The sequence below is a fragment of the Stegostoma tigrinum genome, chromosome 25 (genome assembly GCF_030684315.1).
Source record: "Stegostoma tigrinum isolate sSteTig4 chromosome 25, sSteTig4.hap1, whole genome shotgun sequence".
Lineage (NCBI taxonomy): Eukaryota > Metazoa > Chordata > Chondrichthyes > Orectolobiformes > Stegostomatidae > Stegostoma > Stegostoma tigrinum.
Genome location: NC_081378.1, coordinates 3,338,782 through 3,399,729, shown reverse-complemented (window position 1 = coordinate 3,399,729; position 60,948 = coordinate 3,338,782). Strand labels below are relative to the sequence as shown.

Below are 60,948 nucleotides of genomic sequence, written 5' to 3'. Positions count from 1 at the left end.
ACCGAGGTAATTTTTCAATAACAATTCCTGCAACAAGCTGGCTCAGTAGTTTGTGATAATGGGAACTGCAGATGCTGGAGAATCCGAGATAATAAAGTGTGGAGCTGGATGAACACAGCAGGCCAAGCAGCATCTCAGGAGCACAAAAGCTGACGTTTCAGGCCTAGGCCCTTCATCAGCGAGCCTGCTGTGTTCATCCAGCCTCACATTTTATTATCTTGGCTCAGTAGTTTTCATTATTCCAGTCAACAACTTGGAGACAGAGATGAAATATCTGAGACAGGCTGCCAACACACCCTGCAATCCTGCTGTGGGACAAACAGAAACTAACATGAACTCTCAGAGATAATGGGAACTGCAGATGCTGGAGAATCCAAGATAATAAAGTGTGGGGCTGGATGAACACAGCAGGCCAAGCAGCATCTTAGGAGCACAAAAGCTGACGTTTCAGGCCTAGACCCTTCATCAGAGAGATGAAGGTTCTAGGCCCGAAACATCAGCTTTTGTGCTCCTGAGATGCTGCTTGGCCTGCTGTGTTCATCCAGCTTCACACTTGGTTATCATGAACTCTCAGAATTGTATATTTAAATAACTCAACCAGCTTTGAGCTCGGAGATGTAACAATTTAAAGAATAAAAGTCTTGTCTTTGATTTGGATTATTTTTGAGTATTAAAAGGAACATGACTTCTCAGATTAATGCTTAAAACCTTTGGACTCTTTGAAATAGGGAAATATCCGGCATAAGAAATGTTGCCATCTGAATATGAGTAAATTATAAGTTAGTAATGTTCTTCTCTTTGTGCATTGGGTTTTGCCTAATAATAATGCCACATCAGCTGGAAATTCTGGTGTCGCTCAGTTGAAAACACCTTTGCTCAAGAGTATGAAGGTCACATGTGCAAATCTGCATTCCAGTAACTTGACCAGAGCGAAACAAATCTAGACTAATTTTCCAAGGTAATACTGAAGTGAGGGCTGCATTTATGGGCAATGTCAGTCAAAGCGGAGCAACGCATCCGTAGAAACATGCCACATTCTGTGACGACTAATTGTATTTGGTCTTTTTTCGAACTAAAATCCTCAGAACAGCACACATTATCCCCAGCCTATACGCCACACCGAACACCGGTTGTAGGGAAAAATTGTAAGACTGATTCATGCAGGCTTACGCACACTCCCTTGAAGAACAGGTTTCTACTGAGTGAAGAGGTTAAAATTGTATCAGTGATAATGGGAACTGCAGGTGCTGGAGAATCCGAGATAATAAAGTGTGAGGCTGGATGAACACAGCAGGCCAAGCAGCATCTCAGGAGCACAAAAGCTGTCGGGCCTAGACCCTTCATCAGAGTTTCTACTGAGTGAAACTTTATTTCTCATCGTTCTGTGATGATGTCGGATGTGATTAATAATAAAAGAATATTTTACTCTTGCTTGTGAGATTTTGACACAACTAGTAACAACTGCCAACTTTTTTTGAGCCGGCTCAAATTAATACATTTTTGTGGCTTCCTATTGCACTCTGTAAGATTTAGAATGAAATGTTCTTTGTAATAAGACTGCGATCAAACTGGAGGTTCATGTACATTCAAAATGATCAGAAAGGCTAACAAACAGTGGCCTCTGTTTCTCAAGTAGTAAAATACAACAGGTTCAAAGACACAATTCATCGAGACAAGGTTTTGGTTAGAGCACACCTGGGGGACAGAACCTAACTGTATTTCTAAAAATTCATTAACAGGATACTTGTCTTGGAATATGTGCAGTGTAGATTTACCAAAACAGTCAACAGGAAATTACACAGATTCAGATTGTATTTCCTAAAATTAAAAGGTTGGGGTGATTTGATGAAGTTACTAAGAGAAATTGAAAGTCCAAAGACAAAGAATTTCAATGGTAGTCTAGGGCTTTGGGACATGGAGTGAAATTAAGAATTCTACATCTACAGGTGCTAGATGTTCGAAAGCATCTTGTTTAAATGGTAATTTGGCTGCAATTAGATAAATTTTAAAGCCGAAATGAAGGGATGTTTGTGATCCAAAATTCTTCATAGATATGAGACAAAGAGAGAGTTAGGTCATAGATGAGCCATAGTCTCAGTAAATTGCAGCACGGGTTCAAAGGTGAAATGGTCTCCTCCTGTTCCTACATTCCAAAGTCTGTTCTTCATTTGAGCACGATCACCTCTTTCACTCCTACCAGTCTGAATGGTGCAGCTGCAGAGGTACTCTACAGTTGCTTAACTTTTACCTTTCTCGAAAACAAAAGGGAACCTGAGGGTTACAGTAAAATATATTGGTTTCAAAAAAAAATAAAAGTACCATTATTTCAATTTCCCAAAAGAACAAAGCAAGACAACATAAACTAAAGGGCACAATTCTAAACGAGGCGCAGGAGCAGAGCTATGTGCTCACCAACTATTAAAGGGAGTAAGCAGGTTGACAAAATGATTTTAAAAGGCTAACAGAATCTTTGGCCTCAAAACAGAAGCATAATATTCAAAATCAAAGTTGTATTGAACCTTTATAAACACTGGTCCAATCTCAACAGGAATCGGGTGTCTAATTTTGGACCCCACACTTTTGAAAGGACAGCACACTGATTCACAGCACCAGGGACCAAAATTTGATTCCACCCTTGGGGTGACCATCTCTGCACAGCTTGCATGTTATCCTTGCATCTGTGTGGGTTTCCTCCCACAAACCAAAGATGTGTACGTAAGGTAGATTGGCCACACTAAATTGCCCCATTGAGTCCAGGGATGTGTAGATCAGGTGTGTTAGTTATGGGAAATGCAGGGTTACATGGGTTGAGTCTGGTTGGGATGCTCTTCAAAGGGTCGATGTGGACTTGTTGAGCTGACTGGCCTGTTTCCACGCTGTACGGAGTTGATGATGAAAGGCCATGATGAGGATGCATAAGAATTGTTTCAGAAATGAAGGATTTCAGTAACTTATCATGTTGGGCCACCTTCAACCTAACTATCTTTACTATAGAGAAGGGTGCAATAGGATTTGACAGAGCTGCTCACACTCATATAGGGTCTTAACAGAATACAGAAAAGTTGGTACCATCAGCAGAAAGCTCAAGCACTAGCGAACACCAATTAAAAATAAAACTGATACAAAAACCTTTTTGTTTTTAATGAAAATAGTGGGTGGTCAGCATCCTGAATTCACAAAGGGAATGCTGGAGGCAAATGTCGTTCTGAGTTTCAAGAAAACTAGATTAGTACCTGCAGCGTTATGAGGAAGGGGAAAAAAAATCACTAGATTATTCATGAGTGATCTGGAAACAACAGTGAAAATGGCCTGTTTCTGTTTTGTAAACATTCTACTCCAGTAAATTGCACAGGAGCTCCCTCTTGTGGCCAGTTAATTGCCCAAATGTCAAAAACACCAGAATAGAGACGAAGATAATAAAGTGTGGGGCTGGATGAACACAGCAGGCCAAGCAGCATCTCAGGGGCACAAAAGCTGACGTTTCGGGCCTAGACCCTTCATCAGAGAGGGGGATGGGGAGAGGGTTCTGGAATAAATAGGGAGAGGGGGGGAGGCGGACCGAAGATGGAGAGAAAAGGAGAGGTGGAGAGGAGAGTATAGGTGGGGAGGTAGGGAGGGGATAGGTCAGTCCAGGGAAGACGGACAGGTCAAGGAGGTGGGATGAGGTTAGTAGGTAGGAGATAGAGGTGCGACTTGGGGTGGGAGGAAGGGATGGGTGAGAGGAAGAACAGGTTAGGGAGGCAGAGACAGGTTGGACTGGTTTTGGGATGCAGTGGGTGGAGGGGAAGAGCTGGGCTGGTTTTGGGATGCAGTTGGGGAAGGGGAGATTTTGAAACTGGTGAAGTCCACATTGATACCATTGGGCTGCAGGGTTCCCAAGCAGAATATGAGTTGCTGTTCCTGCAACCTTCGGGTGGCATCATTGTGGCACTGCAGGAGGCCCACGATGGACATGTCATCTAGAGAATGGGAGGGGGAGTGGAAATGGTTTGCGACTGGGAGGTGCAGTTGTTTGTTGCAAACCGAGCGGATGTGTTCTGCAAAGCGGTCCCCAAGCCTCTGCTTGGTTTCCCCAATGTAGAGGTAGCCACACCGGGTACACAGTTGATAAAGATGAAGCTAGAACGCTTATTTGAAGTGGCAAATTTCACTTTATGGTATCCTATACACATGGCATCTACCACAAATATAATCAATAATTTATGGTTGCAAACCAGTTCTTTTTTCTAGAAAGGGTTGGTGATTCTTATAGATCAAAGTTTACATCCAGTTCAGCAGATCCATATTTGTGGGCTAATTCCAAGATTAAATCAATGAGATCAATTTTTTCTGCACACGCGATGCATTTCTCTCCCCAGTCTTCAAGGATCTTCTTTAGCTGGGCCACTCGCAGTCTGTGTAATTCAGCTTTCTTCAAATACAATTTCTTTTCTATGAGACACAGAACACAGAAAAACAATTCTGAAGACTCTATTATGAAACAAACCTGAGGCAGTTTAATACATGTTATTAATCTAAAAAGTGTATTGTATTCTCTGTTCATGTTTAATAGAGTCTATCTACATTGAATTGTCTGATGAGACATCAACAAGTAACACGTGAAAACACTCTTCTGTTCATGAGAAAACAGAATGTTGGTCAAAATTTTCTGTGTGAAATAAAAATGTAAATTTTGCATCAAAAAAATTATGAAGCAGCCTATTCTCCTATGACATTAATTCTGACTCGAGTTAGCAGGCATCAGCTGGTAACACTCTTGCCTGAGTGGGTTCAGATCCCACTCAAGGACTGGGACATGAAAATCAACAGTGCCAATCAAATGCAGTGCAACATTGGCAGAGGTGCAATCTTTTGGGTGAATCATCGATTTGATTCTTTATCTGCTCTCTCGGGTGAACATAAGAAATCCTGCGACCTAAATGTGAAGAGCAGCAAGGAACTTCCTGCCCTCTCCAGTGTCCCAGACAATACTAGTCCTCAGTTGACAAAAATCTTTTCTTATCATGCTATTATTACTTTGCAGTTTGCGGGAGCTTGCTGTGTACTACACTTAAGAATATTCTTAAGCGGTTGAGGTTCTTTCGGACTCACTCAGGTCACTATATAAACATGACCCAGCTCACTTGTGTAGTCCAAAGTTTTAATCTTTAGAGGTGTTATAATGTCTAAAGCAGATTGTTTAAAGGTATCTATAAAAATGAGCCACTCTCTGGAGGAGTAAGAAAAATCAATGAAAAGTTAGCAGTTGATAACATTTTGAATTTTGTTTTTATTATTTCAGCATTTAGCATCTATAATTCACTAACCACGTGTTTCGCGATGCCACTCAGTTCAACTAAAAGATTTATTGTTGCAGCAGGATGTGGGAGGACAATAATTTCACATTCCAAGCTATGTGTGACATGTTGTAGTGAGCACAGGTGGATACCCAAGTCTCCTCCATCAGAGTCCTATGTGGTCTAGCATACAACAATATCTTCAGCAAAGCCAATGTGTAAGAAGCATGTGACAATACCAACATTCAAAACAGTATGATAAATTAGCCACACATCCCTTGACCTTATTAAGCATCACAAGGTGTCACCATCATACATGTCCCGACACACACTCCTACTGAATGGTGCAAATTCTCACAATCTGTGTTTCTGAACCTCTCAACTAACTTTAGAATCATTCGTGGATGTTTTCTTCTTCTATGGCTTCAGAGTTGTGCCTTTGCACATAAAAGTCAACCAGACATCAGGGTTTTGCTTCAAAGCTAATTCTATACAACTACAATAAAAGCAAAGTAGTGTTGCCACTGGAAATCTGAAATAAGAGAAAAGGAAAGGTGAAAATCCTTAGCAGGTCAAAGGGCATCTGGACAGGTAGAGAGAGTGTTAATGTTTCAGGTCAATGGCCTTTCATCAGAGCTCAAATCACACACCGTCCTCTGATGACAGGGCAACTGTTACTCCTGTCGTGATTTAACAGCTTAGATTTTACAAAACGTGATTCACTACTGTTGTTTGAGGATTCAGGATCGAAGAAAAATGAATCAAATACATTTATTAACCCATCAGTTTCAGGGAATAATCTAAAATCCCCTGCAATCCAATATGATTTTTTCAGGCCTTTTTATTCCCATGTGTAGTTGAGTTTTATTATTTTCTTTTCCCACCTGTTCTTGTTTTTTTTAAAAATTGATGAAACATTAGATTTTGGCCAGGGAACAGACACTGGGAAAGTCATCTGTCTCCTTGGAAGAGTCACAATCTTTTACGTTGTTTTGTGTAGCAGGTAGGAGTCTCAGTTTAACATGTCATCTGAAAGATGGTTGCTCCTGATAAGTGTCTGCCTATATCATGTGCTCAAGTCCTGCAGCAAGGACTAATTGTATTACTCTGAAACTTGAGGAAATAATTCTATTTCTGAACTAAGTTCCAAAAGCCAGTAGATATCCTCTTATATAATCTGTTTATGATGTCATAAACATCAGGTATTACTTTTAGCTTCAATCCAGTAACAGTTCAAGATGCTAACGAAAAATATTTGAGATTTCAAAATGACTTGATTTTGTTGACTTCATAGTTCTTAAAATTTGAAATGTACCACCCAGCTACTTTTGATTAGTACAATCCTCTGCTGTTCCATTGTGATTTGTTGGTTTTATAAATGTGAAGTTTGAACCAATTCAAACAAGAGGAATTCATTTTGCCACAAGTATAATTTCTGAGATATATCAAGTATGCATATATCCATCACAAGTGTTGAAGAAGTACAGCTCAAAATAAAATTGTATCCAGAACAATTCACAGAGAAGGTAAAATTCATACCATATTTTAGCTCACATATCTGCATGTCTTTTGCTTTCAGCTTTTCACAGATTTTCTGTACTGGTACATGTGCACTCATTGGTCGTGCTACTTCATTCACAATTTTAGTTGCAGCATCGCTTGTTGCTCCGATATAGTAACACTGTAAACAAAAAAAGTAGACTACATACTCATATTCTGTAAATACACCAGAAAATCTTTTAGCAAACAATTACAACTACTGCTGACCAACTCTCTCCTAAGAAAATTACCGATTCACAGAAGGCAAAAAGTAATTAAAGAAATTGTATTATTTTATGGGCAAGTTGCTAACTGTCTGTCTTCAAATGAAACAGAGAAGACATTTCACAGTATACGTCCCAATTCTTAGCTTTTAACAATGTAACCAAACAAATGAGACAAAACTTCAACTTGCTACTTCATGACATAATCCACTGATGGTTCAATTTTGAATACATACTATACAAAATATGATGTAATCATACAAATTTCACAAAAGGATAATACCAATTATCTACATTAGAACTAAACCACTAACCCCACACTCCTGCTCTCCTCTCCAACCTTACTGTTTCTTATTTAGTTATCCAACTCCCCCTATGATAAGAATTACTGTTTCAATTGCAATGTCATTCATATTCTAAGTTTTTTAACCTTATCTTTTATTTAATTTTAAAATTGCACACATTTGTGCCCCTTGTTACCAATTGAATGGGAACACTTTCTCCCTTTTTGAAAATTCTGAAGTTACTAATTAGGCTTTCCACAAATTTCTCTTCTCAACTAAACAGTTTTAGGTTTGGAGGGTTTTGTATTACAACAATTTGCATTCCAATAAGCCTACATGATAATGATAAAGGAAAGGGTGCAGTCAAATTAACAACCACAGTTAAATGCATCTTACATCAAAAGATACTTACTAAGCGATGTTCCTTTCCTTTAGTGTGTTCGCACATTAGCATCAGTTCATTCACAACCATTGCAGGTGTAAAGTCCACATCCTGTGCTTTCAAATAGCTGTAAAACCTCTCCAGAAATCCAATGCATACTGAGAATTTTAGAAAGTGAAGAAAAATTTTTCAAAAATAAATATCAAATTGAAAAACAATAAAAAGAAAGAAAGATTTTGAAACCTACTTTAGATATTTAAATAATGATAATTGTTAAAAAACGTTCGACAACATAGACCTTTACTTCAAGGCGATAACTGACGTAAAGCTGTTGCAGTGTGCTCAATGAACCACACCTTTCTTCATTATCCAATAAATGCTTTTCATCTGTAATGTTAAATATCGGGCCTAGACCCTTCATCAGAGAGCTGATGAAGGATGATAGTTTCCTTGCCTAAAGGACATTAGTCTGCCCTCAAGAATGAGATGGTGAAGATAGTGATGGGAAATCACATTTAAAACATGAATCCAATCATTTAATCCTTTCATAATTACCTTTTGGCTTACTTAAGAAAGAAACATTATTAAGGGGAATACCATGCTAAGCACCCAACATCGAACAGCAATGTGATCAACACTCTCATGCAAATTAAATTCTACAGCCTATTGAAGTACTTGTTAAAACATGACATAAAAGGCTAGAAACAAGGTCTTTTTAGAAGAAGTGCTGGGAAAAGTCCCCAGTTAAATAAAGAATTCAAAATTCTGTGCATTTCAATTTATATTGGTAGAATAAGTCTCACGTCTGTCGTCTGCAAGGTGTTAGAAAGGATTCTGAGGGATAGGATTTATGACCACCTGGAAGAGCACGGCTTGATCAAATACAGTCAACACGGCTTTGTGAGGGGCAGGTCATGCCTCACAAACCTTATCGAGTTCTTTGAGGATGTGACTAGAAAAGTTGATGAGGGTCGAGCTGTGGATGTGGTGTATATGGACTTCAGTAAGGCATTTGATAAGGTTCCCCATGGTAGGCTCATTCAGAAGGTCAGGAGGAATGGGATACAGGGGAACGTAGCTGTCTGGATACAGAATTGGCTGGCCAACAGAAGACAGCGAGTGGTAGCAGAAGGAAAATATTCTGCCTGGAAGTCAGTGGTGAGTGGTGTTCCACAGGGCTCTGTCCTTGGGCTTCTACTGTTTGTAATTTTTATTAATGACTTGGATGAGGGGATTGAAGGATGGGTCAGCAAGTTTGCAGACGACACAAAGGTCAGAGGTGTCGTTGACAGTATAGAGGGCTGTTGTAGGCTGCAGCGGGACATTGACAGGATGCAGAGATGGGCTGAGAGGTGGCAGATGGAGTTCAACCTGGATAAATGCGAGGTGATGCATTTTGGAAGGTTGAATTTGAAAGCTGAGTACAGGATTAAGGATAGGATTCTTGGCAGTGTGGAGGAACAGAGGGATCTTGGTTTGCAGATACATAGATCCCTTAAAATGGCCACCCAAGTGGACAGGGTTGTTAAGAAAGCATATGGTGTTTTGGCTTTCATTAACAGGGGGATTGAGTTTAAGAGTCGTGAGATCTTTTTGCAGCTCTACAAAACTTTGGTTAGACCGGACTTGGAATACTGCGTCCAGTTCTGGTCGCCCTATTATAGGAAAGATGTGGATGCTTTGGAGAGGGTTCAGAGGAGGTTTACCAGGATGCTGCCTGGACTGGAGGGCTTATCTTATGAAGAGAGGTTGACTGAGCTCGGTCTCTTTTCATTGGAGAAAAGGAGGAGGAGAAGGGACCTAATTGAGGTATACAAGATAATGAGAGGCATAGATAGAGTTGATAGCCAGAGACTATTTCCCAGGGCAGAAATGGCTAGCACGAGGGGTCATAGTTTTAAGCTGGTTGGAGGAAAGTATAGAGGGGATGTCAGAGGCGGGTTCTTTACACAGAGTTGTGAGAGCATGGAATGCGTTGCCAGCAGCAGTTGTGGAAGCAAGGTCATTGGGGTCATTTAAGAGACTGCTGGACATGCATATGGTCACAGAAATTTGAGGGTGCATACATGAGGATCAATGGTCGGCACAACATTGTGGGCTGAAGGGCCTGTTCTGTGCTGTACTGTTCTATGTTCTATGTTCTATATTACAAACTTCCAGTTGGTCTTCAAGTAACATTACTCAATTACAATTGTACGTCCTGTTACAAATCTTACAACATAAAACATATAGGTTAAAAGTCAGCTATTTATATTATTGGTTTTCCTGTCAACAAGCAAATGTGTGTTACCGAAGCTCAAGTTTCATTTTGTACAATTTTTAATTAACAGGTTGGAATCAACTTGGTTTGGAACGGCCTGTGCAACGCTTTCTTAAAGTAAGAGAATCCCTACGGTGAGGAACAGGCCATTCAAGAAGGATGTGGGAATCCTTAGATATAAACCACAAAAAGCTGCGATCCAAGTGCACCAGGTAATGGGGAAGGCAGACAGAATTGTTGACCTTTATTTCAAAGTGAATGGAATATTAGAAGAGTCTTGTCAGAACTACATAAGGCACTAGCCAGGCCACACTCAGAATACTGAACAGTTTTAGTCTCTTTGTCTAAGGAACAATGTACTGGCAATCCAGAAGATTCACTACATTTATCCTGGGCATGGAAGTATTTTCTTGAGGACAGGTTAAGTAGGTTGGGCCTATACACATTGAATTTAGAAGAATGAGAGGTGACCTTATTGAAGCATTAGATTCTTAAGGGCCTCACTGGGTAGATATAGATAGGTCCCCGTTACAGAGATCAAGTGAGAGAGCATAATCTGAGTAAGGGGTCACCATTTAAGACAGAGATGAAGAGCAGTTTCCTCTCTTAGAAGGGAGTAAATTTGTGGAATTCTTTACCTCAGAAGGCTGAGGCAGACAGATTTTTAACCAGTAAGGAAATCAAGGGTTAGGAAGGGTCAGATGAAGGGTCTAGGCCAGAAACGTCAGCTTTTGTGCTCCTGAGATGCTGCTGGGCCTGCTGTGTTCATCCAGCCTCTCATTTTATTATCCTACATCTTGTAGTTCAGCAACCTAATCTTCACATTCTCTTGTGTGGTGAAGTCAAGGGTACAACATTTGCAGCATTTTCAATAATCCTTTTGAGATATCACCTCTTCAGAAATGTTAAAAAGATTGTTCAGGAAGAAGTTTTTCTTTCTGAGCCTTTGCTATTTCTCATCATACATCCTCAAGATTACTCATTATCCAGTTTTGAAATAACGCTTCTTAATAAAGTCACCACCATGGTTCTGTTTCATTGCTGATTTTGAATAGGGCACTGTTTAAATGTTTTCAATTCCCTGAGCGCTCAGCATCCATTAACTTACTGAAGATAAGTCAGTGCCTCAAAAACCTGTTTGATGCATTTTTGAAAGAGGAGAAAATATCTTTGTTCCCTGAAAAGTTTAAGCCCTCAAAGCCTGTCTGACAATCTATTCACATTTACATCAGTGCTATTCCACCAACGAACAAAGGAAGTTCAAGGTTTATACGATTGGGGAATGAGCTAAGAAGCATATTTTCATGAAATGAGATTATGCTGAGATTAAAAACAACAGTGCTTATACACTGAATGGAAGTTTCTTTGATGCTGTGAAATTGCAGTGTGATGTATAAGTATACATTTGCAAGTGATTAGATTGCTTTAAGTACTTAAATTGGAGAGTGATACGCTCAAAGTATTTAAACACATGAAAAGTGAGACTGGTAGAAATAAGCTGGCCCGCAGGGGATGTTCTAGAACGAGGAGCCTTCAATACAAGATCAAATACAAGAGATATGGAAACCAGAACTAAGAGAATGTCTTTAGAATTAAGAGGCTGTGGAATCAGTTCCAGGGTTATAGTTCAGGTAAAATTAGGTCAACATTTAAAATTAATTTGGATAACAGAATAGGGATAAAAAAGTAATAAAATGATCTGCTTAAGTGAAGACTAAATAGTGACGGTGGCTGTGACAGTATTGTGAATTCCTAATTTTTTTTTTGTTAAATTAATTTAACAGCGATACTAGTTAAACAGAATACATTTCCCTTCACGTTGATGTCTGAGCTAATAACGTAACAGTCACACAACGGGTGGCAGAACTTTGGAACTCTTGCACAAATGGCAGTTGATGCTCAGTTGTTAGTTTTAGATCTGAGATAGATAATCTTTTATCAAGTACAAGGGATATGGAGTTAGGCCACAGATCAGCCACGATCTTATTTGTTGAACACGCTCAAGGGACTGAATGTCAAAATCCTGTTCTTATCCTAGACACATGTAATCATTCTTGCAAAAACAAACAAACAGTCATAAAAAAAAATGGTATTTCAGGGACAACTTTATAAACATGAAGACTAAACTGGAGTACTGCCATTTTAGTTCACAACCTGGATTTCAATTTTTATCGTCTGAAAACTGCTCTCTACTGACAACAATAGGTAACACAGTTTCAAGTTGTTTTCTGATGGGAAATGGGTATGAGCACACACCCATCTGTTATAGCAAAACTAAATCAGGCAACATCACTAAAGACTTGGTTCAGAAATGGAAAAAGGTATCAAAGGGCAATCGTCTGCGCATGACCAACCAATACATTGTGAGGAAGGGTTACAGGAACTTTACAACACCTAAATCCATCACTATCCAACCAGGATGGAGGCTCAAATGGTATCATTTCAATCACCAATACACATCAGCCTTATTTTGCCAACTACAAAATTTTAAAAACTATTACAACACAAAGCAAAATATGTACTTTAAATACAACTGTGAACAAAGCAATTAGGATGGAATTATGCCTTTTTGAACATAAGACATTCAATATTTGACCTCAAATTTCTCCTACTATTGAGCAAGGGTACACGCTAAGGTTGGTGAGGTTGACTACTTCCACTGGTAAAATGCTGACTATTGACAATGAGCATAACAGGACTAATGAATACAATGACCAGAAAGAGAAACCAAAGCAAGCAGGAATTGTAGTATGAAGCCACAAAAGCACAGATCTGGATTGCACAAAAAGCTGTTGTATAAAGAGGCAACTGAATTCACGGATTAGTAATTAGGACTGCAAAAAGTTCCAAACAGAATAGAGTTTAGAGTAAGGATTTACTTGCTGGTTTTTAAAAAGAAACAAGATTTCAGATGTACACACTCACCAGTTACAAAAAAAAAGTTACAATGCACCACTTGCTGCATGCCAGTCTTTCTTCATGAATTTCATTGCCTGTGTGCTAAACATGCTTACATAAAGTCAAACAAGTTTAGAACAGTTACTTGCATGGTACAGCAACAAATTAGTTCATACCACATAGGGTTAATACTGATTGGAATAATTTATTACTACTTTTTTTGTTGCTTCAAATCATTTCAACCACCAGCAAGATGGATTGCTTTTTTTTTGATAAACATATAAAGTTGCATCTTTCATTACATTCCCTCATTTGGGAGGACAACAATCTATTAGTGCTGTTAAATGACTTCTGGTAGACATACAATGAACATTTCACTACCGTTAAGATATCTGAAAAGTTGTATAAGCAACATTACATTTTATAATTAGTGAAAACTTGCATCCCAAAATCATTAACGTGACTAAAGCTTGATTTTCCAGAAACCAACTGATTTTCCCTTATACTGTTATGTAATGGCTGCTGAAGTCAATAACTGGTATCAACAACATTATACGAACAGTTGACAATTTATAATTCTCTAAAAATTATGCATCAATTCTTGACATTTTTTCTCATCAGTACAGAAAACTTAAAGGTACAATTCCATTTCCACCTTGGATTTAACAAAAACTGTTCAAGGTAAGAGCGATTACAGGTAAAAAGAGGCCATTCGGCCCATCGTGTACTACTGGCTCCCCATAAGTACAATTTAGTCAGTCTAACCCCACAGCCTTTTTCAGAAACCCCTGTAATTTTTCTCTCTTTCAGGGGCTTATCAAAAAGTGTCTTTTATGGCCACGTTTGAATTTCTCCCCACCACGGAAGAAGGATATTTCGCAAGTATCCACTAGGTTAAAAATGTTGTTTCGTGTGTACGTGTTGATGCTTTTGCGAATAATCTTAAATTAGTGAAATCTGGCTTCAACCCTCTACAAATCAATCAGGTTTCCACACCTGCTCTGTCTAGACCCCTTTATTAATGCTCAATTTTATTTTATAATAAAAAGAGTGTAATCCAGTTTCTCCAACTTATCCACGTAGCTGCATTCCCTCAGCCCTGAAACCATTCTCAAATCTCTTCTGCAGTCCTATGAGAACCTTTACAACCTTTGGTTGAGGAGGAAGGGATGAAGAGAGAGAGAAAAAATTAACTCAAAAAACAATACTGTAGATGTTGGAAACCAAGAAGTAAAACAGAAGGCAATGAAAACACTCAGCATGTCAGGCAGCATGAGAAGAAAGACAAACAGTTGACATTTCAGGTTGATGAGTCAGAAGACCTAAGAAATGTTACATTTTCTGAAATTGAAACATGGGAAGATGGGGGAAAAGAGCAAAAGAAAAGGGAAGAGAAAGGAGATTAAATGACAAAAAGTGTCAATGATGCAAGTCAAAGGTAATGGAAATAGTAAAGAAAAAATGTTTTTTAAAAATTGTTGTCCATTATCAGAAACAAGTTGATTTGTTGATCCTCAGCTGGTCTGGCATCATCTGCAGAGAAAGAAACAATGTTTACTTTTAGGTTGGTGACATTTTATTCACACTAGGATAAAAAGGGAACTGAGACAGGTGGGGTAGAGTATTCTCGAGATAGTATTACTGGATCCCCAATTACAAAATCAGAATTACAAGATTACTGCATCAGGAGCTCAAATTCAGTTACTCTGATAAGTTTGGAACAAAACATTAGCATCAGTAATAGCGAACATAAAACCACAAGATTGTCACAAAAATCCATCTGAATCTCTTGCCTACAGTCAGGCCCTTAGCATAACCTGTAGCAGAGTTGATTCATAATTACCTTCTGACATGGCCCACAAACCATTCATTCACATTTGAGAAGTTGGTGGTAAGCTACTTTTAGATTGACATGGTCAATAACCAGCAATGCCCACATCCCATGAATGAATTTTAAAAATGTCTTCAACTTGAGAGTGCGGGGCGAAGGGGGCAAAAGGAAAGTTTGAAATTAAAAATCATTGACCTGAAACATTAACTTATTTTTCTCTCAACAGTCACTGCCTGATTTCTGTTTCAGATGATCCAGCAACCAGTGATTTGCCTTTTATCCTCTCACAACAATCTCGATCCCTCTTCCACAGCCACATATACCTCTCCAACAAAACCCACCCGCCACCCCCATCGCCCCTCTCACCCCAGCTTTGCCCTTCCCTCCCCATTTGTTTTTCCGGGGGTATGGCGTCTGCGACGAGCCGGGAGACGAGGCGATTGCCGCCGCTCACCTTCACATTCCCGCGGCTCCAAGGCCTCAGCGCCGGCGGCGACGAGCAGAAGGAGAAGCGGTTTCATGTCGGGGAACGCAAACCGCCTCCGGACGGCAACCGCCATGACCCTCCGCCCATTGGCGGGCACTGCACCAATCGATGCCCGTCTCTCACCGCTCACCGTCGTACGCATCTATCCCTCACTCCAATTGGTGCAAAACCAGCATACCCTCCAGCCCGCCCACCTCTGCTTCACCTCCTATATTACACAGTTCACTTCCATTGGAGGGAGGCGAACCAATAAAAAAGCTTCTCTCATTATTCACCGCCCCGCTCTGGAAGATTCACCAATCAATGACGTCTTCCTATTTCCCACGTACGCGTTGTGCCTCCTCTTCGCGTCTATTGGTCAGTGCCTGAGTCCTCCCGTTGCCTTCCCGGCGTGCGTGGTGGTTTCTCCTAGTTACTGAGATGGCGGCGATCGGCGTTCACATTGGGGCCACGTGTAGCTGTGTGGCCATTTATAAGGTCTGCGATCTGGGATCGAATTAAATCTAGACGTTAGAGCGAATGTAACTTCATCAATCTGCATGAATGGCCCCATGAGCCGGTAACAGCCCCGCGGGGCCCAGGCATCGAGGGGCTGAATGGCCTGCTGCTCCCATTTTTCATTGATTTCAGTCTCGTTATTCTAAAGACAGAGAATCGGCAAATTCAGAGTCTTTCAGAATTCTAGCAGAATCTGTGACAGCGGTCGTTCTCTGCGCAATGGAAGCAGTAAAATTAATCAGAAATGATTGCATGCAATTAAAGCAAAATGCTGTGTTTGCTGGAAACTATGAAATAAAGGCCGAAAGTGCTGGATAAACTGTGTGTCAGGCACAAGGAGAAGGGTCATGTTGGACTCAGCGTTCACTCTGTTAAACTTTGTCCGTCTCTCCACAGATGCTGCCAGGCCTGCTGATTTTATTCAGCACTTTCTGCTTTTAATACATTGTTGAACACCATGTTCAGTTTGGAAGACTGTAAAATGCTTCTTGTAATTTAGACAAGTTACATAAGTGGCAAATGCATGGAACGTGAGGTACAATGTGGCTAACTGTGAGGTTTTTCACTTTGGTAGTACGGTCAGGAAGGCAGTTTTATTATCTAATGTTCTCTTTGAGAAGATTTATAGCTTGGGCTGTGAATGAGGTTGTAGACTTGCTTGCTGAGCTACTGTTTTTCTGATGAAGGGTCTCGGCCAGAAATAACAGCTTTTGTGCTCCTAAGATACTGCTTGGCCTGCTGTGTTCACCCAGCTCCACACTATGAAATGCTGTGCCGTTGTGTTTGGTCGCAGACGTTTTGTCACCCTTTTAGCAACATTAATGGTGCGAACGCCAGCTACCCACCAAGTAACACGAATAGTTCTCACTGGTCTCAATACACACGGGCAAAGAAAGGCACAAATTCGACAGGGACAACACATCCGTAATAGTATGACTGATTGGAGACATGTTTGGGAATTCCTGGAGGCCTGGTATTCCAGACAGAACTCCACAAACAAACATGTTGATCTGGACCTGTTATGCAAACCGTTGGTAAACAGAACCAGAAGTAATGCCAATCATTCCAACAAACCGAAGCATATAAATAACAAGCGGGACAGAACACCAGCACTTCACGGCGCACTTGCGATGTTACCTAACAGGGTGACAAAACAACTGCTACAAAACTGGCTGCCTTGGCGAGCAAGTCTACAGCCTCCGCTTTATTATCTGAATGGTGATAAATTAGGAAAGGAGACTTGGATGTCCTTGTACACCAGTTGCTGAAAGTAAGCATGCAATTGCAGTAAGTGATGAAGACTGCAAATGGTGAGACTACACCCGCAGTATTGTGTGCAGTTTTGGTCTGTTTGCCCAAGGAAGGATATTCTAGCTGTGACGGGAGCGTGACAAAGGTTTACCAGACATGTATCCACTGGAATTTAGAAAAATGAGGGAGGTTTCATAAAAATCTATAAATTTCTAAGGAGAATAGACAGGGCAGTTGCAAGGACAATGTACTTGATCTTGAAAAGTGTCCATATTACAGAGGAGGAGGTGCTGGACGTCTTAAAATACGTAAAGGTGGACTAATCCCCGAGACTTGATTAGGTGTACCCTAGAACTCTGTGGGAAGTCAAAGAAGAGATTGCTGGTCCCCTTGCTGAGATATTTATATCATCAGTAGCCACAGGTGAGATGCCAGAAGGCTGGAGGTCAGTTAATGTTGTGCTACTATTGAAGAAAGGTGGTAAGGAAAAGCCAGGGTTCTATAGATTGGTGAGCCTGACATCGGTAGTGGGCAAGTTGTTGGAGGGAATCCTGACGGGCAGGATTAACCCGTATTTGGAAAGGCATTGATTAATTAGGGATAGTTAGCATGGCTTTATTTGTGGGAAATCTTCTCTCACTAACTTGATTGATTTTGTTTTGAGGAAGTGATGAAGAGGATTGATGAGGGCCAAGCAATGGATGTGATCTTTTTGGACTTCAGTAAGGTATTCAACAAGGTTTCTCATGGTAGACTGGTTAGCAAGGTTAGATTACATGGAAAACCAGGAGAACTAGCTTTTGGATACAGAAGTGGCTCAAAGGTAGAAGACAGAGGGTACTGGTGGAGGGTTGCTTTTCAGCAGGAGGCCTGTAACCAGCATGGTGCCACAAGGATTTGTGCTGGGTCCACTGCTTTTTGTCTTTTATGTAAATGATTTGGATGTGGACATAGGAGGTATGCTTAGTAAGTTTGCAGATGACGCTAAAATTGGAGGTGTAGTGGACAGCGAAGAAGGTTACCTCAGAGGACAACAGTCTGGACTGACTGTCCAATATTTTATAAAATTGCAGCTCCATAACAGTTTATATAGCACCTTTTCACAACCCGGAGATGTCCCAAAACACCATGTAGCGAATGAAGTAATTCTGAAGTGCCGTAATTGGAAATATGACAGTATATTTGGCCACAGAAAGTTCCAAAAAATAAAAATATGACAAAAGCTGGATAATTGGTTTTACGATGTTAATTGAGCAGAAAGTCTTGGCCAGAATACTGGCAAAAATCCCCCTGCTTTTCTTCAAAATAGTGCCTAGGAACTTGTACCTGAGAGAGCGGACACGAGCTCTTCTCTGAACAGTGCGCCCCTGACAGTGAAACATTCACTCAAAATATTGCCCTGGGCTGGCAACTTGGAATTATATGCTGCAGTCTGTTTAGTGAGGCTGAAACTTGCGACATTTTTGACTCGAGATAGGCATGCATTAACAGCACATCCGACCTGAAGCGTTGACTTTCCTGCTCCTCTGATGCTGCCTGGCTTACTGTGTTCCTCCAGCTACACACTTTTTTCTGACTCCAGCATCAGTAGTACTTACTATCTTACCAACTTTGAAAGTTGGTTTGATAATTCATTGTATGATTCATTTAATTACATGTTACTTAAATACAGTTTCATGTGTGGCTGGCAGCAAATAGTGACACTGAATCTTAAATGTATTTTATCTGTAATCTGAAACTTTGGAATTTATTTCCACCTAGGATGGTCGAGCTGATGTTGTAGCAAATGATGCAGGTGACCGTGTTACCCCAGCAGTCGTTGCTTACAGAGAAAATGAGAAGGTAATTGAAACCATTTTATGTCTTTGACATTGTATGCATGGTCAGATTAAGAAAATCTCATTATTTGCTTTATTTGATAGATTGTGGGCTTGGCAGCAAAGCAAGGTAGAATCAGGAATGCGTCCAACACTATCGTGAAAGTGAAACAAATTCTAGGCAGACGGTAAGTTTGAAGTGTTTGCTAGCAGAACTATGTAACTACATCTTTACTAGCCACAGTAGAAGTTGCTGTTCAGATGTTTGTAGCTCAAGTTGTGCTATGTGAGTACATGACATATTTGATCATTTTATTTTAAAAGTGCACGAGTTGTACATTTGTCTTGTCTGAGGAGGAGACTGTGTTATATTGAAAATGAAGACAATGTTGAGAACCGATTACAATTTCATGAGTTAATCTAACATGTCAAACCTTTTGCTTTGGAATGCAATTCTTCAATTTTTTATTTATATCTTTGATATTAACACAATGTGTTCCATACGGCAAGTTAGGAATTGGAGTGCAGTACTTTTGTTCTAATTTTACATTTAGTTATGCTATGCTTCTTGCTTAAAACACAAGGACATTCAGCAACTAAATAAGTGAATTGTACGAGGCCTTACTTTTTAACATATATTTTCTCCCTTGAATTTCATTTCTGACATCATTGACTTCTTTTGGAGTGCATTTTCACAGATGCCACAAATCCTTTGGTGAAATGGTCAGTACTCATGTATGAACCTTCTGAAAAGTATTCAGAACATATTTGAACATTGCGTTCTGAGATCTAAGTCAAGTGTGGCCCTTACGCAGTGGCCTGCAGGGTATTTAAAAATGGGAGGTTTAATATATCTATTTTAGAAAGCTTTCAAATTATAACATGAAACCAGATAAATCCATTTCAATGTAGGGGGGGGGAGTAGTAGTTCTGTTTCTAATAGCATTAGTCCTGGAGGGATTTTTATCATTGGGGTGGGCTGCATCTGAACCTGACTTGGGCCAAGCCTCTAACAAAAAGGAGAAATATACAGGAGAAAGAGTTTTAAAACAAGCAATGATGAAGAGAGATGAAATGGGTGAAAATATACTTCAACTGAAGGTGAGAAGGAATATGATCAAAGGGCAAAATAGGAACAATGATAAAGTTAAAATGTTCCAGGAATGCTTCCTGAAGACTGTAGAAAATAAGAAAATATCCAATTATAAAATAAAGCAGTTAGCTTATGATTCAAAATGAGAACACGTTGCCTGTATAGTATTACAGAGTACTCGCAAAAGTGTGAAAAATATGCCATCTGGGCATGGAGGTGGGATGGAAAATGGTTCACAAATTAAATCTTTTTCCACAATCAAGCTGGTATAAACGATAGAAAAGTTAAAATGGCAAATTCAGATGACAGGGATTGACGCAGTGATTGTAGTGATGTGGATACAAGCTGCGCCCAACTGTGAGCTAAAACATTCATCATGTGATCTTTAGAAAGGACAGAGCACATTGTGAAAGAAAAGATAATAAAATGAATAAAAAACAAAATGACAAATTAATACAAAATTGATTTTAAAAAATGTTTTGGATATTGGAAATAGAATTGGTAAATCTATGGAAAAGCTAAGATATCAAATCTTTGCTGGGAGTTGTCTGCAGACCTTACAGCAAGGCTGAGAGGAATTTAAATAGTGAAATTAGGATGACATTCTGTTTTTCTCCTGATGCTAGAATATCAGTCTATTTGCATCATAGGACGCCGACTTTTTGCATTCTTAGAACAGGCTTACTGACAGCAGTGGGTGGGGCCCCCTGACATTTCGAAATTGTAAATTATATTGGGACAGGTGTGACACTATTTTGATCATTAGTTGCAGTAGTCAGGTTCAGATGTGCTGTTTAATTCTGCAGCCGAAAATTTTAATCCAAGCATTCTTTCACTCTCTGCTAGTTTTTCATCTCCCAACCTCCCACAAACATGGATGGCATGCAAAGATCAGCTCCAAAGATTCCCTAGCCATGCAGACTTGTTTCTGATTGCTGTAGGGTTTCAATTTTTAATTCATTTGTGGGATGTGAGTTTGGCTTGTCTTGTACCTTGGTGGACAGTCTTTGGGGAGTAAAGAGGCGGATAACTTGCTGCAGGAGTTCTAGCTTTTGACCAGTTGTTGTAGCCACAGTATTTAGGTGGCTAGTCCAGTTCAGTTTCTGGTCAGTTGTAACCTCCAGGCTGTTGTTAGTGGGAGATTCAGTGATGGTAATGTCACTAAAAGTCTAAGGGTAATGATTAGGTTTGGTCTTTATGGTGATGATCATTGCTTGGCACTGTGTCATTTGCCACCCGGCAGTCCCAACCTGTATATTTATTGTCAGTCTTGCAACATTTGGACTTAGACTTCTTCAGTGCCTGAGCAGCCATTGCTGGTTAGAGGGACATCTTTAATATGGAAAATAATAAAGAAAAAAGGTTGACAATCTGAAAAGGGGGAATATTTTAGAAATGTGCATTAAGCCACTTAGCTGTAAAAACAAAGATTAAATATTTGAAGTACAAACAGTTGAGAATGCATCTTTTGCTGTTCATTTTGAAAGAAAGAGTTGTGATCGAAACATCAACCCTTCCTTTTCCTTCTAAAGATGCAGGCTGCCCTTTCATGCGTTTCTAACACATTGATATTGCTGGACAACTTGCTTTAGGTCAAGGTGGAACAAAAGTGATTGTATGGCAGAAGAGGTCAGGATTTAGGTGTGCACTTGCAATGCCAGTATATACAAGGCTATGGGCCATGTGCTGGAAAATGGGAGTAATTGGTTCTTATTTTTAACTAGCAGAGAGTCGATTGGATTTTTTTCTGAGATGTAAACCTCTATGACTCTGACTTGTTACAGTTTCAGTTTTAGGCCTATGCAGGAGCCTTTCCAGTTAGTAAGACGTACGGTGACTGAAATGTAATAAATTGATTTACTTGTCTCTAGTCACTATTTTGTATACTTTTGTAAAGATTTCAAAAGAAGTAAAGTGTACTGTCATTTTAAACATTGATACTATTTCAGTTAAATTATGTTCTTCTATTTTTAAAGTTGTTTCTAACTTTTTGCTAGTTTTGATGATCCTCAAGTTCAGAGGCATGTGACAGAAAGCAAATGTTCTGTAAGTACTGAAATAAAGGTGGTTGTGACCTATTTTCATAAAGTCTTTTCCGTGGCTTTTTAAACTTTCTTTCTTTGAAAGCAAAACCCGAAACTTATTGTAACTCGCAATTAGTCAACCAACAGACTGCCTTCCATTTTTATTAATCCACTAAGGATGCAATTGTTGCTCTAGTTTGACTTATCGAAAGGTGCAATAACTTCTTAAGTGGCTCTTTGAAATATATTTTGGTCACTATAGCGTGGTTTTGACAATGTTTGAAATACAAATGCTTCCTTTTGTTTTGTTTAGAAGCACAGAAAATGCTGGACATTTTCATTAGTTTGGGTAGTTCCTGCGAAGAGAGAAATAGTGAACGTTACAGTTTGGTGACCTTTCATCATAACAAATGTGTGATTTTTAAGAGCACACCATAAGCGATGGTAAAAAGAAGAATATTGAGTGCATTCACTCCAAGTAGATAAAAATCCCATTGAACTGTGGCAGCTGCAAATCAGAAACAAAAACAGTAATTGATGGAAAATCTCAGCTGGTCTGGCAGCATATGTAGAGACAAAGCAGGTTTAATGTTTCACATTCAGTGACCATGTTCTGAAGAAGGGTCACCAGATCCAAAATGTTAACTCTGCTTTGTCTCCACAAGTTGCTGCCAGACCTGCTGAGTTTTGCCAGCAATTTTTGTTTTTGGTTCCCGCTAAGTAGAATACTGTTTAGAATACAGCTAGGCTCACATGTTGGTGGATTCACAGTGCAGAGTAGTGAAGGATATGCCTTCCCTCTAGTATAGCAACATTATTTCTTTATGACTCTTGCACTCAAATTAAAACTTTTTTTACCAGTTGTATCAAATGTAAGAACACGAGAGAAGTTTGCCAAAACAGTATATTTGGCACGTGTTGATGATTACCTCAGTTAAAAAAGATATTATTTTCATACCAGCTGATTATCGAAAGAGAATAAGGAAAAATAAAACATTCAACAAATCTGAGAGTGTGACCAGAGCACTTATGAACTACAAAATGTACAGAATTATACTGGAATATCAACCTTTTCATGCTCTGTGCAACAAAATATGTACAGTTTATATCCTGTTGCAGTTATTTTGTTGCTCTTAATTTGACTCCAATTACAATAGAATTAATTTTGAGTTCTGTTTTAAAATGTTTAAACAGGTGATTGAAAAGGATGGTAAACCTAGATATGAGCTTGATACTGGGGCAGAGCGTATGATTGTCCCCCCAGAAGAAGTAATGAAGTTGATATTTGCGAAAATGAAGGGTGAGTATAACTCTGTCAAAGAAGTGTACATGTAAAATTTTAATTTGTATAAATGAATGACTAGGCTTCCATGAAACATGTGATTATGGACTAGAGCAAGCATCTGCATGTTGCACAACTGAAGGAAACTTTAGCCATAAAAATGTTGTTATATAATTCTCCCTGCATATGAGCTCATATAGAGTACCACTTAGGAACATATGGAATGTTTTAATGAACTAACCAGCAAAATGACTAGAAATTAGATCGGTAATGGTCAAATAAGCAATATGAATTTATGGAGAGTTGAGAGCAGTTGCCCAAAGTACCAAGACAAAACTCATCTGAATATGGCACTAACAAGTCTGAGTCACTGGTATGGGAGGGGCTTGATGGGGTTGGTCAGATGGAAAACACTGTACTAGCTGGGGGCATAAAGTAAAATGACTGTGGTTGTCAGAAATAACTTATCATCCTAACTTTGTATCTTTGTCTTTTGTTGAGCACCACAAGGTGTGGAAAGAGTTGGACCGGGTGGACGAAGTCAAAGTCACACATGACTGGGTTATAGTACAACAGATTTATTTAAAATCATGAGATTTTGGAGTACTGCTCCTTTGTCAGTTGAAGTGGAGAGAAGTGCACAGGCACAGAATTACGTAGGCAGAGGGATAATGGCAAGGTCATTCCTGGAATTTTTGATCCTGTGTTGTCTATCCTGCATGCTCAATGACATAAGCAGTCTGACACAATGAAAAAACGATATCATTGTCCATGCAAAATTACCAGGGTTAATGAGTGGAAAATCATGTAGGTTGAGGTATCCTCTCACCTCATCACCATTATGCTGATATTAAAAGAGGAAAGGAAACAGCTTGCAGTTTTGTAATGCCTTTCACAAACACCTTACAACAAATGAAGTACTTTTGAAGTGTGGTGAGTGTTGTAATATGGGAAATAAGGCAATTAAAACTAATCTGCACATGGCAAACACAAATATGATAATGACTAGGCTTTTGTAATGTTCATTAAGGGATAAGTATTGACAAGAACACAGGATAGCTGCCCTGCTGTTTGAAAAATATTCCATTTCATTCACCCAAGGGAGCCTCAGTTTAATGTCACATTCAGAAAATGACTTTACAGCACCTCCTGAATGCTTCAGTGAACTTTTAATGTTGATTTTAGTGCCGTAGCTCTAATATAAGACTTAAACCCACAATGTCTGTCTCAGGTGAGAGTGTTCCTAAATGAGTAACAGCTGATGAGGATCTTTATATTCAATGCTGGTGTAAAATTATATAAGCAAAGGATGAAATCCCAGGTAAAGCTGGAAATGCAGGAGAAACAAAGCTGCCACAGCAATATCTCTGGAAAAGAAAACAGTAAATGTTTCTAATCAATCTGACTCGTCTTCAGAACTGAAAGGGACCGGAATGAGCTGGTTTTAATGCTAATGTGAGGGGGGGAGGAGCAAGTGGAACAGATGGTGATGGTGTGCGGAACCAAAAAAAACAATAGGAGTACTAATTAGAACAGTACAGCTCAGTACAAGCCTTTCGGCCCACAATGTTGTGCCGACCTTTTACCCTAAACCTAAGGTCTATCTAACTTCCACCCCTACCATATACTATCATCTATATGCCTGTCTAATAGCTGCTTAAATGCCCCTAATGAGGCCAACTGCACTACCCTGTCCGGCAATGCATTCCACGCCCCTACCACTCTCTTGAATAAAGAACCTACCTTTGATGCCTCCCCTGTATCTACCTCCACTCACTTTAAAACTATGCCCCTTCGTAATAGCTACCTCCATGCTAGGAAAATGTCTCTGGCTGTCTACTGTATCTATACCTCTGATCATTTTATACACGTCTATCAAGTCACAGCTCATCCTTTGTCGTTCTAAAAAGAAAATCCCTAGCTCTCTCAATCTTTCCTCGTAAGCCCTGCCCTCCATTCCAGGCAACATCCTGGTAAATCTCCTCTGCACCTTTTCCGATGCTTCCACATCTTTCCTGTCATGAGGTGACCAGAACTGGACCCAATACTCCAGACGTGGCCAAACCAGGTTTTTGTGTAGCTGGAGCATAACGTCACGGCTCTTGAACTCAATCCCTCTATTAATCACAGCTAGTTGTGGTTAAGGAGTGATAAACATGTGAAATTGGTGTAATTGAGAGATGTGAAAAGGAGAAAATGGGCCCACTTTGCTGAGAGCAAAGCCCAACAATACAGTCATGTTCTGAAGTTGTTGAACGCAATGTTAGATTAAATTAGATTTCCTACAGTGTGGAAATAGGCCCTTTGGCCTAACAAATCCACACCGCCCCTTGAAGCATCCCACCCAGACCCATCCCCCTATAACCCACACACCCCTGAACACTACGGGCAATTTAGCATGGCCAGTCCACCTAGCCTGCACATCTTTGGGCTGTGGGAGGAAACCAGACCACCCGGAGGAAACCCTTGCAGACATGGGGAGAATGTGCAAACTCTGCACAGCCAGTCACCCGAGGGTGTAATCGACCCCGGGTCCCTGGCGCTGTGAGGCTGCCGTGCTAACTACTGGGCCACCGTGCCACTATGTTACATCCTGGAGACTGTAAAATGCCTAAGCATAAATGGACCTGCTGTTCCTCCAGCTTGCATTGAGCTTTGTTGGATCACTGTAACAAATCAAGGATGGCAGTGTGAGCATGAAATCTGAGATAGTCAGCCAGCTTGTATTTGTGATGTGCAACATTAATTATGATTGTGGTTTGAGGTTACATAACCTAACCTAGTTTTCAGCTGTTTTAAAATTTCTTGTTGGTCAATTGGTTTATTTTTGTTTACAGAAACTGCACAATCAGCATTGGGCTCAGATGCAAATGATGTTGTCATAACTGTCCCACTAGACTTTGGGAAGAACCAAAAAAATATTTTAAGGTACGCTGGGCGGACCATTCTTAATCTACCCAATCATAAATGTTTAGATAGAACCACTTAATTGTGCATTTAAATGTTCGGTACCTTTTACTTGGCGCACATCTTGTTATTTCCTTCTCTCTTTTGTTTGTTTGAGAGATTCTTCTGTGTTAACTTTACTTTTTTTTAGCCTGAGTACTGCAATCAGTAAGTAGCTAACTTAGACATTAACAAACCCCAATTAGGAAAAGGAAACAGATTTCCAACACTCTTTCTTTGCTTGTGAATTTTCAAGTCTGACACCGATGTTTTGATATTATCCTGCATGCTTTGTTGTGTAGACAGGCAGCCCAGGCAGCTGGTTTCAATGTCTTACGGTTGATTCATGAACCTGCAGCAGCTCTTCTTGCATTTGGAGTTGGACAGGAGTCGTCTACTGAGAAAAGGTGTTGTAATGTGTCCTTTTATGATCTGTATTTGAAACATTTCATTAGAATGTCAGGGAGTGGTTAGTTTTAATTATAAATATATTTGCATTGTAATACTTAGTTATTTCCAGTTTTGTAAATTGGACTTATGCACATGTTGTATTTTTGTTTAATAATCAACATTTTTATTAGATGATTCAACCGCAAACTAAATTTGCTGGTAGACTCTAATAGAGTTGCTGTTTAACCTCAGGAATAGTATCTCGTTCTGTTTAATCATTCAAAACAATCTTATTATCTGCACTTAAACATTTGCCCATTAACCCAACTATTTCTTGCTTTCAGTTGAGCAAACTCATTTTGTGCAAGATAAGCACTGAAATGCCCAGTCTTCATGTAATTTTATCCTTTTCTCTATCCATTTATAGCAATGCACTGGTTTACAAACTTGGTGGATCATCACTATCTGTTACAATAGTAGAGGTGAATAGTGGCATGTACAGAGTCCTTGCCTCTCACACTGATGACAGCATAGGAGGAGAGTGTTTCACAAAAGCCTTGGCACTGTATTTAGCTTCAGAATTCCAGAGGTAAGAACATATGCAGAAAGAAAGACAACATGTTGGATCACTTTCAACACTTACTCCACTTCTTGCAGATTAAAATTCTCTACTTTTTATTTTAAAACAGATTGTTTAAGCATGATGTCAGGAGCAGTATGAGAGCCATGATGAAGCTCATTAACAGTGCTGAAGTTGCTAAGCATACATTGTCAACTTTGGGAAGTTCCAACTGTTTTTTGGATTCACTTCATGAAGGGTTAGATTTTGACTGCAGCATATCCAGGTATGTATCGCTGTTGAATCTTATTAGTAAAACAGTGACTGTAATAGGCCTCTGAAGCTTCTAGCTCTACAGCACCCAGCACCAGAGACAGGGATGAAAGACTTCTATCTTTGTTGCATTGTTCAATGATTCTGTATTCAAGCTCCAGTTCCTTTGGTGCCTTCATTTTCCTAGTTACCTATTTCCTAGAAGGATTGTTACAATTTGAGAAAGTGAAAAAAAGGGGCCACTTCTACTCTCATTTGATAATAGAGATGTATTGAGCCGACTGTGGCTCCATTCCAGAGTTAAGAACTTTTGCAGAAGGAATAGAGAATGTGTTGGATCATTTTCAATACTGACTCCACTTCTGCCAAATTAAAATTCGGAACTTTTTATTTTAGAACAGATTGTTTAAGCACAATGTAAAGAGCAATGCGAGAGCCATAATGAAGCTCATTAACAGCGCCGAAGTTCCTAAGCATACATTGTCAACTTTGGGAAGTTCCAACTGTTTTTTGGATTCACTTCATGAAGGCGTAGATTTCGACCAGTTTATACTTGCTCCAGTAATTCGCCTGGAGTCTGAAAATCTAATCACTGTCAGCACAGACTTTGCCTTTGTTGCACCTAGCTCAGCAAGTCTCTTAATTTGTACCCCCTCATCACCGTACCCCCTCATCAATGGAAGTTCAAAACTTTACAGCCTTAGAAAATCTCTCATTCATAACAATGCCCTGGCTATAGCTCACTCTGCTATAAAAGTAGATCCCCTTTATCCATTCTGTGTAAACTCTCATAATTTTAAATCTTCCCTCAATCTCCACTATCCAAATGCCAAAAGAAGAAGACAGTGTTTACTGTTAGTTATCAACCTCATTGCTGTTAGTTCCAGATTTTGGTAATTGACATATTTCATTGTCTCCTCACCTACAAATGTGTAGAGACAGTTTTGAAACAGTTTTGCTAGTTAACATAAACAAAGTGCGATATTAAACTGGAAACCTGAACTTGCCTGAATGTCTGTTACATGACTGTTCTTTCCATAAGCAACAAATCCAGAAGTTATCTAACACTTTAGAACTCAATAAATCTACAGTGTACTCTAGGATTTGAAATCTTTTTATGCATAATAAATTATCTTTTTATTGTAATTGTACATTTTTTTTTCAGAGCAAGATTTGAATCTGTATGTTCTGCGTTGTTTATTCAAAGTGTTCACCCTATTCAGAAGCTTGTAGAAGAAGCTGGACTTTCTCGAAATGAAATATCTAAGGTTAGCATTAGGATGCTTAGTAATAAGTGTTGACCTAAACCCTTGGATTTCAAACTTTGTCAAACTTCTTTGTCCAGTGACCAGTTAGCAAGGCAAAAGACCCCATGAACCACCAGAGGCCCTTTTGCTCACTCTTACCCGTCAATACAAAATAATTGGAATGATAAGTATTCTGCAGTTTTTTTGCTGTTTAAGATCATAAATTTGTGGGGTTTTTTGTTAATATTGCAAGTAAGATATTCCTGCCAAGGATGAATGTACAGTTGGTTCAAACAGTATAAGCTTTCGTATTCATAGAGAACATGTTTATTTGAAATGTTCTAGCATGATATAAAATCATCACAATAATCAACTTGTGAATAACTATTCCTTATCTAACCTAATCTATATTAATCATGCTTAATCAACATTAACATAAATCTTGCTCGTAAACCAACACTGTAACAATTCGTGCACATATAAACCAGTCTGGTTATGTTGATCGATGCTAATGCCAAGAAACTGTTCATGTTTTTGGAAGCACGCCTTAATAACGTGACATGCAGTTAATATAGGATACAGTAGATTCAAAGTAACTTTTGTTGAAACAAAACAAAAGGCAGGAAACAATCCCACCTATCCCAGTAACGTACAGTTATTTTGCAGCTATTCTTGTGACCTCTGAGGTTGCCATTCAGAGTAGCTTTTATTTAAATGCAAACCATAGCATTGTAAGGTTATTTCAATGTGAAACCTCCAGCAATCAAACTGTTCCCACCTGATTCCCTATCTACTAACCTCAGCCTCACCATCAGAAACAGGCAACATGTTCAGTGCTAGATGAGGGAAATAGGAACAATCGGACCTCTGCTGATGTGATACCCTGACAGTGCATTATGTATACACTCTCCTCTCTTCCTCTGCCCTCCAAAAACAAGTGAAGGACAACATGGGAAACAGATGGGCATAGTCAGTAGACAAAGGAAACATCTATGCAACTGAGATGGAAGTAATCCAGGTCATGGTGTTAAAATGACTTCTCTATTATGCCAATTTGTTGAAACCATGATTCCTATTTCTTTATGTACACCCTTTATGAAAGATATAGTTACAAAGGGAAGTATTTGTTAATTGTAAGATAAATATTTAATCTCTACCCTGTTAATAGGTGTAATGTATTATTGGTGGATCATATACTTGAGCAAACATTTTAGGAAATCCTGTTACTTACATCACTGTAAGCACATAAGAATGTGAAAAAGCAGTATAAAGTCTCATTTAAAAATAAAGGCCTACTCATAATTCTAATTTTAGGGCTAGAGCAAACAATCATCTCACCCTACTAAAAAAAAATCATTTCGATGTAACCAGAGTTTACGATCAGATTTAATTGAAGGTAATTTGCAACACTGAGAGTGTTTGCCTAGCTTTAGTTCCAGCTGTCCAAGTGGACTCCCAAACATTCCATTCTAACTCTACACTTAAAGCAATTTGTATGTTGCTTTGATTGCTTCAGTGGTCAGATTTCGAGCAGTGATCATATTAAATATCGTTAATTTGATATTTTACTTAAGTTAAAACTAGCCACAACCTTTATTTCCAGCTGTGGGTGTAAGCCCAAAAAATCGTCTAGACCATTCTGAACGCACAGTACACTATACTCTCTCCTTTGTTTGCTTGGTGACTCTCCCAATGTGAACATTCCTGTGCACCTTCAAAACTATCATTCTCAGATTTTTTAATTTAAAAAAATCACCATGCCCACAGAAGTACTTGTTAAGTTAATCATTAAACCCCTTCAAATGAACCTCATATGCTACAAGTTCAAATGCGCAATTGCAAAAATCCAAGCTCAACAATAAATAAAATTGAAATATACATTAAATCACATACTTCGCATCACAAAAGTACTTCAGTGTCAATCCAGGGCTCTTGAACTGTAGCCACTGTTGTAATGTACAAAACCCAAAGGCTAATTTCTGCACAACAAATTTCCACAACAACGTAATGATAATCAGACAATCTATTACTGTTGCTGATTTTTGGATAAAACTGTTAGAACAGAATGAATCCCCCTGCTCATTTTAAATCTGGTTTAAAACATAGAAATATCAATATTTTGGATGCTGCAGTTAGCAGCATATAAAGTAAAAACAGGAGTAGGCCATTCAGCCCTCCAAGCCTGTTATGCCATCAAATAGATTGTGGCGGATCTTGCTATAAACAGTGGAAATATCCTGACCACACCCATCCTTCTCCCTGTGCAGTGCAGTTTTATCTTCCGTAATCGCCTTTGTCGCACTTTATCAAATACCTTCTGGAAATTCCCCCTTTATCCACAGCACCTGTTAACTCCTCAAAGTGCTCTAAAAGATAGTTTAAACATGATTCCCTTTCACAGAATTATGTTGCTCTGCCTGCTCACCTTAATTTATCCAAGTGTTCAGCTATAACTTCAATAATAGTTTCTAATCCTTTCTCTATGGCAGACATTAAGCTAACTGGAATGTAGCTTCCTGCTTTCTGCCTCTTCCCGCTCTTTGTTAATATGGTAGGCATAGTATAATTCGCAAATTTCCAATCTAATGAACCCTTTCCTCAATCAGAGACATTTTAGAAAATTAAAATCAATGCTTCACCTATATCAGTAGCCATTTCTTTTAAGATCTTGTGTTGTGGATTGCAAAATAGTGAACATGACTGTTATATTCAAAAAGAAATGGAGACAGAAAACAGCAAACTGTGGGCCATTTAGCTTTACATTTGCTGTAGGGAACGTTTTAGTAGCTTCCACAATATCCTTACAGCTATCAGGACCCCACCCTCTGAATGAGAATAAACTTGTTCTAATTAGAATCATACAGTAAAGTGGAAGCCCTTTGGCCCACCAAATCTGCCCCATCAAAAAACTACTCTAAATCTACACTAGTCCCACTTCCTAGCACTTGATCCATATTGATGAATGTTATGACATTTCAAGTGCTCATCCAAGCATGTTTTTGAGGTTTCCCACCTCAACTACTGTCCCATGCAGTGCATCCCAGATTCCACCACCTTTTGGGTAACAAACAAAAGTCCTCAATTCCTTAAGTGTTAATGTTGTATATTTCTTTCTTTTTAGGTTGTTCTTTGTGGGGGCTCTGCTCGTATTCCAAAATTACAGCAAATGATTCGAGATCTGTTCCCAGATGTGGATCTGTTAAACTCCATCCCCTCGGATGAAGTGATAGCTGTTGGTGCAGCTATTGAGGCTGCATTGCTACTCGGGAAGGAGAACAGTTCGTTGGAAGAGGAATCAGTAATTGTGGAGTGCTCTGCACGTAACATTGTTGCTAAGGTATTAAAATCTGATTCCAAGCCCAAAAATAAACTTCTTTCTTGAGTTTTTATTGCTGTATCTAATTCTCCAAACCACATATCTCAGTAACTTAGTGATAATCTATGATTTACCAACAGCTTTAATGAAAACCAGTGCATTAAAGAATGTACATTTATTTGTCATTTGCCTGTAGTCCTGCCCCTTTGATTTGTAAACTGTGTTGCCCTTCATGTTACTGTTTCATTTACAGAAGTGAATATCTGTAATGTTTCGCAACGTACTATTTAATCCAGTGTGAGGTTTAATCCGTTATGAAGACAGAGTGATCAACATTTTATTATGAATATTATCCTGTACTGCTTAGGTGGAGAAATTGATAAATGCTTTCTCTACATGTTAGTAAACAAAAATCGAGATTTAAAGATGGTTTGCCTTGTAAGCAATTCTATTAGTACAACTTAATGCAGTAAATCATTGTTTATTCATTATATTCACTTGATTGTGTAAAATTCTATACTTTTGTTTTCCCGTAGGAGATTGATGAGTCTGGATCTGATACATACAAGCTAGTATTTCCATCGGGTACTCCGTTACCAGCAAGAAAACATCATGCTTTTCAGGCACCGGGAAATGTTTCTTCTGTCTGTCTTGAACTGTATGAGTCTGGGGAGAAAGGATGTGATCCAGAAAGAAACAAATTGGCACAGGTCAGTTTTTGTTTTTTGAGTCTTCACTGCAATAATTCTGTAGTCCAGAATGATGTGCACACTCATTCGATGAAAATACTGAAGAGTAGGATTGAAAAGATTCTTAAGTTTTAAGGAACTCGAGAGGATTGAGGGATTGTGTGGGTAAGTAGATATAGGTTTGAAAATCAGGCATGATCTCATTTAATCGTTGAGAAGGATTGAGGGGCCTAAAACCTACTTTTAGACAAGCCTTTTGAAATCTGGAAGAGAGAAATTGTGAGGGATACTTTTTGGGGAAAAAACAAACTTCCGTGTTATGTTAAGCCTTATTTCAGTAGATGCAGATGTGTTTCTTCATGGGATCCCTTCAGCAGCGAGGTTTGGCAAACTGTTTAATTTTGGATTTCATTATCACCAAATCTTGTCCTTATCCTCCTGTCCATTTAAACGTAGCCCAATAAGTTAATTTAATGGTAAATTAATGTAAATAATTTAAACATCCACTGGACCCCTTCCAAGGCCAAAACATCCTTCCATACATAGTGGGCCCAAAACTACTCTCAATGTTCCAAATGTAGTCTGACCAGAGCCTTATACAGCCTCAAAACTACATCTCTGCTGTAGTATTCCAGCCCTGTAAAAAATGAATGCGAGCATTGCTTGGTGATGTGACAGTCTTTTTCTCTATTGAGCCACCAAAGGAAGATGTAGAGCGAAGCTAAGGTGTAACTGGCTAGTCCAGTGACCTCGTGGACAGGTCTTTTGTAGTCCTTGTGGCCATATAATGATTCACAATAGAGGAGGTCATGTAAATAGCAACAAACCCTATCTGGAAACGTTGTCTTTTTTGAAAACGGGCACCTTAATCAGAACACCTTATTTGCTCATCCAGCTGAACTTCCGAAAATACATACAAATTGTTTTACTTTTTTTTAAACCCAAGCTGAGACAAAAAACATAATCTAATATATTGTTAATACCATAGGTACATTGTGCTGATACAAATAAGTATAGATGAAATGAGCAAATAGAGAAGCACAATGGTAGAATGAATTTCCTCAAAAAAATACCAATGGAAAACAATTTCCGCAGACACTGGCCTTTTTACTGTCGTAAGGTTAGAAGTGAGTAATATTTGCTGATGATTGCACAATTTGCAGCACCACTCAGACTCTCCAGATACTGTTTTAAAAGTAGTTTAACTAGTAAATGTTGTAAAGTGTTTGTTTTCTGATTTGCTGTGAGATGTGGGCTAGGCTAGCATTCATTGCCCATCCCTGATTACCTTGGAGAGGGTTGTAATTAAGCTGCCTTCTTACACTGCTGCTGTCCAGTTGATACAGAGAAACCCACAGTGCTGTTAGGAAGCGAATTCTAGGATTTTGACAGTGAAGGAACAGTGATATAATTTCAAGTCAGGATTGTGTCTGTCTTGGAGGGAACTTGCAAATGGTGTTCTGATGTGTTTGCGTTTGCTGCCCTTCTTCTAGGTGGTGGGGGCTTCTAGTTTAGAAGGTGCTGTTAGAGTTTTGGTGATTTGTGTACTGAATCTTTGTAGCATATTAACACTGCAGCTCCCATGCATTGCTGGTGAAGGAAATCATTGTTGAGGATGGCGGATCGGATGTCAGTCAAGTGGAGACAATGCCATCACGTTCCTGATTTGTGCTGGACAGGCACTGGGGAGTCACAGACCTGCTCTTGCAGCCTCAGTATTAATGATGATCCAGTCAGTTTTTGGTCTCCCAATTTGAGGAAGGACATTCTTGCTATTGAGGGAGTGCAGCGTAGGTTCACAAGGTCAATTCCCGGAATCGCGGGACTATCATATGTTGAAAGATTGGAGCGACTGGGCTTGTAAACGCTTGAGTTTAGAAGGATGAGAGGGGATCTGATTGAGACGTATAAGATTATTAAGGGATTGGACACTGGAGGCAGGAGGCATGTTTCGGCTGATGGGTGAGTGCAGGACCAGAGGACACAGTTTAAAAGTAAGGGGTAGGCCATTTAGAACAGAGTTGAGGAAAAACTTCTTCACCCAGAGAGTGGTGGATATATGGAATGCTCTGCCCCAGAAGGCAGTGGAGGCCAACTCTCTGGATGCTTTCAAGAAAGAGATAGACAGAGCTCTTAAAGATAGTGGAATCAAGGGTTATGGGGATAAGGCAGGAACAGGATACTGATTGTGGATGATCAGCCATGATCATAATGAAAGGTGGTGCTGGCTCGAAGGGCCGAATGGCCTACTCCAGCACCTATTGTCTATTGGTCAGTAGCAACCCCAACATGTTAATAGTGGGGGATTCAGTGATAGTGATGTCATTAAAGTCAAGTTGAAGATGGTCATTGTCCAGCACTTATGTCGCATGAAAGATATTTCCCACTTATCAGCCCAAACCTGGATATTGTCCAAATCTTGTTACATTTGGCCATGTGTTTCAGTATTTTGAGGAGTTGCAAATATTGCTAAAAATGGCGCAATCATCAGTAAACATCTCTACATCTGACCTTATGCTGGAAAGAAGGTCAGTCTCTATCGAGTTTACATTCTGTGCTTATTTTAATTGAAGAGACTAATGTATCAGTTTTATCTTGTTTAACAAGTTAATGGAGGGTAGAACGTCAATGCTGTTTTTATCCTCCTTTCCCATCCCAATATTTATTTACCTCCCTATAATCCCTGCTACTCCCCATCATTAAAGTTCAGAACTTAATAGGTTGTAACATAGTAGTCCAGGTTTCTTCATACTGATAGCCACACTTACATTCTACGCATCGTGTTTCTCTTCGAATTAAGTATCAACTTTTGGACAGTCTTCAGGTGAAACCGGTTTTACAACTGGGAAGACTGTGCAGTTTATTGTGCAATAATTGTACTATTTTGATCAGATGCATGATTAGAATGCTCCATTCTACCCATCATTGTATTGTTTAATTTTGTTTTATTGATTTAGATTGTACTGAAAGATTTACAACTGAAGGAAGATAGCAACCGTGACATTCTAACAGTTCTCACCATGAAAAGGTATGTGTTTGAAAGTTTAATTTGGGAGAATTTGAGAGGGTTGTGTAGGATATTTTAACTAGTTTTTCTTTCTGTTCTAAAATTGTGTTGTAATCCTTTTTAACAGATGTGTGATTCCACAGCCATCAATTGGCTTTTGATATATTTCTTTTTTTTCCCCCCAGTCCCTAGGGCTGTTTTTCATACTTATGACTGTTTGGAGACATTCAAGTATGTTGTCTCAGCCAAATATTAGTGTTTGATTGCAGCAAGATGCTCTGTTTACCATTTGGGAAAGGTAACTTTTGGTGTGTTTGTTTTTTTTTCCCTCCAGCATGCCACATTGTATCTCTCTAAATGGTGCTTGGGTTGAGAATTGCTGGCTCAGTGCAAGCCAGGCACTTAACCTGGGTTTTTCTGATTGCTGTGATTTAAGTGTACACTAGCCCCCAGCCACTTGGGCACCTGGGAAAACTATGTGTTTGGGAGATTCTACTGTGATTGCTAAAAGCAAGAGAAAAGGGGTGAAGATTTGAAGCGAGTTTAAAGTGAATTAATTTTAATATATTTACAGTCTTACATAGCAGTTATCACTGCCAAAAATACCGACTTCTAAATGGTGAAAATGGAAAAATCATTAACTCTATTGCTGAACAGTTATACTTGCCCCTAGGTTCAAGCCTGTGGGCCTATGCACTGACAAGGAATAGAATCCATCTCTATTTTGTTTTGATTTGATCTATTATTGTCATATATACCAAGATACTGTGAAATATGTTGCTTCGCGTCTTATCCAGGCAATAGTACTTTACATAAAGACTTCATGGTATTACAACAGAATGCAGAATATAGTGTTACAGCTACAGAGGAGGTGCAGAGAACGATCAACTTTAATGTGTGAGACGTCCATTCTAAAGTCTGAATACAACAGGGAAGAAGCTGCTCTTGAATCTGTCTGTACATGTTTTCAACTTCAGTATCTTCTGCCTGACAGAAGGTCACTTCATTTGGTGTCAGATAACCAGCCTTTCAATTACCTAGGTCTGAACTGTCTGTTTCTATAACTAGGACTGTTTGCTTTTGGAAGTGACATGAACACGATAGAACCATGAGCTGATGGCATTTACCTGTGTGTTAAAATATGCCAATATGGACCACTGCACCTGGATTTTTTCCCCTCCCACTCCAAGTTCCTTTGCTCCAAACTGCTAATGCCTTCTTCACAACAATATGGACGTGCCGATGTTGGACTGGTATGCACGAGGTCAGAAATCAACCTATAACCTGGTGTCATGTGATTTCTGACCTCCTTCATAATGCATCTTCCTCCCTACCATGTCCTTGCTCTCTTCTTAATCATTGAATTCAAATGGAAAAAGTTGGGGCCTCAACACAGACACCTGCGGGACTCCACTCATCACATCCTGCCAATTAGGCAAAGAGCCTTTTTTATTATTTGTTCATGGCCTTGGGCATCATTGGCTAGGCCGGCATTTATTGCCTATCCTTGATAATAAAATGTGAGGCGGGATGAACACAGCAGGCCCAGCAGCATCTTAGGAGCACAAAAGCTGACGTTTCGGGCCTAGACCCTTCATCAGAGAGGGGGATGGGGTCAGGGTTCTGGAATAAATACGGAGAGAGGGGGAGGCGGACCGAAGATGGAGAGAAAAGAAGATAGGTGGAGAGGAGAGTATAGGTGGGGAGGTAGGGAGGGGGTAGGTCAGTCCAGGGAAGACGGACAGGTCAAGGAGGTGGGATGAGGTTAGTAGGTAGGAGATGGAGGTGCAGCTTGGGGTGGGAGGAAGAGATGGGTGAGAGGAAGAACAGGTTAGGGAGGCAGAGACAGGTTGGACTGGTTTTGGGATGCAGTGGGTAGAGGGGAAGAGCTGGGCTGGTTGTGTGGTGCAGTGGGGGGAGGGGACGAACTGGGCTGGTTTTGAGATGCGGTGGGGGAAGGGGAGATTTTGAAGCTTGTAAAGTCCACATTGATACCATTGGGCTGCAGGGTTCCCAAGCGGAATATGAGTTGCTGTTCCTGCAACCTTCGGCTGGCATCATTGTGGCTCTGCAGGAGGCCCATGATGGACATGTCATCTAAAGAATGGGAGGGGGAGTGGAAATGGTTTGCGACTGGGAGGTGCAGTTGTTTATTGCGAACCGAGTTGAGGTGTTCTGCAAAGCGGTCCCCAAGCCTCCGCTTGGTTTTTCCCCAATGTAGAGGAAGCCGCACCGGGTACATTGGATGCAGTATACCACATTGGCAGATGTGCAGGTGAACCTCTGCTTAATGTGGAAAGTCATGTTGGGGCCTGGGATAGGGGTAGGGAGGAGGTGTGGGGGCAAGTGTAGCATTTCCTGCGGTTGCAGGGGAAGGTGCCGGGTGTGGTGGGGTTGGAGGGCAGTGTGGAGCGAACAAGGGAGTCACGGAGAGAGTGGTCTGTCCGGAAAGCAGACAAGGGTGGGGATGGAAAAATGTCTTGGGTGGTGGGGTCGGATTGTAGATGGCAGAAGTGTCGGAGGATGATGCGTTGTATCCGGAGGTTGGTGGGGTGGTGTGTGAGAACGAGGGGGATCCTCTTTGGGCGGTTGTGGCGGGGGCGGGGTGTGAGGGATGTGTTGCAGGAAATGCGGGAGACGCGGTCAAGGGCGTTCTCGACCACTGTGGGGGGGAAATCTGCGGTCCTTGAAGAACTTGGACATCTGGGATGTGCGGGAGTGGAATGCCTCATTGTGGGAGCAGATGCGGCGGAGGAATTGGGAACAGGGGATGGAATTTTTGCAGGAGGGTGGGTGGGAGGAGGTGTATTCTAGGTAGCTGTGGGAGTTGGTGGGCTTGAAATGGACATCAGTTACAAGCTGGTTGCCTGAGATGGAGACTGAGAGGTCCAGGAAGGTGAGGGATATTGCCTATCCTTGACTGCTTTGGAAATAACTGGTTTGCTAGATCATTTTACAGTACAGTTAAGAGTCAGCCAAATTGCTCTGTGTCTTGAGTTACATGTGGGCCAGGCCATGTAATAATGGCAACTTCCCTTCTGCCATCTAAAGGACACTAGCAAGCCATATTGGCTTTTACAACAATTGATGATGATTACATGCGATCATTAAGATAGCATTTAATTCCAGATTTTTTTTACTGCATTCAGACTTTCTCCTCTGCCATGATGGAATTCAAGCTCATGTCCCTAGACCTGGGGTTGTGTTACTAGTCTAGTGACATTACACCACGCCTGTCTCCCCTATTTATGTATACCTTCTGTTGTCTGCCAGCCAGCCAATATTCGATTCATGTTAATATATTACACCGTACACATAAACTTCTATTTTCCTCATAAAATATTTATGTGCCACTTTATAGATTACCATCTGGATATCCTTAATCATAGATTCTAACACGGTGGCAATAGATATCAAGCTGCCTGGTCTATCGTTTCCTGTTTGCCTCCTTTCCTAAATATGAGGGTTTTACTTGCTGCTTTTCAAATTGATGGAAACTTTCCCGAATGCAGTCAGTTTTAGAAAACTAACACCAATGCACTCCACTCCGTCATTAGCTACCTAATTTAGGACACGATTTCCTTATCACTCTCCCTCTATAAGGATGCCGTCCATCTGGACCTGGAGATTTATCAGCCCACAGTTCCATTAGTTTGTTTTGTACTGCTTCCCTTTCGTTGTAAATGTACGAAGTTCCTCTCTCCCTTCTACTTCCTAATTTAAAGCTTTTAATGGAATGTTTTTATCCTCTTGCGAGGACAAGCAAAATATTTGTGAATTACATCTGCCATTTCCTTATCTACTATTCACTCTCCATTTTCTATCACGTGAACCAACACTTAATTAGTTTTTTTCTCTTTCAATATGTGTAGAAGCTCTTTCTATCTGTTTTGTATATTTCTAGCTAGCTTCCTCTTGTATTGTAATTTCTTAGTTCTTATTAACCTTTTAGTCATTCTGTGCCACTCTTCATATTCTGATCAATCATTTGATCTGGCACTCAATTTTTCAATTGTATGTTGTTTCCTTAAATTTGATGATTTCCCTAACTATTTTATTTTATCATAGAAGGTGGGTCTTCCCTTTAAATTGTTTCTTTGTGGTAGGAAAATTCTTATTCTGAAATATCCCCTTAAATGCCTGCCATCCTGTCTTCATTTATGAGTCAGTGTCGGCTCCAGAGTTGGCCACACCGTAATGAAAGCAGTTTTGGTCAGGAAAATGTTCTTGGCTGCTTCCTGTCTAGTATAAAGGTCACAGTGACTGTGCATTTTTGGCTCAGATTCCTAAAGGAGGAGCTCTTTTCCTTTCCATTGTGCAGTTACATTTTGAGTAGTTGAACCCATGTACAGGCTTCACAATCAAGGCAAAGGTTGGCTGCAGTTCTGAGTGCAGCAAGCATCACATGAAATTGTTGTTTGGGCAGCATTGTTGTTAGGCATTTCTCATGCTTCCTGTTTTAATCTTCTCTGCTTTGATCATCATTTGTATATTCTAATAGATGAATAATATTTTCTCTAGTACCGAAGGAGTTAGTGGAGTTGTTAGTGACCTTTTGTACTGAATTGTTCATTTATCACTTTCAAAATGTTTCATATCTGAAACAAATTGGCAGTAAATACATATAGGTCTGTGATAAATACAGAAGCTGTATTTGCATATATTATCAAACTTGATGCTTCCCTAAGCCATCTGAACCAGGCAGTAAAACACGGAACAGAGAACCGCTGCTCCACAAATAGGTGGATAATGCTGATTCCGTCTTTTTACAGATGTTAGTCTGACTAAGTTTTGCCATTCAGGTGTTAAGGAGTCTTTGGAAACGAGCAATTTTTATAGGAAAGATGGTTTTAAATGAAAGTAGCCTGAAAAAGTTTATGAAATTAGTGTATAGTCATTAAACTGCTGAAGATCTCTGCCGTACATGACCATTTTCCCTGCACCTGTGTCCATCATAGCATATGACAAGGGAGTCGAGAGTTAAGTGGAACAGGAACCACAACCAGATAAACCATAATCTCATTGTATGGTGTAGCAGTGTCAAAGGGTTGAATGGCTACCCTTGTTCCTATATTCCTAATGCAGTTTTAGTTCCAAAAAAAACTTAGTTCAGATTGGTACTGTCTATCAGCTTGCTATTCTAACGTTCATTCAACAAATTTTCTTTAAAGGGATGGATCACTGCATGTCACTTGTACAGAGCAAGGAACAGGAATTTCAGAGGCAATCACCATAGATGCTGCATCGTAGATGATTGATGAGGAACGAACTTTTGTAAGCTCAAAATCCATGTGTTGTTGAAAGACACACCCTACTTGAGACCACTGTTCCTGACATGTACTCACTTACCTTGATTGATGAAGAGACGCCACCAACATATAATCTGCTCCCATTCTCGACTCTGAATAAATGTTCTTTTGGTTGTTTTATTTATCTATGAAAATCTGAACTATGGATTGAATACTGAGCCAACTTTGAATGTGCAGGTGCAGGTTTAATATTGCAACATAAAATGACAACGAAATAATGTGATTGCTGGAAATTTGAAATAAATATGAAATGGTGGAAATGCCCAATGGGTTGTACCGCAGCAGCAGGGAGAGTAATGGAATTAATTTTTTTGTTGACTTTGAAGTTGTTATGAAATTTATCATAACCGAACATTGTCCTTAATTTAAAATCGGCTCCATGCTCAAAAATAAAAAAATATTTTCTTGGATCAAAGTGGGTGTAGTGTAATTATCCTAGAAACTGTTATCCCATCAAATGAATCCAATGTGCATGAGATGGGAAGTGTTCACACGCAATTGGTACTTCTTTAACAAAACAGAAATTGCTGGAGAAACTCAGCAGGTCAGCCAGCATCCTTGCAGAGAAAGCAGAATCAACATTTTCAATCCAGCGATCATTCAAGATTGGTAAGGTTCAAGGGAAATGTGTGCTAAACACCAGAGGTGGGAAAGGAGTTGACGATAGATGGAAATGGAGATGTAGCACTGAGAGAGGGAACAGCAGTTGAACAGACAAAGGAATGGATAATCGTGAACCAGGGAGAAAGAAAAGCTGCTAATGGGGTAACAAAGTGTGGAGCTGGATGAACACAGCAGGCCAAGCAGCACCTTAGGAGCACAAAAGCTGACGTTTCGGGCCTAGACCCTTCATCAGAATAGCTCTTCTGATGAAGGGTCTAGGCCCAAAACGTCAGCTTTTGTGCTCCTAAGGTGCTGCTTGGCCTGCTGTGTTCATCCAGCTCCACACTTTGTTATCTCGGATTCCCCAGCATCTGCAGTTCCCATTATCTCTGCTAATGGGGTAGACCATTAGTGGATGACAATGGGTAGGCTGTGCTGAAAACAGCCCATGTGATGACAGACCTGAAGTATGGGGCTGGGAATAAGGTGCTCAGGCTCTAAAATTATTGAACTCAATAACTTCAGGGTTCCCAGGCAAAAAATGAGGTGGTTTTCTTCCAGCTTGCACTGAGCCAGACTGGAGCACTGCAGTAAGCCTGAGACAGATATTGGCCAGGGAACATGATATGTTGAAGTGGCAGACAACCACTTAGGCAGGCAGAATGTAGGTATTCTACAAAGCAGTCATCCAGTCTGGATTTCATCTGCCCAGTGTAGGGGAGACCACATTTCAAAGAGTGAATACAGTAGGATAGATTGAAGTGCAGCTAAATCACTGCTTCACCTGGAAAGCGAGGAGGGGGGAGGTAAATGGGCTATGTTACACCTTCAAGTATTACATGTGTCATTCTCGCTCTGTGCTCCCATCTTCACTTATCTGCTTGCTCATTCTGTCCCCACCCCCTCCCCAGTTCCGTTCTTCAGCATCTATGCCACATTCCCCCTGCTGCAATCAGTTCTCAAGAGGGGTTACTGGATCCAAAACATTGACTCTATTTTCTCCACACAGATGCTGCCAGACTTCTTGTGTTTCTGCAGCAATTTCAGTTTTCGTTTCAGCTTCCCAGCATCCATAAGTCTTTGCTTAGTAGTTATTCCTTTCGTTAGTTGGAATTATGTCAAGACACTTGAAGAGAGTGAGTGTGGGACATGGAACATCTTACATATCTGACATGCCTGTTGCTGTATATATTGTATATTACTTCTATTATAATTATATTAATAAACTATGTTGTGTAAACTGTTCAGAAAGGCTTCAGTACTTGTGGCATGAATTTGCAATACAGGCATGAGTGCATTTGTATGATTCGAATATTATGAACTACAGGCAATCTGTCCCACAAAATCATGACACGCGTCACTGCAAATACTATAAACAAAGACGTAGAAAGCAATCCCATTTTCCGGCTGCAAAAATTATGTGGAGTTTGCTTGGTGGTTCTGCTGACCTCAATTTGCAGCCAAACGTGCTATATTTCATAGAGTAGAATCATAGCATCCTTACAATGTGGAAACAGGCATTTTGGCCCACCAAGTCCGCACCAACCTTCCAAACAGCATCCCTCCCAGATCCACACCCAAACCCTATCACTGTAGTGTTCAGGAATGTGTAGATTAGGAGGGTTGTAGGGGTATGGGTATTGGTCTGAGTGGGATGCTCCAGTAGTCAGTGTGGACTTGTTGGGCCAAAGGGCCTGTTACCACACTGTAGGGATTCTATGATAATTAGGTCACTTTTAAACACAGTGTAGAGGTTGGCCTGTATTTTGGAAGGGTTTTCCTTTGAGACTTCAAAAGTTAATGTGGTACATGTTCTACTTCACAACCAGGCAATCTCCAGGAAGGGTTGAGAAACCAGATTAAAAACAGGAAAAGAGCAGGCGACCCCTTTGTGGACTCTGACTGACATGCATATAACCAATAACACAATCTATAAACAAAAAAAAACAAAGAACTGGGAATGCTGGAATTCAGAACCAAAACAACAGCTGGAGAAACTCAGCAGAACAGGCATATGTGCAGAGAAGGCAAAGTTCATGTCTTTGGTTCAGTGACCCTTCAGAATTTGTGTCCTCATACTCTAGATATAAATGTTAACATAGAACATAGAACGTTACAGCACAGTACAGGCCCTTCGGCCCTCGATGTTGTGCCGGCCTGTCATACTGATCTCAAGCCCACCAAGCCCTACAGTATTCCATGTATGTCCATATGCTTATCCAATGACGACTTAAATGTACCTAAAGTTGGCGAATCTATTTCAATTATATTCGGTTCAGTGTGTTCCATTTCACCCATTTATTAAGATACTTTTTGTGACAATTCCTGATCTTGCAGTTTATCAGTCTCCAATTTGTGTGGATTCAATCCAGTTCCAATAGTGCAGGAGGATTGCTCACTGAAAATGAATACTTTACAGAGTGACCAAAGAACTGCCTCCGAGAACTAAAATTTCAGAACAGTTGCATGAGAGGTTTCCTGAGGTTAAAATAAATGAGGTTATTTTTCCCCTTGCACTCTATCTGACCTGACAGTATTTAGGATTTGATATTAATGAAGAGTCACACCACCAAATGTAATGCACTAGTTCAGCCTATTGTAAATTATGTACACAGCTTTTAGAGAATTGCAACATTAGACCCAACATAGACTTTGAATTTAATCAGGCTGTGGTTCTCCATGTATTTCCCTTTAGTGCTAAAGATTGGCCAACTTAGAGTCCTAGCAATGTAAAGCATGTAAACAGATCCCTTAATCCACCTCATCCATGCTGACCAGATATCCTTGAATCAATGTAGTCCCATTGGCCAACATTTGACTCATATCCCTTTAAACCTTTAATATTCATATAAATGATGCCTTTTAAATGTTATACTGGCCTCCACTACTTCCTCTGGCAGCTCATTCCATACACACTCCACTCTCTGCATGAAACAGCTGGACTTCAGGTCCCTTTTAAATGTTTATCCTCTCACCTTAAACCCATACCCTCTGGTTCTGGATTCCCCTACCCTGGGAAAAAGACCGTGTCTATATATTGTATCCATGCCCCTCATGATCTTATAAACATCTATAAGAGCATCCTTCAGCTTCCGATACTCTGGGGAAAATAGCCCCAGCTTATTCAGACTCTTTGTATAGCTTCAACCCTGACAACATCCTTTCCTGAACCCTTTCAAGTTTCACAACAACCATCCTGTAGCAGTGGGACGACAAACTGCACAAAATACTCCAAAAGAGCTGAACTAATGTCCTGCACAGCCGCAACATGATCTCCTAACTCTGATACTGCACTCACCAATAAAGGCAAGGATACCAAACGCTGCCTTCACTATCCTATCTACCTACGACTCCACTTGCAATGAACTATGACCCTGCACTCCAAATTCTCTGTTCAGCAACACTCCCCAGGACCTTACCATTAAGTGTCTAAGTCCTGCCCTGATCTGTCTTTCCAAAATGCAGCACCTCACTCTTGTCGGAATTAAACTCCATCTGCTGCTCCTCAGCCAGTTGGCCCATCTGATCAAGATCCCATTGTACTCTAAGGTAATCTTCTTTGCTGTGCACTACACCTCCAATTTTGGTGTCATCTGCAAACTTACTAACCATTCCTCCTATGTTCACATCCAAATTGTTTACTTAAATGACAAAAAGCAGTGAACCCAACACCGATCCTTGTGGCAGAGATAATGGGAACTGCAGATGCTGGAGAATTCCAAGATAATAAAATGTGAGGCTGGATGAACACAGCAGGCCAAGCAGCATCTCAGGAGCACAAAAGCTGACGTTTCGGGCCTAGACCCTTCATCAGAAAGGGGGATGGGGAGAGGGAACTGGAATAAATAGGGAGAGAGGGGGAGGCGGACCAAAGATGGAGAGTAAAGAAGATAGGTGGAGAGAGTATAGGTGGGGAGGTAGGGAGGGGATAGGTCAGTCCAGGGAAGACAGACAGGTCAAGGAGGTGGGACGAGGTTAGTAGGTAGATGGGGGTGCGGCTTGGGGTGGGAGGAAGGGATGGGTGAGAGGAAGAACCGGTTAGGGAGGCAGAGACAGGTTGGACTGGTTTTGGGATGCAGTGGGTGGGGGGGAAGAGCTGTGCTGGTTGTGTGGTGCAGTGGGGGGAGGGGACGAACTAGGCTGGTTTAGGGATGCAGTAGGGGAAGGGGAGATTTTGAAACTGGTGAAGTCCACATTGATACCATATGGTTGCAGGGTTCCCAGGCGGAATATGAGTTGCTGTTCCTGCAACCTTCGGGTGGCATCATTGTGGCAGTGCAGGAGGCCCATGATGGACATGTCATCTAGAGAATGGGAGGGGGAGTGGACATGGTTTGCGACTGGGAGGTGCAGTTGTTTGTTGCAAACTGAGCGGAGGTGTTCTGCAAAGCGGTCTCCAAGCCTACGCTTGGTTTCCCCAATGTAGAGGAAGCCGCACCGGGTACAGTGGATGCAGTATACCACATTGGCAGATGTGCAGGTGAACCTCTGCTTAATGTGGAAAGTCATCTTGGGGCCTGGGATAGGGGTGAGGGAGGAGGTGTAGGGACAAGTGTAGCATTTCCTGCGGTTGCAGGGGAAGGTGCTGGGTGTGGTGGGGTTGGAGGACAGTGTGGAGCGAACAAGGGAGTCATAGAGAGAGTGGTCTCTCCGGAAAGCAGACAGGGGAGGGGATGGAAAAATGTCTTGGGTGGTGGGGTCGGATTGTAAATGGCGGAAGTGTTGGAGGATGATGCGTTGTATCCGGAGGTTGGTAGGGTGGTGTGTGAGAACGAGGGGGATCCTCTTAGGGCGGTTGTGGCGGGGGCGGGGTCTGAGGGATGAGTTGCGGGAAATACGGGAGATGCGGTCAAGGGCGTTCTCGATCACTGTGGGGGGAAAGTTGCGGTCCTTAAAGAACTTGGACATCTGGGATGTGCGGGAGTGGAATGTCTTATCGTGGGAGCAGATGCGGCGGAGGCGGAGGAATTGGGAATAGGGGATGGAATTTTTGCAGGAGGGTGGGTGGGAGGAGGTGTATTCTAGGTAGCTGTGGGAGTCGGTGGGCTTGAAATGGACATCAGTTACAAGCTGGTTGCCTGAGATGGAGACTGAGAGGTCCAGGAAGGTGAGGGATGTGCTGGAGATGGCCCAGGTGAACTGAAGGTTGGGGTGGAAGGTGTTGGTGAAGTGGATGAACTGTTCGAGCTCCTCTGGGGAGCAAGAGGCGGCGCCGATACAGTCATCAATGTACCGGAGGAAGAGGTGGGGTTTGGGGCCTGTGTAGGTGCGGAAGAGGGACTGTTCCACGTAACCTACAAAGAGGCAGGCATAGCTGGGGCCCATGCGGGTGCCCATGGCCACCCCCTTAGTCTGTAGGAAGTGGGAGGAGTCAAAAGAGAAGTTGTTGAGTGTGAGGACGAGTTCACCGATCCTTGTGGCACACTGCTGGTCACATGCCTCCAGTCTGCAAAGCAACCCTCTAACTGCCACCCTCTGTCTTCTACCTTTGAGCCAATTCTGTATACAAATAGCTAGTTCTCACTGTATTTCAAGTGATCTAACCTTGCTAACCAGTCTACCATATGCAACCTTGTCAAACACTTTACTGGAGTCCATAAAGATCAGACCCATCACTCTGCCCTCATCAGTTCTCATCATTACTTCTTCAAAAAGCTCAATCAAGTTAGTTAGACATGATTTCCCACACACAACCACCATGCTGACTCACCCTAATCAGTCTTTGCCTTTCCAAATACATGTAAATCCTGCCCGTCAGGATTGCCTCCCAACAACTTGTGCACCACTGATGTCAGGCCCACCGATCTATAGTTTCCTGGCTTTTCGTTACCAACTTTCTTAAATAGTGGCACCATGTTGTCCAATCTTCAGTGTTCTGGCACCCTACCTGTGGCTATTGATGATGCAAATATCTCAGCAAGGAGCCCAGCAATCTCTTCCCTCACTTTCCACAGAGTTCTAGGGTACGCCTGACTGGGTCACTGGGATTTATCACCTTTATGCGTTTTAAGATATTCAGCACCACCTCCTCTCCGATATGGACATTTTTCAAGCAATTGCTATTCCCCACATTCTCTATCTTCCATATCCTTCTCCACAATAAACACTGCAAAATACTTGTTTTGTGTCTCCTTCATCTGCGGCTCCACATATTGGTGGCGTCACTTATCTTTAAGGGGCCTTATCCTCTCCCCAGTTACTCTTTTGCCCTTAATCCCTTTGTATTGTCCTATTTGCCAAAGCTATCTCATGTTGTTGAGATAGCTATTCCTTTTTGTCCCCCTGATTTCCCTCTTAAGTACACTCCTAATGCTCTTACATTCTTCTGGGGGTTTACTTGATCTCTGTTGGATTTACCTGACATATGCTTCCTTCTTATTCTTGACCAGAACCTCAATTTCTCCAGATATCCAGCATTCCCTACACCTACCAGCCTTGCTCTTCACCCTAACAGCAACATACTGTCTCTGGACTCTTGTTATGTCATTTTTGAATTGATTTTCCAGCTGTCCCTTTACCTGCAAACTTTTGAATGTTCTTGCCTAATACTGTCAAAGTTGGCCTTCCTGCAATCTAGAGCTTTTAGATCAGGTCTATCCTTTCCTAAGTGATAATGGGAACTGCAGATGCTGGAGAATCCAAGATAATAAAATGTGAGGCTGGATGAACACAGCAGGCCCAGCAGCATCTCAGGAGCACAAAAGCTGATGAAGGGTCTAGGCCCGAAACGTCAGCTTTTGTGCTCCTGAGATGCTGCTGGGCCTGCTGTGTTCATCCAGCCTCACATTTTATTATCCTTTCCTAAGACTACTTTAAAGCTATTAGAATTATGGTCACTGGCCCCAAAGTCCTCCCCCACTGATACCTCAGTCACCTGGTCTACTTTATTTTCCAAGAGTAGGTCAAGTTTTGCATCTTTTCTAGTAGGTACATCCGCATACTGGATTAGAAAATTTTCTTGTACACACTTAACAAATACCTCTCCATCCAAGCCCTTAGCATTATGGAAGTCCCAGTCTATGTTAGGAAAGTTAAAATCCCCTGCCATAACCACCCATTTATTCCTACAGATAATTGAGATCTCCTTACAAATATGTTTCTCAGTTTCCTGCTGACTATAGGGGCTTCTATTGTGCAATCCCATAAGGTCCCTTTCTTATTTCTCAGTTCCATAGAAATAACTTCCCTAGAAGTATTTGTAGGAATATCCTCCCTAAATACAGCCATAATGGTTTTCTGAATCATAAACCCTTCCTGTCTTGCCCTCCTTTCTCTCCGACACCATATCAAGACCCAAGAACAACATTAATGTTGACTGAGGAGGATCCCATGGAACAATTGAAAGTCATTCTCATATGTGTTGCTATTCATTAATGGGAGTGTTATTTTGAAAGATTTATTTATTTAATATCAATTTCCTTATGTATGAGTACTGAATTTAGTCTTCCACTCAGTCATTCCGAGTAAATATAAAAAAATTGTAAAAGGAGTATTGTTCTAATTATTAGACTATCTTTAGGTGGAAGATTTCCCTCCTACAAAATGGAAGGGAAGGTACTGAGAAGGGGAATTAATTGGGTTCGTTGATCCTGGGGTGATATTTGCCTCCTTATTGCTACATCTCGGATTAATTACTGAGACAGGGTCCCTTTAGGACTTTTTCAATTTGCTAGCAATTAAGGCCCTGACTTGGTTTATGAACTGCCACTTGTAGACCCTCAACACAACACTGATTAGTTGCTACCTTGGTCGGTGAGGAAGATGGTCGCTTCCCTGACAGGGTATCAATGATGACCTTCCTGTTGGTTTACTGATGTGAGAGTTAGGAGTAGAAGTAGGCCCCTGGAGCCTGCTGTATAATTCAATAACATCATGTCTGATCTGATAATGCCACATTCCTGCCCTACCCGATAATCCTTGCTTATTATGAATTTATCTGCCTCTGCCTTAAAAATATAAAAAGACTCTGCTTTGATTGACTTTTGAAGTAGTTTCATGACCCTCTGTGAGGAAAACAAAATTCCTTATCTCTGTTTTAAATGGCCACCCGTTTATTTTTAAAGTGTGACCCCTGGTTCTACATTCTCCGTCAAAGGGAAGCCTCTCCATGTCCACCTAGATGTTTTAATCAAGTGTACCTCTTACTTTTCTAACCTAGCCTGTCCTCATAAGTCTCATTAAACCTTTTCTGCACAGTTCCAATGTATAAATGTCCATCCTTAAACAAGTTAGTCAAATGTGATTTCCCTTTCACAAAACCATGTTGGCTTCACCTGATTACCTTGATTATAGATGGATGCCTTGCCATAAAATACTTCATCATAACTCCTGATATATTCTGATGACAGATGTTAAACTAACTGACACGTTCTCTATTACTTTCTGTCTCCATCTTTTTTTGAATAAAGGAGTTGGATTTGCAAATTCCCAATCTCATGGAACCATCTGCAAATCTAGGAAAATTAAAACAAATGCCACAAGTATCTGACCAGCCACTTCTTTTCAGCCTCTGGAATGAAATACCTTAGGATTCAGAACATGTCAGCCACTGCTCTGACAGTTTGCTAAATTCAACTTCTCTTCAGATGATAATTTTCTTCAAGTTCCTCCCTCCCTTCCACTTCTTGTTTTCCAACGGTTTCTGAGAGATTACTTGTTTCTTTTACAGTGAAAACCGGAGAAATATCTGTTCAGTTCATCTGCCATACTTTTATTTTCCATCATTAATTCCCCAACCTCATTTTGAAAACTTTTTAAAAGAATATTGAAAGGAGCTCTTGTTCTCTTTTTTTAATGTTTCTGGCTAGCTTTCTCCAACACACTTAATTTTTCCCTCCTTATTAATCTTTCAGTCATTCTTGGCATTTTTAAAAATATTTTGGCACCATTTTTTACAATTACATGAACTCTTTAAGTTTGATACTTTCTTCAACTTTTTAGTTAGCCACAGATGGTGGGCCGTCCCCTTGGAACTTTTCTTGTTGGAATGTATCTATTCTGTCTATTCTGAAAGGTGTTGACTGCCTGCCACAGTAAATCATGTTAACCAATTCCTTTAACTTTTTTTTGTCACTTGGAGATAGTAAGGACTGCAGATGCTGGAAGCTAGAGTCAATAAATGTTGTGCCAGAAAAGTACAGTAAGTCAGATAGCATCCAACGAGCAAGAAGGTCCTGACAAAGGGTTTCTGTCCAAAATGTTGACTTTCCTGCTCCTCAGATACTGTCTGATCTGCTGTGCTCTTCCAGCTCCACTCTTTTTTTTGTCAGTTCTCTTCAGCCAGCTCTGCCCTCCTGCTCTCAGAATTGCCCTTATTCAGGTTTAAAATATTAGTTTGGACCCACTCTTCCTCAAGCTAAATGTAAAATTCAATCATATAATGATCACTGCTACCTAGGACTGCCTTTTTGTGAGGTTATTGCTTCATCCTGTCTCAGCACACAATACCATATCTAATATCGTCTGCTCTCAAGTTGGCTCCAGAATGAGCTGTTCTAAGGAATTATCCGAAACCATTCCATTAACTCTTCATTGAGATTACCATTGCCCATCTGATTTTTTTTAAAAATTCGCTGCAGGTGTCACTGGCTGGGTCATTAATTATTGCCTGTCCCTAGTTGCCCCCTTGAGAAGGAGGGGGTGAGCTGCCTTCTTGAACTGCTGCAGTCCGTGTGCAGTAGGTTGACTCACAATGCCCTTAGGGAGAGAGTCCCAGGATTCTGACCCAGCAACACTGAAGGAACGGGGATATAGTTCCAAATCCTAGGATGGTGAGTGGCCTGGAGGGGAACTTGTGAGTAGTGCCTTTCAACCTACTTGTGAGTGGCGTTCCAGTCTGTATGTTGATTTAAATCCCCCATGTTCGTTGCCATTTTTCTGAAGGAGGGTCTAGGCCCGAAATATCAGCCTTCCTCCTCCTCTGATGCTGCTTGGCCTGCTGTTTTCATCCAGCTTCACACTGTGTTATCTCATGCTTGTTCCAATGCCTTTCTCACAACCTCCCATTGTTTCTTGCTTTACACTCCATCCTACCATGTTGGTACCGTTAGAGCCCTGCATACCACTCCTACAAGTGATTTCTTACCTTTATTACTTCTCAGTTCTACTCAAACTGCTTCTACATCGTGGCGTCCTGATCTTGTATTTCCCCTCTCTGTTGTGCTAATGCCATCTGTTATTAACAGAGCCACACCACCACCTTTCCTCAGCTTCCTGTCCTTACTAAACTTCATTTATCTTTCAATATTCAGGTCCAAATCTTTGTTATCCTTCAGCCAAGCCTGTGTTAGAGATACCAGATCACACTTATCTCTATTCGTGCTTCCAGTTCATCTGTTTTGTTTCAATTGCTGCATGCATTCACATATTGAGCTGTTAGTTCGGTCATTTTATTATATTTTAACCTCCAGTCTTATCAGTCAGTTTGCTGTTATATGTGTGCTGTCTATCCCTTTCTGTCACAGTCTATCATTTCTGTTATTCATAAATTAGATGTTTCTGATGACCAGGGAATCTAGAACCAATGGTCACATTCCAGGGATACAGGATAGGCCATTTAGGACAGAGATTGATGAGCCGGTGGAATTCTCTGCCACAAAAAGCTTTTGAGGTTATAGTTCTTGAGACTAAAGGGATCTAAGGGTATAGGGGAGTAAGTGGAAACAGGTGTCTGAGTTGGATAAAAACCAAAAGAACTGCGGATGCTGTAAATCAGGAACAAAAAGAAAGTTGCTGGAAAATCTCAGCAGGTCTGGCAGCATCTGTGGAGGAGAAAACAGAGTTCTGAGGAAGGGTCACCGTACCAGAAACGTTAACTCCATTTTCTCCTTCACAGATGCTGCCAGACCTGCTGAGATTTTCCAGCAACTTTGGACTGAGTTGGATGATCAGCCATGATCTTTTGACTGGCAGAGCAGGCCTGAAGGGCCGAATGGCCTGTTCCTATTTTCTATCTTTCTATTTCAGCTGCCAAGGCATGACTGGGCCTGATTGTATTACTTACTATGATTAACGATGCCAGCTGCAGAGATGTTGACCCTGGCATTTGCCACTTAAAATATGTTGAAGGCATGACAGTTATCATGAAGTGTATTCGTCACTGTATATCTCGGCTCCTGGTGTTGTTGAGAAATTTCACAATTAGCTGCAGGGATCCAATTGCACCTTAACCCCAATAAGTCTGTGAATTTTGACATTTGATTTGTTGGAAATAATCCATCATAATAATGTGGCCACACTGTTGGGTATATTCATCCATGCAGATCTAAAATCAGCATCTGTTCTATTATATTAGCAGTAGAACTGAGGTATAGATTCCATTCTAAATTTTTGGTGTGGCCAGTGATTTTTTCTGTTTGTTTCGGATGTGGGTGTCACTGACAAAATCAGCATTTGTTGCGCATCCCTAATTGCCCTTGAACTGAGGGACTTGTTATGGCACGTATGAAGAGAAGAGTCTGAGGAAGGGTCACTGGATACTAACTTTGATTTCTCTCCACAGATGCTGCAAGTCCATCAATTTCTGTTTATAAACCGTGTTACGACGTCAGGCAGATAAATTTCCCTGTCTAGAGAGGGAGTAAGTGAATCGAATAGCTTGTTATTACAATTAAATGGTTTTATGATCAACATTCTTGATAGCCACCTTTAATTATAGAACATAGAACATTACAGCATAGTACAGACCCTTCGGCCCTCGATGTTGTGCTGACCTGTCATACCAATCTGAAGCTCATCTAACCTACACTATTCCATGTACGTCCATATGCTTGTCCAATGACGACTTAAATGTACCTAAAGTTGGCGAATCTACTACCGTTGCAGGCAAAGCATTCCATACCCTTACTACTCTCTGAGAGTCAGGGAATTCCAGAATTATTTCATTGAACTGGCAGCTGTGGTGAGGTTATGAACCCATGTCTCCAGGGTATTATCCACTGGATTACTAATCTAGCAATATGCCATTGCATCAGACACTACAGCAAAAATAAGCCTTCCTTGCTTTCTTTCATCCAAGCATTTTAATAAGCCCATTTCCAGAGAGCAGGTACGCAACATTATAATGACACAATGAAACTGGATTAGACATGATGAGATGAACTATTTTGTTCAAATCAGAACCTTTGGGAAAATGCATTCTAGTCCTGTAAGAGAACTAATTATAAGATAATAATGTAATTATCATGTTCCAATAGCACAAAATAATCAGAACAAGTTTAAGCTATTCACAATTGCAAATCTGTCTCAGAATGCATAAATGTGAGGCAACACTGGAAAGGAAACAATTTAGGTTTGGTCATTAACCATTCAATGAAAATTTCCATTCAGTAAAAAGCATTTATCAACATAAATAACTAAATGTCGGATAACAAAGTGTGGAGCTGGATGAACACAGCAGGCCAAGCATCTGATGAAGGGTCCAGGCCCGGAACGTCAGCTTTTGTGCTCCTGAGATGCTGCTTGGCCTGCTGTGTTCATCCAGCTCCACACTTTGTTATCTCGAATTCTTCAGCATCTGCAGTTCCCATTATCTCTAACTAAATGCTGGGTTTTCTCTTGGTCGATTCTTTGGTTTTATTCATTCTCTGGATGTGGGTGTTGCTGGCTTGATCTTCATTTACTGCTCATTCTTAATTGCCCTTTAGAATTGCCCTTCTTGAATCACCACAGTCATTGGCTGTTGTTGACGTCATAATGCCATTAGGGAGAGAGTTCTGGAATTTTGACACAGTGAAATTGAAAGAATGGCCATGTATTTCCAAGTCAGGATGGTGTGTGGCTTGGAGGGCAACTTGCAGGATGGTGTTCCTTGTATCTACTGCCCTCTTGATGGAAGTGTTCCTGGGTTTGGAAGATGCTGTCGAAGGAAGCTTGGTGATTTATGAGTTCATGTATTTCCCAAAAGGCATTGATTTAGCCATAGTTTATCTAGTTATCTCTAATCGAGTGGGCTCAAACTCACACCTGCTTAGCTGGGCTATCAGGCACAATAGTGACTGTATTCCATGTGTTAAAGTATAGAGTGCATGATTTGTGAATAAGTCAAAATAAGGTGCTGTAATTTCTAGATGATTCTCCAGAATATTACTCATTATTTCAGGTACCCTGACTTTAATAAGAATACAATGTCAGGGCTGACACACTTTCTGTCTCTTCTGTCAGCACATTTGGTTCAAGCTCCCTATCAGGGACTTTGCAGTTCAGTGCAGTTGTGAGGGACTCAATGTCAGGTCTTTCAGGCGATGTATTAAGTTAGGATGTTTGCCCTGAAAGGTGTAAGTAAAGTCACCAGAGCCCCACATTCTCAATAGAGAGATGACTGGTTGGTGGTTTTACCCGAATATGACCACACCTCAGGCAAGAGAGGAGGTTAAGAACATAGAACATAGAACAATGCAGCACAGAACAGACCTTTCGGCCCTCGATGTTGCGCCGACTTGTGAACTAATCTCAGCCCCTTACCCTATACTACCCCATCATTATCCATATGCTTATCCAAGGACTGTTTAAATGTCCCTAATGAAGGAGGGACCTTCATGTAACTTCAGCCGGTGTGGGTATTGAAGCTGGTGCCAATGGCCCCAATATGTATAACAAACCAGCTGAATGAGCTAACCAAAGCTCCCCAGAGATGCATGTATAAGATCACGCTATTAGAACAAAAATAGACAAGTTTTCCTGATTTGCCCTGACCAACAGAACTTCCTCAGCCAACATCTAAAAGCCAACACAATTTCACAATGTTGCAAATGCAAATTGTTTTATGGTGATAGAGCTGCATAGCATGGAAACAGACCCTTCGGTCCACTCATCCATATCAACCAGATATCCTAAATAAATTTACTCCCATTTGGCCCATATACCTCTAAACCTTGATAATAAAATGTGAGGCTGGATGAACACAGCAGGCCCAGCAGCATCTCAGGAGCACAAAAGCTGACGTTTCGGGCCTAGACCCTTCATCAGAGAGGGGGATGGGGTGAGGGTTCTGAAATAAATAGGGAGAGAGGGAGAGGCGGACCGAAGATGGAATGAAAAGAAGACAGGTGGAGAGGAGAGTATAGGTGGGGAGGTAGGGAGGGGATAGGTCAGTCCGGGGAGGATGGGCAGGTCAAGGAGGTGGGATGAGGTTAGTAGGTAGGAGATGGAGGTGCGGCTTGGGGTGGGAGGAAGGGATGGGTGAGAGGAAGAACAGGTTAGGGAGGCAGAGACAGGTTGGACTGGTTTTGGGATGCAGTGGGTAGAGGGGAAGAGCTGGGCTGGTTGTGTGGTGCAGTGGGGGGAGGGGACGAACTGGGCTGGTTTTGAGATGCGGTGGGGGAAGGGGAGATTTTGAAACTGGTGAAGTCCACATTGATACCATTGGGCTGCAGGGTTTCCAAGCGGAATATGAGTTGCTGTTCCTGCAACCTTCGGGTGGCATCATTGTGGCACTGCAGGAGTCCCATGGTAGACATGTCATCTAAAGAATGGGAGGGAGAGTGGAAATGGTTTGCGACTGGGAGGTGCAGTTGTTACCTCTAAACCTTTCTTATTCATGTACCCATCCAGACGCCTTTTAAATGTTGTAATTGTACCGGCCTCTATCACTTCCTCTGGCAGCTCATTTCATGCATGCACCACCCTCTGTGTGAAACAGTTGTCCCTTTTAAATCATTCCCCTCTCACCTTAAACCTATTGCCTCTAGTTTTGGTCCCCGCTACCCTGGGGAAAGGACCTTGAGTAGTCACCCTATCCACGACCTTCATGATTTTGTAAACTTCAGTAAGGTGACCCCTCAGCCTCCGAAGCTCCAGGGAAAATAGCCCCAGTCTATTCAGCCTATCCTTATAGCTCGAACCCTGGCGACATCCTTGTAAATCTTTTGTGAACCTTTTCAAGTCTCACAAGATTCTTCCGATAGTGGGGAGACCAGAACTGAGTGCATAAACACAAAAAACTCAACAGGCTAGACAGCACCTGGACAGAGAGAGGGAGAGAGTCAGTATTTCGGCTCAGTTACCTTTTATCAGCACAGGGAAAGGTTAGAGATGTAATAGATTTTAAACAACAGTGTAATTCGTGTGTCTACAGGAAAGGCATCAGTTGCTCTCCCAGCCTACACTGCGGCCAAGTCCCATTGAGCTGCTAGATGTGTACCTCTTGCTCCCAGGTTACTATAAAATTGGAAAATCATCAGTAACCTTAACCAGAAAATCATGCTTTTACAGATATATGAGAATAGATACCTGAACAGTACATATCCTAACAAATGACTGAGTTGGAAAAGCTTTGTTCAGGGAAGTCCTGTGCAGAGCATTTAGTCCATTGGCAGCTACTGAACTTGTAATCAAAAACAGAAATTGCTGGAAAAGCTCAGCTGGTCTGTCAGCATCTGTGAAGAGAAATCAGAGTTAATATTTCAGGGCTAGTGACCTTTCCTCACAACTCAGAACTCAAATTCTTCCATTGGCTGAATTTGTCATAAAGGAAATAGCTGTAAGACAGCAGCTTGCATAAAAAATGCACATTTTAATGGCAGGAAGTGGGGCTGTATTGAAGAGTATCTCACACTTTGAATGATCACACACTGACAATAACAATGCACCTACCCACTGGCAGGAAGTGCTCCTCCTGATTTAATAGCACAAGTAAATGCCGTCTTTAAGCAACTAAAATAGTGCAGAGAGAACAGGAGAGAAAGACTGTGTTAGGGTAGAAAGCAGAAGAGATTAAATTGGAAAAGATGATAGTGCAAGGAAAGGTGTAAAACACAAGATTGTATCTGAGGGTGGGTTAACGTGGAATTACAGAATTGTTACCGAAAAATAAACAGAAATAATTGAGCACAGAGTATAGTTTGAAATTTTTGAACTCAGCATTGAGTTCAGAGAGCTGTAAGGTACCTCACTGTAAGATGAGCTGTTGTTCTTGCAGTTTTCATTAAATTTCTTTTGAACATTGTCGAAGAGTGAGGACAGAAAGGTTAGTGTGGAAATGGGTTGAAGAATTATAATAACAGACAACTGGAAGCTTAGGGCTACACTTACCGTCTGAGCAGACCCTGCCCTGGTATTTAAAATGAGCAGTTGATGAGCTGGCTTCAGACTTGACCAATCCCTTTCAAAAGTTAATCAACACTAGGTACTTTCTGCACTAATAGAGTTAAACCAACATAACATCTTGGAATTTTACAGTATAGAAGGAGGTCAATCGGCCCGTACTGTCTGAAGGTCAGTATCCCGCCACCAGGTCACACTGTAGTTACATGTGCACCGTACATAACACTAACCCAGCTGGCACAGAGCCTGCTCCTAGAATGAACAGAACTCCTGTTTATATCGGAGATAATGGGAACTGCAGATGCTGGAGAATCCAAGATAACAAAGTGTGGAGCTGGATGAAGACAGCAGGCCAAGCAGCATCTCAGGAGCACAAAAGCTGACGTTTCAGGCCTAGACCCTTCTTCAGAGCCCCTGATGAAGGGTCTAGGCCCAAAACATCAGATTTTGTGCTCCTAAGATGCTTCTTGGCCTGCTGCATTCATCCAGCCCCACACTTTGTTATCTCGTTTATGTCTGTCAGCTAGGTCTCCCTGATTGGACCAGGTTAACAGCCCCAATCAGGGAACTCATATTGTATGAAATCGACCTGCCTGACCTCAGTACAGTCACTACAGTATCAGTACCAGCTCTTGAAAGAGCTAGATAGGCAAACAGAAGGCTGGAAGAACACAGTAGGCCCAGCAGCATCTGGTGGAAAGGAGCAGTCAATGTTTTGGGTGTTACCTTCTTTAGGACTGGATGTGGGGGGAGGGGGGAGCTGCAGATAAAGAGGAGGTGGAATGGTGGTGATAGGTGACATTGGTTAGTCGATGGGAGGGACTCTGTGACACTGGAGGATGCCGAGGATGGACATGTCGGAGGTAGGGTGGGACAAGAAGTTGAAATGGGCAGTGGCCGGGATGTTAGGTTGGCCATTACAGGCCAGGCTAAGATAATCAGCAAAACAGTCACCTAGCCCATGTTTGGTCTCACCGATATAGAGGAGACCACATCGACAGCACCAGATGCAGTAGACTAGGTTGGAGGAGATGGAGGTGATGGACTGTTTAGGGCCCTGGAGGGAGGTGGTGTGTAGGCAGGTGTTGTATCTTTTATAGTTACAGGGGAAGGTGCCAGGCGGGATGCAGTGGTTAGTGGGGAGTGTGGGGCAAACTAAGGAGTGGCGAAGGTAGTGGTCCTTATGGAAGGCAGAAAGGGGTGGGGAATGGAAGATGTTCCGGGTGGTGGAGTCTAATTGGACTTGGCGGAAGTATTTGAAGAGGAAACCTTCAACGCAGATGTTGGTGGGGAGGTAAGTGAGGACAAGGGGGATCGTGTCTTTATTATGTTTGGAGGGAGTGGGAGGTTAAGAGCTGTGGAGCAGGGAATGGAGGAGGCACAGTAAAGGCTGTCTGGATCACAGAGTGGGGGAAAAGAGCAATGTTTGAATATGGTGGACATCTGGGATGCTTGGGAGCGGAGCATCTCCTCATTAGGGCAGATGCAATGGAGATGGAGGAATTGGGAAAACGGGATGGAGATTTTGCAGAATACAGGGTGGGAGAAGGTATAGTCTAGGTAGCTATGGATGTCTGTGGGTTTACAGTAAATGTCAGTCCATAAACTGTCATCGGATATGGAAATGGAGAGGTCAAGAGAGGGGAGGGAGGTGTGTGAGATAGAACAAGTGAATTTGAGGGCAGGGTGGGAGTTGTTAGTGAAATCGATGAATTGCTCCAGGTCACCCTGGGTGCAGGATGCAGCACTGGTGTAACAGGGGAAGAGTTGCGGAACAGTGCTGGTGTACATTCTGAAGAGGGACTGGTTGACATAACCCACAACAGGCAGGCATAGCTGGGGCCCATGTGAGAGCCCATTGCAACTCCCTGGATTTGGAGAAAGTGGAAAGAATTGAAGAAAACGTTCTTGAGGGTGAGGGCTAGTTCGGTGAGGCGGAGAAGGGTAATGGTGGGTGGACTGGATAGATCTGCTGGAGAGGAAAACACTGAGGGCCTGTAGGCTGTCCTTGTGGCGTATGGACATGTATAGAGATTGCATGTTCATAGAAAAGATGAAGCGCTGGGGGCCAGGGAATGGAAGTTTCCAAAGAGGTGGAGGGTCTGATTTGTGCCCCAGATGTAGTGAGTAGTGCCTAGACCAAGAAGGAGAGAATGGAGTAGAGGTAGGAAGAGGTGTGTTCAGTGGGGCAGAAGCATGCAGAGACAATGTGTTTGCCGGGGTCGTTGGGCTTGTGGATCTTAGGGAGCAGGTAGAACCAGGCAGTGTGGGGCTGGGGTCTATAAGGCTGGAGGTGGTGGAGAGAGGTCACTGGAAGTGATAAGGTCATGGACAGTGTGGGAGATGGTGGCTTGATGGGCCATGGTGGGGTTGTGGTCGGGGGGAGGTAGGACGTGGTGTCGGAGAGTTGGAGTTCAGCCTCTACGATGTAGAGGTCCTTCCTCCAGAGTACAACTGCTCCTCCAGTGTCACGGCGACTTGGAACGCAAATTTGAGGAATAACACCTTATCCTGCAATCTCCTGTTTGTCTGACTTGGATTCCAGCATCTGCAGTTTTTTTTTGTCCCTGTTAGAGCTACCCAGCTTGTCTCTAGCCCGATCTCTGTAATGTCATCACTTTCAAATATAAATCCATCTTGCTTTTGAAAGCTCCTATAGAACCCATGTATACAATTCTCTGAGTAAAGTCTCTCCACATCTCACTCCTAGGTCTCTTACTGACGCTGATTACTGACCTACCAACTGGTGGAAACAGAATGTCCTTCTTTAGCCTGTCAACATTGTTTATAGTTTTGAACACCTCAATAAAATCACATCTTGATCTTCACTGCTCCAAGAAGAATAAGCCCAGTCTCTCCAATCTTTCCTCGCATCCAAAATCCTTCATGCCTGGTATAATTCTAGTAAACAAAAATGACAGAGTTGCAGATACTAGAAATCAGAAACAAAAACAGAAATTGGCGGGGAAACTCAGCAGGTCTGGTAGCTTCTGTGGAGAGAGAAAGCAGAGTTAATGTTTCGGTACCAGTGACCCTTCTTTAGAACACAAGATAATAAAATGTGAGGCTGAATGAACACAGCAGGCCAAGCAGCATCTCAGGAGCACAAAAGCTGACGTTTCGGGCCTAGACCCTTCATCAGAGAGGGGGATGGGGAGAGGGAACTGGAATAAATAGGGAGAGAGGGGGAGGCGGACCTAAGATGGAGAGAAAAGAAGATAGGTGGAGAGGAGAGTATAGGTGAGGAGGTAGGGAGGGGATAGGTCAGTCCAGGGAAGACGGACAGGTCAAGGAGGTGGGATGAGGTTAGTACTTAGGAGATGGAGGTGCGGCTTGAGGTGGGAGGAAGGGATGGGTGAGAGGAAGAACCGGTTAGGAAGGCAGAGACAGGCTGGACTGGTTTTGGGATGCAGTGGGGGGAG

The 60,948-nt window shown here is 41.3% G+C and overlaps 2 protein-coding genes across 3 annotated transcripts; one reads left to right on the top strand and one right to left on the bottom strand.

Moving 5' to 3' along the window:
• Window positions 1–4,128: 4,128 nt before the first annotated feature.
• cdnf (cerebral dopamine neurotrophic factor) lies at window positions 4,129–15,294 on the bottom strand. Of its 2 annotated transcripts, XM_048554381.2 has the most exons (5): window positions 15,149–15,264; window positions 12,891–14,396; window positions 7,736–7,863; window positions 6,816–6,957; window positions 4,129–4,431 (listed from the first exon to the last, which is right to left on the bottom strand). In XM_048554381.2, exons 2-5 carry the CDS (start codon window positions 12,928–12,930, stop codon window positions 4,247–4,249), a joined length of 495 nt encoding a protein of 164 aa, XP_048410338.1. In that variant the 5' UTR covers window positions 12,931–14,396; window positions 15,149–15,264; the 3' UTR covers window positions 4,129–4,246. The 2 variants fall into 2 exon arrangements, with proteins under 2 accessions (XP_048410338.1, XP_048410337.1); XM_048554380.2 differs by lacking the exon at window positions 12,891–14,396 and having other exon boundaries at window positions 15,149–15,294.
• A 266-nt stretch (window positions 15,295–15,560) lies between these two features.
• hspa14 (heat shock protein 14) lies at window positions 15,561–41,677 on the top strand. The gene is made up of 14 exons (XM_048553686.2): window positions 15,561–15,658; window positions 18,692–18,772; window positions 18,853–18,935; window positions 21,838–21,886; window positions 23,059–23,164; window positions 25,984–26,074; window positions 26,395–26,499; window positions 26,910–27,071; window positions 27,172–27,327; window positions 28,480–28,582; window positions 31,683–31,898; window positions 32,414–32,587; window positions 35,524–35,594; window positions 40,745–41,677. Exons 1-14 carry the CDS (start codon window positions 15,602–15,604, stop codon window positions 40,821–40,823), a joined length of 1,533 nt encoding a protein of 510 aa, XP_048409643.1. The 5' UTR covers window positions 15,561–15,601; the 3' UTR covers window positions 40,824–41,677.
• Window positions 41,678–60,948: the final 19,271 nt, after the last annotated feature.

Bases quoted from the DNA above. Each gene is read 5' to 3' on its own strand.
- cdnf (XM_048554380.2), bottom strand. From the start codon at position 15,254: ATGGCGGTTGCCGTCCGGAGGCGGTTTGCGTTCCCCGACATGAAACCG. The intron at 6,958-7,735 runs GTAAGTATCTTT...TTTTGTTTACAG, and splicing joins AAGGAAAGGAACATCGCTTA to TGTTACTATATCGGAGCAAC. The intron at 4,432-6,815 runs GTATGAATTTTA...TGTGTCTCATAG, and splicing joins GATATGTGAGCTAAAATATG to AAAAGAAATTGTATTTGAAG.
- hspa14 (XM_048553686.2), top strand. From the start codon at position 15,602: ATGGCGGCGATCGGCGTTCACATTGGGGCCACGTGTAGCTGTGTGGCC. The intron at 27,328-28,479 runs GTATGTATCGCT...TTTTTTTTTCAG, and splicing joins TTTGACTGCAGCATATCCAG to AGCAAGATTTGAATCTGTAT. The intron at 31,899-32,413 runs GTATTAAAATCT...GTTTTCCCGTAG, and splicing joins CACGTAACATTGTTGCTAAG to GAGATTGATGAGTCTGGATC.